At 34.8% G+C, this 62,078-nt stretch overlaps 2 protein-coding genes and 3 long non-coding RNA genes across 5 annotated transcripts; all 5 read left to right on the top strand.

The window, feature by feature from the left end:
* Window positions 1-679: 679 nt before the first annotated feature.
* On the top strand, window positions 680-1,719 carry LOC125201265. Its single transcript, XR_007172857.1, has 2 exons — window positions 680-1,206; window positions 1,454-1,719. It is a non-coding gene; the product is annotated as an uncharacterized LOC125201265 (long non-coding RNA).
* A 3,391-nt stretch (window positions 1,720-5,110) lies between these two features.
* On the top strand, window positions 5,111-6,451 carry LOC125187008 (protein FAR1-RELATED SEQUENCE 5-like). Its single transcript, XM_048083512.1, has 2 exons — window positions 5,111-5,901; window positions 6,019-6,451. Exons 1-2 carry the CDS (start codon window positions 5,111-5,113, stop codon window positions 6,449-6,451), a joined length of 1,224 nt encoding a protein of 407 aa, XP_047939469.1.
* A 3,933-nt stretch (window positions 6,452-10,384) lies between these two features.
* Window positions 10,385-11,424, top strand: LOC125201266. Its single transcript, XR_007172858.1, has 2 exons — window positions 10,385-10,911; window positions 11,159-11,424. It is a non-coding gene; the product is annotated as an uncharacterized LOC125201266 (long non-coding RNA).
* Window positions 11,425-19,002: 7,578 nt separating this feature from the next.
* On the top strand, window positions 19,003-19,940 carry LOC125201267. The gene is made up of 2 exons (XR_007172859.1): window positions 19,003-19,462; window positions 19,675-19,940. It is a non-coding gene; the product is annotated as an uncharacterized LOC125201267 (long non-coding RNA).
* A 21,404-nt stretch (window positions 19,941-41,344) lies between these two features.
* Window positions 41,345-47,504, top strand: LOC125217920 (ABC transporter G family member 1-like). Its single transcript, XM_048119498.1, has 8 exons — window positions 41,345-41,585; window positions 41,666-41,745; window positions 43,777-44,241; window positions 44,328-44,414; window positions 44,500-44,610; window positions 45,691-45,885; window positions 45,988-46,074; window positions 46,611-47,504. The coding sequence occupies exons 1-8, from the start codon at window positions 41,408-41,410 to the stop codon at window positions 47,256-47,258; spliced, it is 1,851 nt and encodes a 616-aa protein (XP_047975455.1). The 5' UTR covers window positions 41,345-41,407; the 3' UTR covers window positions 47,259-47,504.
* Window positions 47,505-62,078: the final 14,574 nt, after the last annotated feature.

Below are 62,078 nucleotides of genomic sequence, written 5' to 3'. Positions count from 1 at the left end.
TCACTCCTAATTCACCTTCATTCTCAAAACCCCTTCTTCACAGAATATCAAAGCAGCGGCGCTTACGCCCTTCTTCCTTGCCACCTCTCCGGCGAATCGCCATCTTCGGCGTCGCCGGAGCTCTCTCTTCCTTCCCCTGCAACCTTTTCTCTTTTCATCACTTAATCCCAAAACAAAATCCCTAAATTAAAATCACATCGAAGAACCCGGCGGCTTCTCCTTCTCGTGCTCGCCGCTGTTCCGGTCGGCGCCTCCTCTGCGTCGCCGGCAGCGCATAGCACGCACCGCCGCTGCTCCATCGTCCTCTCTCTCCGTCCCTTCTCTTCCTTGGCGGAATCGCGCCTCACCTGCGTCGCCGGCGAACTCGCCTCAGCGTTCTCCGACGAGCGCTCTCCGTCCAGCGCCGGCGTCCTCGGCGAACCCAGCAATAGAGAGGATGCATCGCCTCCTTTTCTCTCTCTCAGCCACGGCCTGCAGCTGCTCCGTGGAAATTTTCGGACTTCGCCGACGCTCGCTCGTCGCCCGGCAGCCCCTCCGCCTAAGCTAAGCTTCCTCCCCTTCCCCTTCTACTCAAATTCTAACAATAAAAACGAAAGCTTTGGGGCTCTCTAGTGCTTATTGATTCGAAACTTGGCTGTACTTAATCACTGGAAGGAGCTTGCCATTGTTTTTGGTACACTTAGTCTTGTTTCTATGATTGTCATACTTGTGGTTTACTGATTTAGGAGTATCCCATACTTGACTAAGCATTGGTACCATCTGTTGATGTTCGGTTCTTTATGCTTGCTACTGTTATGACTATTCTATTGAGCTTCTATGAATCTAAGTTATTGGCTATCTATTGTGGTTGATCTACATGATGCGATGAAGATGGTTGTTGAGGTTGTTACCTTACTTTGATTATTCCTCTTGGAAGGAACTGATGTCCTGCCTCAAACTCTCCTCCTTGCTCCTCCTCCCTTCCTTGCTATTCTCTTGAATATTTGGTGAAATTATAGTGTTGAGAATGAGGGGGTGAGAAGGAGATTGGGGTTGTTTATATAGTGCTAAGCTATTGGAATCTATGTTTGAGACTTGGAGGCAAAGGCTCCTATTTTGGGATTGCTAGCTCTTTCTCTTTCGAGCTTGATGATTGTGAGATTCTTGCCGTTTTGGTGATTGTGGCTGATCTTCTTGGCTGATTTCTCGGCCTTGATCGACGGGGAGGTGAGAGTTTGACTCATCTTCTACTTTGGGCTTGTGTAGGAGCTCTTTCTCCTATGCCTTCTTTGTCTTGAATCTCTTTTGATGTTAGATGAAGTGGTGACAAAAATTGGCTTACCTCATGCTCTATCTTGTAGCTCTTCTAGCTGCACTATTCACCTACTTGCTCCATCTCTTATTTAGCTTGTGCTTCCCTCCTTCTTTACTTGTGTGTAACTTTCTAACCCCCAATTTGGTGTAAACTTTGTAGGTACACGGAGGCATTCTTGGAGCTTGTGGAGGGGAGCAAAATCGAGAATAAGAATGAGAGGGAAAGAAAGAAGATGCTCCTCTTGAGCTCATTTGGTTCTATCCCCAATTTAGTTTGCTTCCAAACTTGAGAACTAAAGAAGTAGGATAGATAGTGTAGAATAGGTGCATGTTGATTTTATCACACTTGCCGGCATGTACTATTTCCATCATCCATGTATTTTATTCCTCAAAAACTATCTAATACAAGCATAGTTTTTACTTTTATCCTTGAACTTTATCTCTTCCAATCGTCCTTTCGTCAATTTTTTTTTACTCTAAAACTAGCGCACGAAAACTCGGGATGTTACATTCTATCCACCTTAACAAAAATTTCGTCCCGAAATTTGCGTTGCTCTACTCGAAAAGCCCGGGGTAACGCTCCTTCATCTTATCTTTCAACTCCGAAGTGGCTTCTTCTTGCCCATGGGGCTTTCTCAGTACTTTCACCGAAGTGATAAACTTATTCTTTAACTGTTGCACTTTTTGTCCATGATTAATTTTGGCCTTTTCTCGTAGCTCCCTTACTTCTATTCGTTATACGCGTATCCATCGATCAACTATTCTTATCTAATCCGTGTGGCATGATCGAGGTCGTTGGGTGGATCATATTTACTCATGTCTGTCCATCATGACTTATTTCTGAAAGCTATGTGAAAAGGATCAAGGCTTCGCCTTCGTTGAGAGTTTCGCATTAGGAATTTAGTCAAACAGTCTTAACTTGGATGATACTGAATTTAGATTGATGAATTACTGAAAAGAAATCCTTGTCTTGGAAGAGTACTCAAATTACTCAAGGTGGCAAGAATAACATCTCTGGTGTGACTCTGTGAATTAAAATTGCCAACTCGCAATGATTGGTTTACAAGGAAACTGAGACTAAGTTCAACTGAACTCATCACGTCCCTTCGGAGGATTACATGGGTTAAGAGGTTTCAGCTAAACCACAGAGCTCGAAAATTTCCTGAAAGAAATCAAACATGTCTTGGAACGAATTTAACTTTAAATTCTCATAATAGGCGTCAAATGAAATGGTCAATTCGACCGTTCTGATTCGAAAAGATCTTGATAACAATGAATTATGGCTCAGCCACGTTAAGGTCTAGAAGAATCGGGCATAGAAATGTAGGCAACTGCCATGAAATCGTGCTGACTTTTCTCCAATAATGTCAAAGCTAGCAAAGATGGAATCATATTGGAGAATTCTCAAGTTTTCCAAAAGAAATTTCCCAGACGGAACAATCATATAGTGGAATTGAACAGGAGAAAATTTTATTCTTGCAAGAAAGAACTTGCCACACATGTGTTTGCAAAACAACCAGAGTTGACGGAAGTTCCAAGAAGAATGCGTCACTCGTTAAGGTTCTGAAGACAAACAACTTTAGAATACAATGCGATTGGGCTTGCGAAGTCAAAATATCGCTCGTACTGAGTAACAAAAGTTGTCGCCAACCGGCATGCCTGAAAAATATAAGAGCAAAGCTCGTGCTCGTGGAAACTGAAAGTGAATAGCGATCTGATGTACCCAAGATAAGAAATGACACATTGATTTGCGATACAAGTAGCTCAGGGTATCTGAAAGAAAATTTCTAACTATGATCTTTGAATCGAAATTGAGTCAAAATTTTCATAGAAAGAGGGGAGTTTTTTTTGGCACCTTGCTTTTAAAGAAAACGCAGGTCGATCAAGAGTGTTAAACAAACAAGAAGACACTTCTATCAAGGACGTTCAAAGAAAGAGATTTTCTGGTAATCCAAGTAAGTACTGCTGATTAAAATCGTTTATTCCATTCACGCGGTGGAGACATCTATAGTTCATCGAAGGTACTCGAAAGGAAACGAATCGATGTATGAAAATCCATATTAGGGAAGTCATCAACTATAGCCACTATACTGTGCGATCTAACGTCCTCAAGCTACGTTTACATCTCAAATCTATCGTTCTATAAGGTCTCGTGAAACGTGATGTGATCAACAGTCTCTTTTGGATTTATTCGAGTGGCTTAGCCACAATGAAGATCTATCTTGTTCTCATTTCTTAGAGCATCACTCCTCATCTTCCTTTCCAACTTTTGCTCCTCTTGAGCCCTTATACACTAGGCGTCGGCTCTTCTTGTGTGAAAAGTCGTATCGCTGCGAATCACGTTTTCGTGCTTAACCTTGTCTATCCTCGTTCCAAAATTTGTTGCTCAGGAAAGCAATTACAGGATTTATGGTTCATCCTTCATAGTCCCAACTTAAACTACATTCTTTAGGGAAGTACGTATTTCCTCTAGGTTCCTTCGTTTCATTGACTAGAAAATATTGTCACACTTTGTCTCAGCTATATTAAAATTCCATGTCTTCAACTTTCAACTTGGTTGGTTGAACGTCTTGGAGTGTTGATCGAGTCGATGACTTGGAATGATCTAGTGAACAAGTCTAGATCTTGACTGAAGGAAAGTTTGGATCTTAGTGCAGGAATGAAACTGTGGCTCTGATACCACTCTGTCACGACCGCATTTTTGCTAAGGATAGCGAAAGCGGGTAAACCGCGACTAATGGGAGGGATTAAAGAAGCGGTGGAAAGAAAAGGGCTGGAACTTGAGAATTCGCACAAAGAACAAGTCAATTGATATCATAGAAGCCGAGTATTTCATTACATGGTCTTGAAAACAGAATGAACGTCTCCTCAAATAAATCAGAGTTGATGGTGAGATTCTACAATTCTCACATTACAAAGACACAGCGGAATAAGTCCTTACTAAACGACTTCATGTATGAAGACACGAACCGTTGGGAGATCAACTTGATTGTTTAACAACATCGACTCCGATCATCACTCCATCCTCTTGACGTTCAACCTGCACATTTATAAATACATGCAGGGCTGAGTACTTGGTGTACTCAGTGGACACGTGCCGAAAACAAAACATACATTATATAGTTGTCAAGCCATCACAGTAACACACGGGGGTTTTTCTTAAAAGGCCCGAGCTTACTAAATTCTTTTGTGAGCTAAAAGTTCGACTACAGACTAGGGAGAAAAGATGTGCTGCATAACCAAGTTAAGCGCCTGTGAGCGCCTCCTGCCCACGTAAGCCATATTCCTTATTTATAAGCATATCTTTTTTCAACCAGGCCAGCACATATTTATTCTTTTCTGTTTATTATTTTCCTTAAATATATATAATCTTTTATTCAATTCTCCCTAGGTTTTACAAAATTTTGTGCCGCTCTGTACCTCTCTTTTTCATTATTCGTTATCTGCATATTGCTTTGTTGAAATTTGCATCCCTAATAGCCAGGTAATATCTTTATTCCTCTAATCCTATAATGTCATTGCTAACTGATTATGTGATAATATGACTTTTTATGCAATGGTTCTATTACCTATGTTAATTTAAAACGATTGGCATGCTCCCTATATCTTGTTGAGGAATTTAGATGATAGATGTTGCATTATTATATATTTGAGTATTAATTTTTTCTAATCACTATTTTTAGATGTTGTAGTAGTAGATGGAATAATATAATTGCAAACGTTTCAGTTAGTTCATGGTCTTAATAATAGTATTGGCTAATTATTTCTATCGTTTTATTTACACACATTATTTGTTTGAATTTATTTTCTTAGTTTAATGGGTGAAAATATGAACGATCAACTATATATTCCTCAAATTGCAAACGATCGAAAGCCAGAGATTGGAATGAAATTTACGTCAATAGATGATGCGTTTGAATTCTACAATCAATATGCACGTGAAGCTGGATTTAGTGCAAGAATAAGCAATAGCAAAAGGAATAAGATAACAAAAGAAGTTGTTTGGAAACAATTTGTTTGTTTTAAGGCTGGCCAAACTGATGAAGCCCGTTCCAAAAACCGACCATCCAGTGGTTGTCCGACTACGATAAGAGCTCGTGGTGAAGTTAGAACTGATTGTAAGGCAAAGATTTCAATTGTTAGGCAACAAAATGGACCTGGCTGGTGTGTTAGTGTCTTCACTGAGGGTCATAATCATGGACTTTCTACTCCTTCAAAGGTGCATTTACTCCGATCACATCGTAGTGTTTCTGCCGCAAAGAAAGTGTTGACTCAACATCTTTCAGAAGCTAACATACCAACTTGTCAGCAAATGCAACTATTGGAAATAGAGAGCGGTGGGCTTGAAAGTGTAGGTTGCACTGAAAGAGATATTAGAAATTTTGAGAAAAAATTAAGGGATGAACAAAAGGGGATTGATGCTGAAACTCTGATAGAATTCTTTACATCTGAGAAAGAGAAGAATTCAGCATTTTTCTTTGACTATGAGACGTATTCAGATTCAGATAATACGTTCAAAAGATGTTTTTGGGCGGATTATAAATCAAGAAGGGCTTATAGTGTATTTGGTGATGTCGTAGTATTCGATTCAACTTATAACACTAACAAGTAAGGAATGATTTTTACACCTTTCGTAGGGGTTAATCATCATCATCAAACGATAGTTTTTGGTTGTGGATTTCTAAGTGATGAGAAGACTGAATCATATGTTTGGTTGCTTAATAGGTTTATGGAAGCTATGCCAACAGGTGCACCAAAATCAATTATTACTGATCAAGATCCTGCTATGACGAAAGCACTTGCACAAGTTTTGCCTGAAACAGTGCACCGTTATTGTTTGTGGCATATATTGAACAAATTTCCTGAGAAGATTTCCCCAGTGACTTTTCGAGATCACTATCGGAGCATAAAGAATGTTATAAAAAATTCTACATCTCCAGAGGAATTTGAGCATGACTGGAAAGATGTTATTAGATGTGCTAACTTGGAGGAAAATAGTTGGATAGTGTTGATGTATGAGTTAAGGCATAAGTGGGTTCCGACATATTTCAGTAACGTATTTTTTGCTGGGATGTCGAGTAGTCAAAAATCCGAGAGTTCACATTCATTTTTTAAAAAGTATGTCTCCCATAAAAACTCATTGATGCCAAAGGCATAATGAGTTAGTTGCAGACCATATTGATATGAATGAGCATCCCAAAATAAAAACAAATTGGCCGATGGAAACTCAAATGGTTAAAGTGTACACGAAAAAAAAATGGATAGAGTTTCTAGATGAAATGAGTCGAAGTCATGGTTACTCTGTGCAACAAGCCTCCATAAGAGATGATATTGTGATTTACAATGTGACGACTTTCCAAGGTTGTTCATCCTCAAAGCCAAGACTACTCATGCATGATAGACGGAGAGACTATATATCATGTAATTGTAGAAAATTCGAGTTTGATGGTATTCCGTGTAGACACATGCTAGCTTTCTTTCGCATTAGCCAAATATTTGAACTTCCTGACAAGTATATACTCAAGCGATGGACACGAGAAGCAAAGATTGGCATTGTTTGTTCAATGGAGGATGAAAACGCCAATGATGATCCAACACGTTTTTTGATGTCACGGCGCTCCAAGTTATCATATAAGGCATCAACATTGATTGATTATGCATCTTTGACGGATGAGAGGACGAACTTTTTGGATAAAGAACTTGATTACATATATGGCAAAATCAAAGAGATGAGTATTAGTCCAATGACTGCACAAGAAAGTCAAACTAGGAAGAGCTTGGTTGGAACCAGAAATATTGGTGATCCTAATGAGATAAGAACAAAGGGATGTGGTAAGCGAATGTTATCATCAAAAGAGAAGCCAACTTTGAAGCCTAGGGCATGTCGTGGGTGTGGTGGAGTATCTCATGACAAACGTAATTGTCCAAAATTGCATGATGAGTATGTGAATAATTGATGATTTTATCATTTAGATTTATAATTATTTTAGCAACCAATGCATTTAAATTCACTATATTTTCTCTATTTTTATTTTCAGATCAGTTGCAAGATGATCATCATGACAACAGTCAATAATACAAATGGCAAGGACTGATATTCATAGCTAGTGGAAGTATCTTTGACATTGTTTTTGAATTGTTCGTAGTATTTTATCCTAATCTTTTGATGGTTCTACTTTATTGAAATTGATTTTATTAGAGTACATTGAATTTCATATTTTTAAAGCTGCATCTAAAATTTCTACAGTTAAGTTCCTTGGGATTTTTTTCCTTCAATTTTTTTGTATAATATTATCATTTTATATTTCATTCCAATGTGGCTGGAGGGGAATTCAACCGAGGCTGTTGCATAAAGGATGATTGTATTTGGGCAGGTAGAGACACTGTCATCTATTAATCCTTTCGTAGTATTGACAACATGCTATTTGATGTTCTTGCAATTCAGCCTTCAGTTTATGATACGTGCGTGGTAATACCTTTGGCTTTTCTTTTCCGGTTGAAATAGTGCAAATGATGTACGAAAGCATTGGTCAAGATGAGGCTTGAGGGTGCTTACGCAACTCTTGATGCTTATTTTAACTTCGTATTCAACCTCTTTGATTCATTTCATTGTGTATTTTAACTAGTGAAACAATGCCTCATCAGTCTTCTTTCATTTTGCAAGATATGCTCCTGAGAAATTACACAAACACAAATACACTGCCTCCTTCCTTTCCATCAATTTCTGGAACTCCCCTCATTATTTCGTGCAAAATATTTAATTTTATATTGCCGAAATCCTACAAGTACAAATGATTGTCGAAGCCAAAAGATCATCTTAATCGAAAAAACTAGAATTTATGCATAACATCAAAAAGAAAATCACACTAAAATAAATTATATAAAATAAGAAATCAAACCTCACAATTCCACAATTACATTCTAAGTTGCACAGTCGATGCAATTCTGATCCAATCATCTCTATCGGGATCATGCCTACCAGATCTGCAACACCACCATCACATCGAAAGAGAAAAGATAAAAAACATGAAGAACGACCGTCGATCGCCGTACGCAGTGTCCTTTCTCCAGTCACTTAGACGAAGACGGTGAAGAGGGAGAGAGGTAGAGAGAGGAGATTGGAGAAACTCATCTCATCTGCTAGATGTGCAAATTATGAAACCATAATTAAATCGTATTGGTGAGGATTTGAGGGGAGAGAGAGAGTGTGTGTGTGGGGAAGAGCCATTTGTGAGGACCGCAGAGAGAGAGAGTTTGAGAGAGGGATGTGAATATAGCGATAAGAATAAGAGACGATAAAGTCAGCATTAATTAAAGGAAATTAGTCATATTAAAAAATAAATAAAGAGAGAGCTGCTGACGTGTTATAGGCGCTCATAATTGTCGCTCTATAACGACGCCCAGCATAACAATTCTGACAAACTAGGTTCTTTCATCATTCATCATTCATTCATAAATCCATTCCATTCATTCATCATTCATCATTCATCGTTCATCGTTCATCGTTCATCGTTCATCATTCATCATTCATTGAAAATCCATGACAACCCATTCCATGACAATCCGTGAGAATCCATAACAATCCATTCCGTGACAATCCATGAGAATCCATGACAATCATCAAAACAAAACATTTTATGGCATGACGACAATTTAAAAAGAATCATAGCTCCATTTTGAGAAAAGATGATTTTTCATAACTTCAAATGTATTTGCTTTATATCCACACTATAGTGCTGGATATTAAAAGAAAGCCCACCTGGTATGCTTATTCGTCAATTCAATTATTTGCTTTGACCTCACTTTCCCTTGAGCAATTTATCCTTTGAAAATAAATAGCGTAACACGCTAATTAGTACTTGAACTATTTCACCTTAGAAGAATGCATGCATCCTATTAGGTAGCACTTATATCTTTGTCTCGACTTATAGGATTTTCTAAATCCCACCTCGGCTTCATTACTTTGTAGAATTTATTTATTCACTAAGTTCGGAGAAATTCCATTATCTTTAAAATAATTACTTGAGCATTTAATATGGATTCTTGGAAAATCCTTTCATAAATCTTTTCTTTGAATTTCTCTTAAGGCCGCCCATGGTGTCGCGGGGCGACGCCGGTCGGCCCATTCGCTTCTCCAACTTTAATATTTTCCGTCTTCGAAATTTTAATAAACTATTCGGGAATTAATTCATCATGCTCCAAATCAAATCTTAAATTAATCCCAGCTTCTCATAATTAAGTCTTGGCCCAACAATAATCTCCACTTATTTCTTTCATTCATAAAAATCAGCCCACCTTCTATTTTAATTCAAATATACTCAAGTAGCCCACTTAGCCAATTAAATGGCCCATACAAAAATTAAAAGAGGCAGCCCAAATCCTTTATCCTTCACCTCAATCCATCGGCACTTCTCACTCCTAATTCACCTTCATTCTCAAAACCCCTTCTTCACAGAATATCAAAGCAGCGGCGCTTACGCCCTTCTTCCTTGCCACCTCTCCGGCGAATCGCCATCTTCGGCGTCGCCGGAGCTCTCTCTTCCTTCCTCTGCAACCTTTTCTCTTTTCATCACTTAATCCCAAAACAAAATCCCTAAATTAAAATCACATCGAAGAACCCGGCGGCTTCTCCTTCTCGTGCTCGCCGCTGTTCCGGTCGGCGCCTCCTCTGCGTCGCCGGCAGCGCATAGCACGCACCGCCGCTGCTCCATCGTCCTCTCTCTCCGTCCCTTCTCTTCCTCGGCGGAATCGCGCCTCACCTGCGTCGCCGGCGAACTCGCCTCAGCGTTCTCCGACGAGCGCTCTCCGTCCAGCGCCGGCGTCCTCGGCGAACCCAGCAATAGAGAGGATGCATCGCCTCCTTTTCTCTCTCTCAGCCACGGCCTGCAGCTGCTCCGTGGAAATTTTCGGACTTCGCCGACGCTCGCTCGTCGCCTGGCAGCCCCTCCGCCTAAGCTAAGCTTCCTCCCCTTCCCCTTCTACTCAAATTCTAACAATAAAAACGAAAGCTTTGGGGCTCTCTAGTGCTTATTGATTCGAAACTTGGCTGTACTTAATCACTGGAAGGAGCTTGCCATTGTTTTTGGTACACTTAGTCTTGTTTCTATGATTGTCATACTTGTGGTTTACTGATTTAGGAGTATCCCATACTTGACTAAGCATTGGTACCATCTGTTGATGTTCGGTTCTTTATGCTTGCTACTGTTATGACTATTCTATTGAGCTTCTATGAATCTAAGTTATTGGCTATCTATTGTGGTTGATCTACATGATGCGATGAAGATGGTTGTTGAGGTTGTTACCTCACTTTGATTATTCCTCTTGGAAGGAACTGATGTCCTGCCTCAAACTCTCCTCCTTGCTCCTCCTCCCTTCCTTGCTATTCTCTTGAATATTTGGTGAAATTATAGTGTTGAGAATGAGGGGGTGAGAAGGAGATTGGGGCTGTTTATATAGTGCTAAGCTATTGGAATCTATGTTTGAGACTTGGAGGCAAAGGCTCCTATTTTAGGGTTGCTAGCTCTTTCTCTTTCGAGCTTGATGATTGTGAGATTCTTGCCGTTTTGGTGATTGTGGCTGATCTTCTTGGCTGATTTCTCGGCCTTGATCGACGGGGAGGTGAGAGTTTGACTCATCTTCTACTTTGGGCTTGTGTAGGAGCTCTTTCTCCTATGCCTTCTTTGTCTTGAATCTCTTTTGATGTTAGATGAAGTGGTGACAAAAATTGGCTTACCTCATGCTCTATCTTGTAGCTCTTCTAGCTGCACTATTCACCTACTTGCTCCATCTCTTATTTAGCTTGTGCTTCCCTCCTTCTTTACTTGTGTGTAACTTTCTAACCCCCAATTTGGTGTAAACTTTGTAGGTACACGGAGGCATTCTTGGAGCTTGTGGAGGGGAGCAAAATCGAGAATAAGAATGAGAGGGAAAGAAAGAAGATGCTCCTCTTGAGCTCATTTGGTTCTATCCCCAATTTAGTTTGCTTCCAAACTTGAGAATTAAAGAAGTAGGATAGATAGTGTAGAATAGGTGCATGTTGATTTTATCACACTTGCAGGCATGTACTATTTCCATCATCCATGTATTTTATTCCTCAAAAACTATCTAATACAAGCATAGTTTTTACTTTTATCCTTGAACTTTATGGGTAACGCTCCTTCATCTTATCTTTCAACTCCGAAGTGGCTTCTTCTTGCCCATGGGGCTTTCTCAGTACTTTCACCGAAGTGATAAACTTATTCTTTAACTGTTGCACTTTTTGTCCATGATTAATTTTGGCCTTTTCTCGTAGCTCCCTTACTTCTATTCGTTATACGCGTATCCATCGATCAACTATTCTTATCTAATCCGTGTGGCATGATCGAGGTCGTTGGGTGGATCATATTTACTCATGTCTGTCCATCATGACTTATTTCTGATAGCTATGTGAAAAGGATCAAGGCTTCGCCTTCGTTGAGAGTTTCGCATTAGGAATTTAGTCAAACAGTCTTAACTTGGATGATACTGAATTTAGATTGATGAATTACTGAAAAGAAATCCTTGTCTTGGAAGAGTACTCAAATTACTCAAGGTGGCAAGAATAACATCTCGGTGTGACTACGGAATTAAAATTGCCAACCCCGCAATGATTGGTTTAAAGGGCTGAGACTAAGTTCAAGCGAACTCATCACGCCCCTTCGGAGGATTACATGGGTTAAGGGGTTTTTCGGCAAAACCCCAGGAAGCTCAAAAATTTTCCCGAAAGAAATAAAACCCAATGTCTTGGAACAAATTTAATTTTAAAATTTCCCATTAGGCGTCAAATGAAAGGGTTCAATTGGGCCGTTCGGATTCGAAAAGATCTTGATAACAATGAATTAGGGCCACCCCGTTAAGGTCTAGAAGAATCGGGCATGAAAATTAAAAGCGTTTGCCATGTCGTGCTGACTTTTTTTCCATTGTAAATAGCAAGATGGAATCATATTGGAGAATTCTCAATTTTTCCCAAAAGAAATTTCCCGGGCCCAGACAATCATATAGTGGTTGGAACGGGGAAAAAAATTTTATTCTTGCAAGAAAGAACTTGCCCCTGTGTTTCAAAACCCCGGGGAAAGGGGACGGAAGTTCCAAAAAGAATCGTCACTCGTTAAAGGTTACGAAGGAAAAACGCTTTAGAATCTTTTCGATTGGGCTTCGAAGTCAAAATATCGCCTGCGAGTAACAAAAATTGTCGCCAACCCGGCATGCAAAAAAAAATAAAGCAAAACTGGGGGCCGTAAGGGGAAAATGAATAGCGATCCGATGTACCCCAAAATAAGAAATGACACATTGATTTGCGTCAAATAACTCGGGGGGATCTGAAAAAAAAATTTCTAACTATGATCTTTGAATCGAAATTGAGTCAAAAATTTTTATAGAAAAGGGGTTTTTTTTGGCCCCGCTTTTTAAAAAAAACCCCGAATTTGATAAAGTTTAAAAAAACAAGAAGACATTCATCAAAGGGCGTTCAAAAAAAGAGATTTTACGGTAATCCAAAAAAAAATCTTTTGATTAAAAACGTTTATTCCATTCACGCGGTGGAGACATCTATAGTTCATCGAAGGTACCGAAGGAAACGAATCGATGTATGAAAATCCATATTAGGGAAGTCATCAACTATAGCACTATACTGTGCGATCTAACGTCCTCAAGCTACGTTTACATCTCAAATCTATCGTTCTATAAGGTCTCGTGAAACGTGATGTGATCAACGATCTCTTTTGGATTTATTCGAGTGGCTTAGCCACAATGAAGATCTATCTTGTTCTCATTTCTTAGAGCATCACTCCTCATCTTCCTTTCCAACTTTTGCTCCTCTTGAGCCCTTATACACTAGGCGTCAGCTCTTCTTGTGTGAAAAGTCGTATCGTGCGAATCGTTGTGCTTAACCTTGTCTATCCTCGTTCCAAAATTTGTTGCTCGGGAAAGCAATTACGGGATTTATGGTTCATCCTTCATAGTCCCAACTTAAACTACATTCTTTAGGAATCGTATTTCCAGTTCCTTCGTTTCATTGACTAGAAAATATTGTCACACTTTGTCTGCTATATTAAAATTCCATGTCTTCAACTTTCAACTTGGTTGGTTGAACGTCTTGGAGTGTTGATCGAGTCGATGACTTGGAATGATCTAGTGAACAAGTCTAGATCTTGTCGAAGGAAAGTTTGGATCTTAGTGCAGAATGAACTGTAGCTCCGATACCACTCTGTCACGACCGCATTTTTGCTAAGGATAGAAGCGGGTAAACCGCGACTAATGGGAGGATTAAAGAAGCGGTGGAAAGAAAAGGGCTGGAACTTGAGAATTCGCACAAAGAACAAGTCAATTGATATCATAGAAGCAGTGATTTCATTACATGGTCTTGAAAACAGAATGAACGTCTCCTCAAATAAATCGAGTTGATGGTGAGATTCTACAATTCTCACATTACAAAGACACGGCGGAATAAGTCCTACTACGACTTCATGTATGAAGACACGAACCGTTGGGAGATCAACTTGATTGTTTAACAACATCGACTCCGATCATCACTCCATCCTCCGACGTTCAACGCACATTTATAAATACATGCGGCTGAGTACTTGGTGTACTCGTGGACACGTGCGAAAACAAAACATACATTATATAGTTGTCAAGCCATCACGGTAACACACAGGGGTTTTCTTAAAAGGCAAGACTTACTAAATTCTTTTGTGAGCCTAAAGTTATTACAGAACTAGGGAGAAAAGATGTCATAACCAAATTCTAAAAAAAGCGCACAATATTTGCCTCTATGCAATAATATATTCACTTGTTATAAACATATCTTTTTTTCAATAGAATATGCTAGCATTTATTCTTTTGTTTATTATTTTCCTTAAATATATATATAATCTTTTATTCAATTCTCCTAGGTTTTACAAAATTTTGTGCCGCTCTTGTGCCTCTTTTCATTATTCGTTATCTGCATATTGCTTTGTTGAAATTTGCATCCACTAATAGCCGGAGTAATATCTTTATTCCTCTAAATCCTATAATGTCATTGCTAACTGATTATGTGATAATATGACTTTTTATGCGATAGTTACATTACATGTTAATTTAAAACGATTGGCATGCTCCATATATCTTGTTGAGGAATTTAGATGATAGATGTTGCATTATTATATATTTAATTATTAATTTTTTCTAATCACTATTTTAGATGTTGTAGTAGTAGATGGAATAATATAATTGTAAGCGTTCCGGTTAGTTCCTTAGTGCTTATGTAGTATTGGCTGTTATTTCTATCGTTTTATTTACACACACATTATTTGTTTGAATTTATTTTCTTAGTTTAATGGGTGAAAATATGAACGATCAACTATATTCCTCAAATTGCAAACGATCGAGCGAGAGATTGGAATGAAATTTAAATCATTAGATGATGCGTTTGAATTCTACAATCAATATGCACGTGAAGAGCTGGATTTAGTGCAAGAATAAGCAATAGCAAAAGATAATAAGATAACAAAAGAAGTTGTTTGGAAACAATTTGTTTGTTTTTAAAAGGCTATTGCCAGTGAAAACCCGTTCAAAAACCGACCATCCGGTGGTTGTCAGGCTACGATAAGAGCTCGTGGTGAAGTTAGAAGCGGTTGTAGAGCCAAAGATTTCAATTGTTAGGCAACAAAATGGACACGGCTGGTGTGTTAGTGTCTTGGCTGAAGTGCGTAATCATGGACTTTACTGCTCGCTTGGTGCATTCTAGATCGCGTCGTAGTGTTTACTTGCCGCAAAGAAAGTGTTGATGACATACTAGGAAGAAAATTGTATACCAACTTGTCGGCAAATGCAACTATTGGAAATAGAGAGCGGTGGGCTTGAAAGTGTAGGTTGCTTGAAAGAGATATTAGAAATTTTGAGAAAAAATTAAGGGATGAACAAGGGGATTGATCTTGAAACCGATAGAATTCTTCACATCGAGAAGAGAAAGAATTGACATTTTTTCTTTGACTATGAGACGTATTCGATTCGAGATAATGCGTTCAAAAAGATGTTTTTGGGCGGATTATAAATCAAGAAAGGCTTATAGTGTATTTGGTGATGTCGTGATGATGGTTGACTTATAACAGCAACAAGTAAGGAATGATTTTTACACCTTTCGTAGGGGTTAATCATCATCATCAAACGATAGTTTTTGGTTGTGGATTTCTAAGTGATGAGAAGGCTGAATCATATGTTTGGTTGCTTAATAGGTTTATGGAAGCTATGCCTTGGTGCGCCAAATCAATTATTGCGATCAAGATCTGCTATGGCTGAAAGCACTTGCCACAAGTTTTGCACAAAACGATTACTTACTTAGTTATTGTTGTGGCATATATTGAACAAATTTCTGAGAAGATTTCCCGGTGACTTTTCGAGATCACTATCGAGCATAAAGAATGTTATAAAAAATTCTACATCTCAGGAAGGAATTTGAGCATATTTGGAAAGATGTTATTAGATGTAGCAAGGAGGAAAATAGTTGGATAGTGTTGATGTATGAGTTAAGACATAAGTGGGTTAGAGCGTATTTTCGATGCGTATTTTTTGTTGGGATGTCGAGTAGTCAAAAATCCGAGAGTTCACATTCATTTTTAAAAGTATGTCTCAGCCAAAAACTTCATTGATGCGAAAGGCATGTGAGGTTAAGTTGCAGACCATATTGATATGAATGAGCATCCCAAAATAAAAACAAGGTGGCCGATGGAAACTCGAATGGTTAAAGTGTACACGAAAAAAAAAATGGATAGAGTTTCTAGATGAAATGGTGAAGTCATGGTTACTACGTGCAGCAAGCCTCCGTAAGAGATGATATTGTGATTTACAATGTGACGACTTTCCAAGGTTGTTCATCCTGAAGCCCAAAGACTACTCATGCATGATAGACGGGTATATATCCATGTAATTGTAGAAAATTCGAGTTTGATGGTATTCCGTGTAGACACATGCTAGCTTTCTTTCGCATTAGCCAAATATTTGAACTTCGACCAAGTATATACTCAGCCGATGGACACGAGAAGCAAGGTGGCATTGTTTGTTCTCAATGGAGGATGAAAACGCCAATGATGATCCAACACGTTTTTGATGTCTGGCGCTCAAGTTATCATATAAGGCATCAACATTGATTGATTATGCATCTTTGACGGATGAGAAGGACGAACTTTTTGGATAAAGAACTTGATTACATATATGGCGAAATCAAAGAGATGAGTATTAGTCCAATGAGCGCACAAGAAAATCGAAACTAGGAAGAGCTTGGTTGGAACCGAGAAATATTGGTGATCCTAATGAGATAAGAACAAAGGGATGTGGTAGCAGATGTTATCATCAAAGAGAAGCCAACTTTGAAGCTAGGGCATGTCGTGGGTGTGGTGGAGTATCTCATGACAAGCGTGGTATCCCGAAAATTGCATGATGAGTATGTGAATAATTGATGATTTTATCATTTAGATTTATAATTATTTTAGCAACCAATGCATTTTAAATTCACTATATTTTCTCTATTTTTATTTTTCAGATCAGTTGCAAGATGATCATCATGACAACAGTCAATAATACCAAATGGCAAGGACTGATATTCATAGCTAGTGGAAGTATCTTAGACATTGTTTTTGAATTGTTAAGTAGTATTTTATCCTAATCTTTTGATGGTTACACTTTGTGAAATTGATTTTATTAGAGTACATTGAATTTCATATTTTTAAAGCTGCATCTAAAATTTCTACAGTTAAGTTCCTTGATTTTTTTCCTTCAATTTTTTTGTATAATATTATCATTTTATATTTCATTCCAATGTGAGTTTGGAGGGAATTCAACCGAGGCTGTTGCATAAAGAGATGATTGTATTTGGGCAGAGTAGAGACACTGTCATCAATGAAAATCCTTTCGTAGTATTGACAACATGCTATTTGATGTTCTTGCAATTCAGCCTTCAGTTTATGATACTGCGTGGTAATACCTTTGGCTTTTCTTTCGGTTGAAATAGTGCGAATGATGTACGAAAGCATTGGTCAAGATGAGGCTTGGTCTTTGCATAACTCTTGATGCTTCATTTTAACTTCGTATTCAACCTCTTTGATTCATTTCATTGTGTATTTTAACTAGTGAAACAATGCCTCATCAGTCTTCTTTCATTTTTGCAAGATATGCTCTGAGAAATTACACAAACACAAATACACTGCCTCCTTCCTTTCCATCCAATTTCTGGAACTCCCTCATTATTTCGTGCAAAATATTTAATTTTATATTGCCCGAAATCCTACAAATACAAATGATTGTGAAGCCAAAAGATCATCTTAATCGAAAAAACTAGAATTTATGCATAACATCAAAAAGAAAATCACACTAAAATAAATTATATAAAATAAGAAATCAAACCTCACAATTCCACAATTACATTCTAAGTTGCAAAACGATGAAATTTTCTGATCCAATCATTTTCTATCGGGATCATGCCTACCAGATCTGCAACACCACCATCACATCGAAAGAAAAAGAAAAAAAACATGAAGAACGCCCGTCATCGTCGTAGGGTTGGGCCTTTCCCCAAAATACTTAGACAAGACGGGGGAAGAGGGAGAGAGGTAGAAAAGGGGAGTTTGAGAAACTCATCTCACCGCTGGGATGGGCAAATTATGAAACCAAAATTTAAAACGAAGGGGAGGATTTGAGGGGGGAGAGAGTGTGTGTGTTGGGGGGGGGGGGGGAAGAGCCATTTGTGAGGGCTAAAGAAAGAGAGAGAGAGTTTGAGAGAGGGATGATAAGAATAAGAGACGATAAAGTCAGCATTAATTAAAGGAAATTAGTCATATTAAAAAATAAATAAAGAGAGGGGGGGCCACGTGTTATAGGCGCTCATAATTGTCCCTTTTTATAACGCCCCGATAAAAATTTTCCCACAAACTAGGTTCTTTCATCATTCATCATTCATCATTCATTCATAAATCCATTCCATTCATTCATCATTCATCATTCATCGTTCATCGTTCATCGTTCATCGTTCATCATTCATCATTCATTGAAAATCCATGACAACCCATTCCATGACAACCCGGGGTGAGAATCCAAAACCAACCCATTCCGTGACAATCCATGAGAATCCATGACAATCATCAAAACAAAACTTTTTAGGCATGACGAAAATTTTAAAAAAGAATCATACCCTTTTTTGGGAGAAAAAGATGATTTTTCATAACTTCAAATGTATTTGCTTTATATCCACACTATAGGGGGCCGGATTTTAAAAAAAGAAAGCCCTTTTATGCTTTTTCTCAATTCAATTATTTGTTTTGGGCCCTCATTTTCCCCTTGAGCAATTTACCCCTTTGAAAAAAAAACGTAACACGCTAATTAGTACTTGAACTATTTCACCTTAGAAGAATGCAAAACCCATTGGGTAGCACTTATATTTTTTGTTCTAATTTGGGGATTTTTTTTAAATCCCACCTCGGCTTCAATTATTTTGTAGAATTTATTTATTCACTAATTTCTCGGAGAAATTCCATTATCTTTAAAATAATTATTTGAGCATTTAATATGGATTTTTGGAAAACCCTTTTCATAAATCTTTTTTTGAATTTCTTTAAGGCCGCCCATGGTGCCCGGGGGCGACGCCGGTGGGCCCCTCTACTCAAATTCTAACAATAAAAACGAAAGCTTTGGGGCTCTCTAGTGCTTATTGATCTTTATGCTTGCTACTGTTATGACTATTCTATTGAGCTTCTATGAATCTAAGTTATTGGCTATCTATTGTGGTTGATCTACATGATGCGATGAAGATGGTTGTTGAGGTTGTTACCTCACTTTGATTATTCCTCTTGGAAGGAACTGATGTCCTGCCTCAAACTCTCCTCCTTGCTCCTCCTCCCTTCCTTGCTATTCTCTTGAATATTTGGTGAAATTATAGTGTTGAGAATGAGGGGGTGAGAAGGAGATTGGGGCTGTTTATATAGTGCTAAGCTATTGGAATCTATGTTTGAGACTTGGAGGCAAAGGCTCCTATTTTGGGGTTGCTAGCTCTTTCTCTTTCGAGCTTGATGATTGTGAGATTCTTGCCGTTTTGGTGATTGTGGCTGATCTTCTTGGCTGATTTCTCGGCCTTGATCGACGGGGAGATGAGAGTTTGACTCATCTTCTACTTTGGGCTTGTGTAGGAGCTCTTTCTCCTATGCCTTCTTTGTCTTGAATCTCTTTTGATGTTAGATGAAGTGGTGACAAAAATTGGCTTACCTCATGCTCTATCTTGTAGCTCTTCTAGCTGCACTATTCACCTACTTGCTCCATCTCTTATTTAGCTTGTGCTTCCCTCCTTCTTTACTTGTGTGTAACTTTCTAACCCCCAATTTGGTGTAAACTTTGTAGGTACACGGAGGCATTCTTGGAGCTTGTGGAGGGGAGCAAAATCGAGAATAAGAATGAGAGGGAAAGAAAGAAGATGCTCCTCTTGAGCTCATTTGGTTCTATCCCCAATTTAGTTTGCTTCCAAACTTGAGAATTAAAGAAGTAGGATAGATAGTGTAGAATAGGTGCATGTTGATTTTATCACACTTGCAGGCATGTACTATTTCCATCATCCATGTATTTTATTCCTCAAAAACTATCTAATACAAGCATAGTTTTTACTTTTATCCTTGAACTTTATCTCTTCCAATCGTCCTTTCGTCAATTTATTTTTACTCTAAAACTAGCGCACGAAAACTCGGGATGTTACACCTACTCAGACCCGAATTCGTTTATATAGCTATATAGCCTAATGGAGCGTACTCGCAAACTAGACATCAGGCACACACAATAACCAAAATGATCACAGGCATGGCATAACAGTTTAATCCACCCTTATCGCTCCACTTTCATATATTTGCAACATAAGAGAGAGTTTAAGAATAAAGCCCACCTCGATTCCTAGATTTCAAGCACGTTCTTCTTCTTGTTATCACACCGAGAACGCGAGCTATCACCTTTAATTTATGCTTATCGCAAGTAAGTCTCAATCATTGATCAAAATCATGCATGTTCTCACGTTTCCCTTCTTCCCATCGATTATTTTCAATATCGTCATTCAAAATCAAATTTCAATTATCATCTCGTTTTTATTCGCACAACAACTCCAGATTTATCATCAAATCGTGTCACGCATGAGTGTTTCCCACACACAACACACGCACAACACATGTGCACGCATATCGAGGCATGCACACACACACATGCACGGTCACACACACACATATGCATCCCAAATTCATCGATTGTTTTCCCCTTCACTCAATCTAAATGCATGTGGACTCAAGAACACCGATTGATCGGTAGAAGAAGAGAAGATCAAAATAAAAATACATTTTCAATAGAACAATCGGTAGGAAACAAGTAGGATCTTGATTCTTCAACAAATTCTTGAATTTCAGCTTCAATTCTTCACACAAGATGAAGAAATAATGGAGAATGTAGAAGAACAATTTGAGAGAGTGGGGGAAGTGGGAGGCGTGATTTTCAAGAGAGGGAGTAGGCGTGTATTTTGATTTTTAGGGTTAGGGTTTCTCATGTATTTATAGAGTGCAAGGCATAATATCTTTAATTAAATAAATTAAAGATTTGAGAAGATTTGGTGGGGAGAAGTGGCGTTAGTTTTGGGAGAAAAATAAGGGAAATTCGAATTCTAGGCTATTTATTTAGCCTATGATTTTATTTGGATATTTTACGGAGTAGAATAAAATATCACGGAACAGAAAAATAATTATTCTCCCAATAAATAGTAGAAAGTGGCGTGAATTTCACTTCCCTCCACAAGGAATTAATTAAAATCCTAATTTAATTAGGATATGGCAAGATCTTCTTAGATATGGCAAGATATGCTAGGATATTTGAATTTATTTATGGAAGAGAATAAACAAGGGATCAAGTAATAGAATAAAATAATCCCTTCTCCCATAATATAGGAGATTTCGAAAATCTCCTTTAGAAACAACATAAGAGCCGAAAATTTCATGGAACAATTAAGGAATAATCGGACTTTGGATTTAATTTGGATAATTATCCCAAGCAATAATTAAATCCAAGAAAAATAGGATTTCTTTCCAATAAATAGGAGGGGTCGAAAATTCCACTTAATTAAATAATGCTCCTATTAAATTCTCACTCATCCCTTAGGAAAATAATTCACCACAATATTATTTTCCCGCATCAAAATATTCACATATTCGAATTCCACCTCCACTACACATTTTCCAACGACTTTGACCATTCCACGGCCACATCATATTTTCCACAATATTGACTATTCAATAGCCACGTCACATATTCAACAAGTTTGACTATTCAACTCAAACTCAACTCCATATCGCAATGAGGTCACAAAGAATATTGCAATAAATCACTCATCATTTAATCCGCAAATATCATAGCATTAAAAGCATTTAATGCCAAAAATTTTCACGTCTCAAAAATTAGGGTTCGAAAAAGTGGGATGTTACAATTTTTGCAGATAATATCCAATTAAGCACGTTATCCTGGCCACTTACCAAGGCCTAAAATGAGAATTATCAACATCTCAATAACATTTATGGCAGATGCGTGCTTCAGATTAAAAAAATCTCCTGGAGTTGTTGGTTGACGTCCATTCCCCCATTCACTAAGATAATACCGCTGACCTCTAAAGGAGCAAGAAAGCCTTTACTGTTCGTGTAGGCCGCATCAACTAAATAGTACTCCCTCTGTTCCATAGTAATGGAGTCATTTTGCCATTTTGGTATGTTTCATAGTAGTAGAATCATTTTCCTTTTCAGTAAAAGTCAACACATTTTTTCTCACTTACCTTACTCTCGCTTACTTTATCTTCTCTTTCTCTCTCTATCTTTTTCATTTCCTACTTTATTCTTTCTTTACTTAACACACTTAATATATTTTTTCTTAATCTCCGCGCCGTAAAGAAATGTCACCACTACTATGGAACGGAGGGAGTAGTAACCTAATTTTTGAAAATTTATTATGTTATTCATGTCAATTAAACGGAATTATTAAAATCATATAGTTTATGTACCATCTTGTATTAGTAATTCATTTCTTCTATTTAAAGCATCTCGCACTCTACCATCTGCCGTAGAGCTTCCCAACCTGCAAGCAGGGGCGGAGGCACGATGGGACCAGGGGGGGCCCTGGGCCCCTCACCCATTTCAATAACTACTATATATAATATATGTAATTATCATTTACCACAAGAAGTGTTAGTGCAGATTGATTGATATTTGGTCACTTGACTGGGAGCTACCAAGTTCGAATCCTACCTGATGCTTCTGTTTCATTTTTGTCTTTTTTTCTTCTATTTGTTTATGTCTAATGGGTTTTTTCACAATAGTAACTTTTATTGATTCTTTCACTAGTAATTTTGTAAATATATCATTTTATTTTATAATCATAAAAGAATGGTTTCTGATTCATTTTTGTCTTTTTTTTCTTCTATTTGTTTATGTCTTTTTTTCTTCTATTTGTTTATGTCTTATGGATTTTTTCACATTAGTAACTTTTATTGATTTTTTCACTAGTAATTTTGTAAATATATCATTTTATTTTATAATCATAAAAGAATGGTTTTTATAATTCAAGAAGATAAAATAATTCTTTGATTTCATAAATATTGTTAAATAATACTCTATCCGTCCCACAAAATATGCACTTTCCAATTTTAGAAACTCTTTTCTCTATAATGTGGTATGACATATTTCCCACTAACAATACTTTAATTACTTTTTCTCTTTACCTCTCTCTTACTTTACCAATTTTGCATTAAAACTCGTGTCGTGTCCAAAGTCCATATTCTTTGGGGACGGAAGGAATATGATATTAATAAAATCAATTTTAATTTGATGCTCTTTAATAAAAAATATTATAGTTAATAACTCTTTAATCTAATTATAAATACTATTAAAATATGTCATAAAATATTAGTAGTAAAATATGTGCTATGTTCTAAAAAATCTATTCACTAATTAGTTTTCTCATCATTCATTTCTCACCCGCGGTTTTTTATATTTTTTATGTTCGAGTTGTTTCCATTTCGTTAGCACTGAACACACTCAATAAATTTTAATGGTAATTTGGACCCCCCACCGTTAAAATTCTGGCTCTGCCACTGCCTGCAAGTATATATATATATAAGTTGCATATCTTGTAAACATACTCCTAAAACATTTGTAAGAGTATAACCTTTTCTATTTTTATATCTAGGTTTATTAACCTCAGATACTTTCACTTAATGTGGGTACCATCCGGAGCTTCTATGCGATTCTACAATTTTAATTCGATCAATATTCAAGATTTATGTATATAAAACAACACAAAATATATAAAAAATAAAAAACTAATACAAGGTGTTTTTATGCTACAATAAAATATTTTCATTTTACATCAGAGAAATTCTCGGTTACAAGGGAATGAGCTTTTAGTAAATGATCATGAAGGCTAAGAACTGCATTTAGTACGAGCTTGAAATAACTACTAATTGTTTCTCCTAACTGCATGAAATTAGTTTTTATTGTACTATTCTTTTGATAATGTGCTAGAATGTACAAGAAAATAACAATTTGTTCATCAACAGTTAGATTACTAGTAGCCCTTAGTATACAAATATAATGGTGCAATTTTTTGGACTGCCACGTGGCACTGTTTTGGCAGGAAAATAAAGCTGTTTTTTTTTTTTTTAAATTTTTGTTGTGACATCCCTAATCCAAAACATGCATCATTTTGCATATTGATATATTTTTTTTCTTTATCATTGCATATTTATATTATTAGTTGTATAATAAATATTATATATGTGATATTTATACATTTATATATGTTACATAAATATTAAAAAGGTATAAAAGTGTGCATGGGAATATATGTAGTTGAGCTTTAAGAAAAATAAAATATAGTATGATAATATGTTAATGTGTACGTATGGAATAGGAATATAAATATTGTTCCTATTATTAATTACTACACCACTACAGTGATTATGTAAATACATATGCATACATTAAAAGAAAATAAAATTAGAGGAAAGGTGTCAACTATATAGGCTTCTTTTACATAAAAGGAAAGGTGTCAAATATATAGGCATATAACGTGTAACTTTTAGATAAAAGAAATGACAAGTGTTCTTAATATCATTTTGGAAACCACATTATATTAAGGGTTTTTGGCTTTTTAAATCAAAACCTTTTCCCGAATTCTGGTTTTTCCCATGAACTATGAGATTTATTTTTAAAACCACGAACTTTCATTTCGTTAGGATTTTTCCTCGGCGGATCAACGACGAAACCCGGGTTGTCTATATGTCAGTTTTAATCCTATTTGTCACTAAATTGATTACTTGGATCCTATTTGGCACAGTAATACATACAGTCACAATTATTACATAACAAATGACAACTTTTGAATAAACAATACACAACTTTAACATTTTGAATTATGCTATTCGGGTCGGAAATGTGCTATTCGGATCGGGTTGAGAAAATCCTAACGAAATGAAAGTTCGTGATTTTTAAAATAAATTTCATAGTTAATGGAAAAAACCGGAATTCGGAGAAGGTTTTGGTTTAAAAAGCCAAAAACCCTTATATTAATTGGCTGGCCGACTATAAAAAGAGGGAAAAGAAAACAGAGAGTTAGATATTAATTAGAAAGTTCACCGAGAGCATGTAGGTTGAAAAGAGCAAAGATCGAGAGTTATAGAGAAGGAGACGAAATTAAGAACATGATTAAATAGTAGCATGTCGTAATCAGGTGTGTATAAATCACACTTTTAATTTTACATATTTTATGTGATTAATTGCTATGTGTTAAATTAGAGTGAATATTTGAATTATATGATGTGAGATTAAAATGGTAATGTGTTATTTGATATTGATGGTGGAATATAATATGGATATGTGATTGTTGCAAGAGATATGTGAGTGGTGCTTTTGATATGTTTTTATATGGAATTAGAATTACTTGAATCATGGGATTAAAGAAAATATGTGACAGCCTTGCCTTGGGTTCTACGGGTCAAAGAAAATATGCAAAGAGGGGCCTTCGTGGAAAGGTCAAAATGCAAAGAGGGGCCTTCGTGGAAAGGTCAAATAATGAAAAGGGACCTTCGGGTCGTATACAATGGAAATCCCGGGCAGATATCAGGCTTGATTTGTCACAGAATAATGAAAAGAACGGAGAGGCATATGCATATGAATGTGAAATTGTTTATGATATTTATTACTTCTAGTGATATATGTTGGTGAAAGAATGTGTTTGATATTTGTGTGTGAAATTAAAGGTAAGGTTTATATATACTGAGTTGTGGCTCATATAAACCACTAATATTTTTCAGGAATAAGATATCAATGATGCGTGGGTTGATGTGAGTTACAGTTATTATAAGGGTCGGCGGCTGGCGCATTTTGACAACTTCTCTTCCTCATCATTTTTGTATGTAGATAAATGTATAGTATATAGAGTAGTGAGAGGGTCCCACTACGGTTTATAATGTTTTGAAATATGTACTTGATAAATGTTGATTTTTTAAATTGTATAATGTGTGTTTTTGAATATTTGAATTTATTTATAGTAAGTACATATGTCATAAGGGTTGAGGTGTGACATTTATAGCCTTTTATGTTACACATTGTAGATGCTTTACATTTTAGCTGCTTTTGGCCATGTTCGAAAATTGTGGCGTGCATGATGCAGCCTATTTGTCTTAGGCTGGATAGGTTTTATAAAACAATATTACTCCTATTCTATTCCAATAGATAAATCTATTCTATTAAATAATATTACTCCTATTCTATTCCAATACATAAATCTATTATATTATTCCAAATATCAGATTCTATCTTTTAGGTGTTTCTATTTCAGTTAATACCTTAACATTAAAAATAATATAAAGGTGAGTAGAAATCACAATTTTACAAGATTAAAAACAAGAGATATAGGAGAATGAGAGAGAGAGAACGAGAGAGACTACTGAGAGAGGGGGACAGAGAAATTCATATTTTATGCAGTTTCCAACAGATAGAGAGAGATTCATATTTGATGTTGTTTCCAATGCAATTAATACCTGAACAAAGATCAATAATATATTAGTATTCATATGTAAAACCTATAATGTATAATATATATTTGAAATTATTAATTTTGTAAGTACCGAGAGAGAGAGGGACAACTAATTAAATACAAAAATCACTCCTGCAAATCAATAGAAATTAATCTCTCAATAATGCAAGGTCTAATTGAACAAAGTTAAATAATGAGTTAGTATTTATAATTAAAATCTACTATGTAGTATATGTTTGAAGTTATTTACGAAGCAGCATTATGAAATCAGTAGTATAAAAAAAAATATGGTCACAAATATAGAATATCTAAGCTACGAGAGAGAGAAAATAATGTGGAACCATAAGCCATCCATAAGAGTTTAGATATAATAATGAGTAACCATGAGTAGAGGTGGCCACGGTTCGAAAACTGCCGGTTCCGGTTTGGAACCGGCGGTTCCGGTTCGTCGAAAGCTTGAACCGTAACCGGCCCGGATACCGGTTATCCGGTTCCGGTTTAACCGCCGGTTCCGGTTCCGGTTAATAACCGCCGGTTTTTCACCGGTTCCGGCGGTTCCGGTTCGGTTCCGGTTCTTTTTTTTTTTTTTTTTTAAATCTTAGAGTTATAACTTTTATTGCAATTCTATAGTAAAATCCAAAGAGAATTGATAACGATAACGATAAAGAATTGCAATTTTATTGATTTGAAACTTTGAATGTAAATTTCTACAATACAATTAAAAGTTACAAAATACAACAATACAAGTACAACTTAAGTAAACAAGTAGAGAGTAAATTGAGAGAATGAGGTAGAAAATAGAGAATTGGAGATTGAGAGAGAAATACTTGTTAACACAAGAATGGGAAGAGTAGAAGTGATGAAGAAAGGAGTATTTATAGATAAAATATGGGAGAAAAATATGATATTAAAAAAAAAAAAAAAAGAATTGAATTTCAAATTTGAAAATGGTCGAAAACCGCCGGTTTGTGTCAGAAAACCGGCGGTTTCCGACACCTTTTCAGACCCTACGCTGCAACCCTAGACGCCTACGCCTGAACCTAGCCCTGAATCGTCGGGAACCGGCGGTTTTGTGTCAGAAACCGCCGGTTTTCCGACACAAACCGACGGTTTTCCGGCCTTTTTCAGCCCTACGCCTGCAACCCTAGGAACCTACCGGCGACAGCTACATATTCCCGGTTAACCGCTTAACCGCTTAACCGCCGGTTTCGAACCGACGGTTAACCTCCGGTTCCAGTTTCGTATTTTTGGAACCGTAACCGAACCGTTATAACCGTGAAACCGGATTTCGAACCGGAACCGTCGTTCGGTTCCGGTTCCGATTCCGACCCGCCGGTTGGGAACCGGCAGTTAACCGACGGTCCGGTTTGGTTTGGCTACCTCTAACCATGAGGCATACATAAGAGTTTCATACGTTTTGTTTTTATCTTGGCATATTGTTTATTTGATGTATTGCGTCTGTTTGTGTTATCTATGGTGTACTTCTTTTTCTTTTTCTGTAGAGAGAAGGTTGAGAGAGGCGGCTCCTTTGTTTTAGGGTTTCATTTTTCATCATACAATTCCCCTATAAGTAACACATAAATAAGTTAATAAATGCAATAATGTAATGAGCCTTAAATAAATGCAGAATCTTATGCAATATGTCATTAGTATTAATATTAGTATAATATAAGTGGTAGTATTAATATTTCACATGCTATCTTTTAGATTATTTTCGGCTAAATATTCTGTTCTACTAATTATAAAAGATTTTTTAGTGTATTTATTGTTATTTAATACTTTCTAATATTTTTGGAGTATGTTTTTATGGGGAAGTTGCAACTTTTTAACATGCATGCTAAAGATGGGAGTCCAATAAATACCTCCTCTCTTAACACTCCTACAGTCACTTATTTTCTCTCTCAACCGAGATCAGTAAAGGAATCCTCAGACTAATATTTCAGTTTCTTATTTCTACCCTAATTCATGCTCTGCATACTCTCTCTCTCTCTCTCTCTCTTAGTATCTGTTCTTTATCTGTTTTGTTATGCTTCTTCACTCTCCATTCTTAATATATTTGTTTCTCTTTTCATTATGCTTCTTCAATCTCCATTCTTAATATATTTGTTTCTCTTTTCATTTCTGTTTTTGGCTGCTTTTAGTACTTGGAATACAGTTAATGTAGTCTTCTAACCTTGAATCTTTCATTCCAACATTGAATGGTCTCACCTCACTATTTGAGATTCTGTATTTACGTCCCTACATAGAGCAGAAATGAGCAAAACTTTTTTGGTGCCTGTATTGCTTGCATTTCTTTTAGTTCTATTTTAGTTTGTATGCATTCTTACTTTTATCTATTTGTTTCTTCTTATACATACTCATTGCACAATTAATATATTGTTCTAACCTTGAATCTGTCATTGCATCCTTTTTTCATAACCTTGAAACCGTGAATGCCTCCTCTATTTGAGATTTTTTTGCACAGTTTGTCCCTGCAGATAAAATGTGGAATTATTTGTTACTGTTTCTGTATTTATCTTCATGACTATTCAATATGATTTTGAATTTTCAGTTCCTGTAAATATTCACTGGCCTCATTTTTTAGTTTGTATGCAATCTTTTGTTCTTTTTATGTCTCTTCTACTTGCAATCCATTAAGATGATTCCCTGCAATAAAAATTCTAGGTTAGCATTGAAAGCAATAACTTAGTCAATAGTTCTATGAAAGTTGTTTTTTCCTTTTTTGGCAGCAATGTTACTTGCTGATTCATACCATCAACTGCACACAAATGAAAACATTACTTGCTTCAAATACTGTATATACATTAAATAAATGAGTGATTTTGAATATATCTTTTTTTGGCAGATTGCACCAACTGAAGTAATGGCACCTTTCGTTACCAGGATCGTATGGTACATTTACTAATTTCAGTACATTCTAAAACTGAATTTATAAACAAATAATAAACAATCTAAATGAAACAGGAGGCATTAAAAGATCAGTTTTATATATAACAGATGTATTCATTCTCAAAAGTTTTTTTGTTTTTTGTTTATAGGGCACCAAGTTCTAAGTATCAACTCCAAAGAATTCATGCTAGAAAGTTGGTTCTCTACTTAGGGAAGGAAGGATTCTCTTCATTAGGATTTTTGTGAGGGCAAACAATCTCATAAATAAGACTACCAGTTACCAATATAGGCTTACCATATTGCTAAAACAGAGTTTTTAAGTGATTGACTGTAATTTCCAAGTCGTGAAGGATTGAGCAACTTTATGTTGCTAAAACAGAGTTTTTAGTGATTGACTATAAATTCAAATGTACTAAATATTTGAAAAAACCAGTCTTCAGTCATGAGCAACTTCATGTTGCTATATCTGGAATTACAAGTCGTGAAGGATTGAAGATTTTAGTTTGTGGCGATGAGATTGATAGTAGAAGTGATTCTACTCGTACGTTGTATACAAAGAAGTCTTTCAAAATGTATGAATTACTTGTGTTAGAGAGATGTTTGTAACGTTTTTGTTAAGAAGATATTTGAATTCTGTATTTTGTTGTTCGAATTTATAATGAACTTTTAAAATTTTCAAACTGTTTTAATTATTTACTTTAGTATTTAGTATTTCTCAATCTTTTGTTTGTATATCTTATTTTGTTTGTATTTCTTTCCCTCATGTCTTTCCGTTATCGTGGATTGATAGACTGATAGATGTATAAGTAAAAGTATGTTTTTAAAATGTTAATAATCAATTTTTACAAAATATTCAATAGTTCTGTTTATTGAATTCAATAATTGTTTACTTTTTTTCTCTATTTTAGTTATTCTTGAATGTTTGTATTTCTTTTCCTCATGTCTTTCCATTATAGTGGATCGATAGATTGGTATATGTAAAAGTAAAAGTATATTTTTTGAAATGTTAATAATCATATTTATGCAATATTTCAATAGTTTTTATTCTTGAATTGCAAAAAATTCAACAATATTATACTCCGTATTTAAAAAAAAATATTTTTATTTTTTTCTAAAGATAATTTGGCCCGTGCATAGCACGGGTGGTAAAACTAGTTCTTCATAACATATGACATCACTCTCATTGATCAATCTATGAATGTAGCGTGATCGGTCAATCTCATTCACAGAACGTGGGGCCATTAAATACTCCCTCCGTCCCATGATAAGAGAGACGCTTCTTTTTAGCACTCGTTTTGGAAAAATGATTCTCCCTCCGTTACATAAAAATATGTGCATATTCTTTTTTTTTTTTACTATTTAGCAAAAGAAGTTTTTTCAAATTTTATTTTGTTTTTGTCATCTTCTAAGATATCCCGAGAAAGTAAAAGTAAATATAATAGACTTCTCAAGCATAATCTAACTTAAGAGAAATCAAGATATAAGAGCATTCACTATGGAATGGAATGGGTCCTTTTTATCAAAAGGGTCCTTTTTATCAAGCATAATAGACTCCCAAAGGGTCCTTTTTTTATTATTTCAATATCAACATTTTATTCCATTTATTCTTAAGGGTCTATCTCCTTGGAATGGAATGGCCTATCAAGGGCATCCCACTTTCCATTTCGTTTCCACATCATCAAAATTTTATTATAATTTTTTAAAACTTCTATATTTAATTGATCCCAAATATGTGACAATATTAAATGAAAACCTAAATTAGGCCGTCTCCAATCTATAGTCCATTTATTTAATAACATTATTGGCCCTCTTATAAGCCCAATAAAATTAATTAAAATTAGTTCAAATACAAATTAGGGCTCCATTTTCTCTTCTTTCTCAACCAGCTGCCTCTTCTTCCTCCTCCTCCTCAAGCGTTTTTCTTCCTCATATCTCTCTTTCTCTTTCAGCAAAAAAAAAAAATTGATCATAGGGTCAATCGTCAGCCCTATCACCATAATGGAGGACCGATCGAAGGCCCTATGGGATCGGTCAAGACCGATACAACGGCTCAAATGGGGGAGGTGGAATGGGGCTATGGTCGGCCTCTTCCACAATGAGAGGCCGATCATAGGCTCGATTGATCGGCCAGCCCCTATTGCGAATGCTCTAAAAGCTTAGAATAAAAAAATAAGAAGCTTGATCAATATACGCACGCTAATAAATCTGTAAATAATGTCATTTAAATCTGGAAGACTGTAAGTACTTGGCAATTAATATTGATCAATGTGGAACACCAAAATATGGAACTTCTTATCCCAAAAGAAGACCAAATGGAATGAACTGCATTCAATTTATAACGATATCACGATGAAATACTCCTAACAACTAAATGCAGAATGAACCAGCCAATTACAGGCAATTATACGTAATCACACAAACATTTTCTTGGTGATAATATACGCACACAAACATGTGGGTGTGTGTGCTTTTCTTTTGAGTTTGAGATAGTATCAATTATAGGAAATTAAACAAACAGATCATATACAATGGACAAATTATATGCAGGCAATTACAAGAACATATCACATACACGAAATTCATGACTAAAAAAAATAGAAAAAAAATATAGGAGAACTTACCTGATAATGATAATTGAAATATCTAAAGGGAGATGATAACTAGGTAGAAGTGAGAAATCAACAGAGACAGAGTAGAAATCGCATAGATGAGATACGTAGAAGAAAAATCGGCATAATTAAATACTCCATCCATTCCCTCATAATTGGGGCAAAATTTTTCAGCACAAAGTTTAAGAAATACTCCCTCCGTCCCGGATAATTCGGATCACTTTGACCGGGCACGAGTTTTAAGAATTGTAATGAAAAGTGAGTTGAAAAAGTTAGTGGAATGTGGGTCCTACCTTTATATATTAGTTTTATAATAAAATGTGAGTAAAAATGAGTCAGTGGAATATGAGGTCCACTATCAAAAATGGTAAAAGTGAAGTGGGACAAATTATGTGGGACAGACCGAAATGGAAAATTGAAACGAATTATCTGGGACGGAGGGAGTAGATGTTTAGTGTGCTAAGTAAATAGATAAAAATAAATAAAGAAACATAGTATAAAATGAATAAAATTAAAAGAATAAAGTAAGAGTGAATAAAAGTGTTACGGTACCATACATAGAAATGACTCAACAATGAGGAAACTTCTCAAAATAGAAAATTAACACAAGTATGATGGAACAGAGAGAGTAGAAGATAGAGAGAACAATATATTTTGTTCCGTATCTTTGAAAAATCCTCAAATCCAGGAAAAAGAATATTCTCTCCATTCCGCCATTAGAGGTCTCGGTCACTTTTGCGCACTCGTTTTATAAAAATGATACTCTCTTCGTCCCATAATAGATGTCACACACTTTTCCTTTTAGTTTGTCCCACAAAAGATATCACATTTCCTTTTGTGGGAAAAACTCTCTCACATTAATATAAATATATTATTTTCTTTCTCCACCTAACACAAAAAATAACATCTCCTAAATTCTCATGTCATTCTCCAATTATGCCATTGATACACTTTTTATTAGCACTAAAAATATCTACAAGTATACAGAGTATAAATAGTATAGCTAAAGGTCAGTACTGGAATATCGAAAACAAGGAATATATGTAACAGCCCGGCATTTCTAGGGTATAATAAATACGGCGACTGTTAACTAGGCGAACTTAAGGCGACAAGAATGTAGACTAGGGTTTCATTTAAAGAGATTTGACCAAGTGTTTAATGAAGATCAAGGCAATAAGTCAACGGCTTTAAATACGAAAAACAAGATTTAATAGCTAACATAGGCTAAACTCAAAAGTCAAGGGTTTATTGTAACTCCCACAAAACGCAATATCTCACAATATTCTAATTCAAAGAAATAAGTTTGAATCAACCAAAGATAAATAAGTTTCAAAATATTCAACGGAAGCATTCCAAGAGAAAGCGAAACCATGTATGAGGACACGACTGCACTCAAAATCCCAACCATCCATATTATTCGATTCAACTGTCTCAACACCACCGACCGCCCATCGCCGCTCAACCTGCACATAGGGAAAACACATGCAGGGCTGAGTATTTTAAGCATACTCAGTGGACTCATGCCAAAACATCTTATAGTTAGGCCACCCTTACCATAGTGAACTCGAGGTTTAGCATTTAATTTAAAAGATAGCATTGAGTATCACAAAAATATTTCATGGACTGGCCAGTCAAACAATACCTCCCATTTTCTCATCAATCAACAATTCATATGGTGCGACGAAGTGTGGCCACACTTTCGCCCACAAGATCGGCCGACTAGCAAGGACGGCTCCCGATCTCCCGTGTACACTAGCCTGATAGGGTTTGCGGCCCTACTCAGACCCGAATTCGTTTATATAGCCCCATAGCCTAATGGTGCGCACTCGCAATCTAGGCATCATGCACACACAATATTCAAAGCAATCACAGGCATGGCATAACAGTTTAATCCACCCTTATTTCTCCAATATCATAAATTTGCAACATAGAAAAGTTTAAGAATAAAGCTCACCTCGATTTCCTTCGATTTCAAGTACATACTTCTTCTTATTATCACACCGAGAACGCAAGCTATCACCTTTAGTTCATGTATTTCAAATAAGTCTCAATCATGGATCAAAATCATGCATGTTCTCACGTTTCCCTTTTTCCCATCGATTATTTTCAATATTCCATTCAAAATCAAAGTACGATTATCATATCGTTTTTATTCACACAACAACTCTAGATTTATCATCAAATCGTGTCACGCATGAGTGTTTCCCACACACAACACATGCACACACACACAACACACGTGTACACGCTTACCGAGGCGTGCACACACACATACACGGTCACACACACACATGCATCCAAAATCATCGATTAATTTCCCCCTTCACTCGATCTAAATGCATGTGGACTCAAGAACACCGATTGATCGGTAGAAGAAGAGAAGATCAAAATAAAAATACCTTTTCAATAGAACAATCGGTAGGAAACAAGTAGGATCTTGATTCTTCAACAAATTCTCGAATTGCAGCTTCAATTCTTCTCCAAAAGATGAAGAATTAATGGAGAAAGTAGAAGAAAAATTTGAGAGAGATGGAGAGAGGAGAGAACGACGAGAGAGTGTGGGGGCGATTTATGTTGTGCTAGGGTTTAGGTCTTCTCTCTTATTTATAGAGTGCAAGATATAATATCTTTAATTAAATAAATTAAAGATTTGGAAAGATTTAGGGAGTGATTGGCGTTATTTCTAGTGAGAAATAAGGGGGAATTCGAAATTTAGGCTATATTAATTAGCCTATGATTTAATTTGAATATTTCACGGAGTAGAATAAAATATCATGGAGCAAGAATAAAAATAATAATTCTCCCCAATTAAAAAAAAGGAACTAGGCGTGTATTTTCATTCCTCCACCAAGAATTTAATTAAAATCCTAATTTAAATAGGATATGAAAAGATCTTCTTAGATTTGGCAAGATATGCTAGGATATTTGAATTTATTTATGGAATAGAATAAATAAGGGATCAAATAATATAACAATAATATCCCTTCTCCCATAAAACAAGGGGATTTTCTAAAATCCCCCTAGAAACAACATAGGGGTCGAAAACTTAATCAAATAAATAAGGAATAATCGGACTTTGGATTTAATTTGGATAATTATCCCAAGCAATAATTAAATCCAAGAAAAATAGAATTTCTTCTCCATTAAATAGGAGGGGTCGAAAATTCCACTTAAATAAAAAAAAATGCTCCTATTAAATTCTCACTCGTCCCTTAGGAAAATAATTCACCACAATATTATTTTCCCCCGCATCAAAATATTCACAAATTCGAATTTCACCTCCACTTCACATTTTACAACGACTTTGACCATTCCACGGCCACGTCATATTTTCCACAATATTGACTATTCAATAGCCACGTCACATATTCAACAAGTTTGACTATTCAACTCAAACTCAATCCCATATCGCAATTAGGTCACAAAGAATATTGCAATAAATCATTCATCATTTAATTCCACATAATCATAGCATTAAAAATATTTAATGCAAAAATTTTCACGTCTCAAAAATTAGGGTTCGAATAAGTGGGATGTTACAATATAATTGCAAGAGGCTATCACGTACTAAGCGTCATATACTTTCTAGAGTAAAAAAACTTTTGGTTTAACTAAGCAAAAACAAATTAAAAATAAAGCAAATAAGATAGAATTAGGCAAATATAAGAATTTCAAGGATAATGATTTCACTAATTCTTTAGTTATTCTAATTAGTTCTACATTCATCCGACTCAAGTTTTACCATGATTTCTCCTAATCATGCATCAATAGTCATGTCACAATTATTGTATGAACATATAAGATAAACCAATCAAAGCTATCACCGATAAAAGATTGGCAATAATCAAGATAACGACCAATTAGTCGAACAAAAGCTGAAGAAAAATCAAGTGGAACGAGTTTTGAACATTAAATATAGAAAAAATTACATAAAAAAATCAATTACTATCAAACCTAAAAATTATATTGTTTAGCAATCCATACACAAATGAACTAAAACAATAATTAAAGTACAAGACATGAAATAAACATACAAAATCCAAAGTTGAATCTTAAAGTCTACATGCTCCTCTTGCCTTGCTTCAATATCCAAGAATGATTGAAGAATTAGGTTAAGGAGTGGAGAGGGAGGAGCCTGGAGGCTCCCCTTTTTGGGGGCTATGAAAAGGTGAATATTATGAAAGGTTATGGGGTATTTATAGGCTTGAAAAAATTTAAACTTGGTAAACGTCTCCTCCGAGTAATAGTACATATGGTATTTTCGTGCCCCATAGGCCAAGGAAAAGATTTGGCTTGACAAGGTAATGTCTTCTTTCCTTACTTGAATTTCTGCCTAAATTCTACACTTGACAGTTTTGCGCGACTTTGATAAAAATTCTCTCTCACATTAATATAAATATATTATTTTCTCTCTCCACCTAACACAAAAAATAACATCTCCTAAATTCCCGTGTCATTCTCCAACTATGCCATTGATGCACTTTTTATTCGCACTAAAAATATCTGCAAGTATACAGAGTATAAATAGTACTCCCTCCGTCCCACAAAAGATGTTGCACTTGTGGGCGGCACGGGATTTTAGGAGGTTTTGTTTTGTATGTTAAATGGAGAGAGAAAATATAATTTTTATATTCATGTGAGAGAGAACTTTTTCCAAAAAGGGAAATGTGACATCTTTTGTAGGACAAACTAAAAAGGAAAGTATGACATCTTTTGTGGGACGGAGGGAGTATAGCTAAAGGTCAGTACCGGAATATCGAACACAAGGAATATAATTGCAAGAGGCTATCATGTACTAAGCGTCATGTACTAGAGAAACAAAAGTTTTGGTTTAACTAAGCAAAAACAAATTAAAAAAAAAAAAGCAAATAAGATAGAATTAGGCAAATATAAGAATTTCAAGGATAATGATTTCACTAATTCTTTAGTTATTCTAATTAGATTTACGTTTATCCGACTCAAGTTTTACCATGATTTCTCCCTACCATGCATCAATACCCATGTCACAATTATTGTATGAACATATAAGATAAACCAATCAAAGCTATCACCGATCAAAGATTGACAATAATCAAGATAACGACCAATTAGTCGAACAAAAGTTGAAGAAAAATCAAGTGGAACGAGTTTTGAACATTAAACATAGAAAAAACTACATAGAAAATCAATTACTATCAAACCAAATATTATATTGTTTTAGCAATCTATGGACAAATGAACTAAAACATTAATTAAAGTACAAGACATGTAATAAACAAACAAAATCCAAAGTTGAATCTTAAAGTCTTCATGCTCCTCTTGTCTTGCTTCAATCTCCAAGAATGATTGAAGAATTAGATTAAGGAGTGGAGAGGGAGGAGCCTGGAGGCTCCTCTTTTGGGGGGCTATGGAAGGGTGAATATTATGAATTAGGTTATGGGGTATTTACACGTCAAAATACCAAAATGGATAAAATATGAAAATAAAGGGCATGTAATGAAACTTTGACACTCAAACGGACCAAAAAATAGCCTTAAAATAATGCAAAATCTGTGCGTATCAGCCATCTACTATGGGACGGATGGAGTAATAAATAGTTAAAGTGGAGAAATGGTAAAGTTAGAGAGAGAATAGTGTTAAGAAAACTCTTCACAAAATTATTCTCTCTCTTACTTACCATTTCTCCACTTTAACTATTTATTGTCAATTTTGTAAAACGAGTGTGCAAAAGTGAGCGAGACTCCTAAGGACGACGAAAGTAACAACTTTAGGGTGAGGAATTATAATCCGCGTTTTTCACTAACTTTTCCTGATATTAGGAATCAGACTATTTTCCACGTTTTCTTATTATGGAAATAAACGCTGGATTTTAAAATTTCTGGAATCATATTACTTTCCTGGTTAAATTCCTAACAAACAACTTCTCACTTGGGCTTACAATAAATTCCTAACAAACAACTTCTAACTTGGGCTTACAATAAACACAGCCCAATCTAAATGGTCCACAAATATTCAATACCACTAATTTGGACAGTCTTTGGGACCATTGCCACGTTATAAGTTGCAATGTACACTAATTTGGACAGTCTTTGGGACCATTGCCACGTTATAAGTTGCAATGCACTGTAGAAAACAACGACTTATATATAGGTCAATTTCATATTTTTAAAACATAGGACCATTTTTTATTTTTTCCAGTAAAGGTCAGTTTCAATTTTAAAAACGTGTTTTCCATGACACGGCTAACTTACACAATTGCCGTGTAATTAGATTCAATGGATGAATAACTAGAAAATAAAGAAAAAAAAATTACTCCCTCCATCACATAATAGATGGCACACTCAGAAAATGACATGAGATATAAGGAGATGTTGTTTTGTGTGTTAGATGGAGAGAGAAAATAGTATATTTATATTAATGTGAGAGACAGCTTTTTCCAATAAATGAAATGTAACATCTTTTGTGGAAAAAATTAAAAAGGAAAGTGTGACATCTATTATGAGACAGAGGGAGTATTAAAACTTTTGAGTGTTTATAAGCAAATAACTCAATTATTAATATCAAAATACATAGTTTCTTGTTAAATGCGTATATGAATAATCGAAAATTACAAGTTTCACCAAAATATAACTATCCGTTTACCAAAAAATGTACGAGATGATATGTACGTGGGTTGGTCAAGCAGTTGAGTGATTAATGATTGAAGTCAAAGGGTCTCAGGTTCGAGTTATTCTGGTGCGACCTTTAAATTTAAAGGTATTTACCCATAAAAAAAACACAGTATGAGATAATGTGAGTAAAGTAGGAGAGAACAAAGAAAAGTGGATAAAGTAGTAGCAGATATTTTTTATATTTTAAAATTGTAAAATTAAACTCGATAAAATTTCAGTTCGATTAGGCCATAATCCGAATAGGGTAGCCCGAAACTCACTGGGCTGACCCGATTGACATCCCTACCCGCGCGGGTAGCAGGTATATTCGTTGACAGGAAAACTCTAAAACACACTACTCAATCCTGCCCCATTTCCAGTTATCGACGGGTAGAGGGTACCCGATATTCTACGGGTATCGAATCAAGATGAGAATTACCCGTTACCCGCTACCCATTTTTCCACCCCTAGCCCTAGCCACACCCAACTCTACAATAGGAGAAAACATTCTATAGTCAGTGACATGTGGTATGCCCCATCAATATTATTTTTTCAAATAGAAATATATGACAAGGCCAAATAATTATAATGACATAATATATATTTTAATATTATTTTTTCAAATAGAAATATATGACAAGGCCAAATAATTATAATGACATAATATATATTTTAATAAAATTTTTACAATTCCCATACACAGAGTATATACAACCATACAAACATCTGGTATGCCCCACCAATATTATTTTTCCAAATAGAAATATATGATAAGGCCAAATAATTATAATGGCATATTATAATATTTTAATAAAATTTTTACAATTCCCATGAGTATATACAACCATACAATGTCTATATGCAAGCTCTATCTTTTTTTATGTTTAGTCGTGTAAATATGTTTTTGATTATATTTATAGATATTGGTTATAGCTTTATACTATTTGTTTAAGTTTTATATTCGTTATTTTATAATTGCTTTTTTATAATAAGTAATTATGATAGACTACATAATTGTGTCTAATAAAGTTTTATCTTCTTAATTTTATAGTTGATTTTATAGTTGACGTTAAACTATATAATCTCAATTTAATTGCATAAAATAAGATTGTAATCTTTAGATTGAATACCGCAATAAGTAGTACTAGTAGTATTTTAATTTCTTGAAATTCATATTGAATTTTATACTCCCTCCGTCCCATAAAAGTTGAGACAAGTCCCATAAAAGTTGAGACAAAACTTTTGGGCACGAAGATTAAGAATTTATATTAAATAAATAGGAGAGATGAAAAAAGTAAGAAAGATAAGAGAGAGTAAAGTAAATGATGGAATAAAATAAGAGTGATTAGATATTTTGTTTTTTGTTAAAAAAGGAAATGATTCAACTTTGTTAGGACGAACTAAAATGAATACGACTCAACTTTTATGAGACGGAGGGAGTACTACATATATATTTTTTATATTGTATAAATTTCACCAGACCATCTTACTATTATTAGCTATTTTAATTAATATTTTAACATTACACATAATCATTATATAGTTATTATAGTTAATGCGTGATGATAAAAAAAAAACATTAAAAATAGTAAATCTATTGTGTGCCTGACAAATTTTAAATCATGTACACATCAATAAAAAAAGAAAAATAATTCCATTAAATAAATAAATTGAATTTATGGATATAGGGTCTTGTTAGGTTGAGATTATTTAGCTAAATTGAGAAATGAGATGCAATATGGGCCACTTATTCAGAATATTTGTGAAATGTCAACAGCATGTAGTTTATGTCAACAGAGGGGCCTAATTGTAATTTTTTTAATTTTTTTTAATTTTTTTAATTTTTTTTTACTTTTTTTTTATTTTTTTTTTCAACTAAATATACAATTCATGTCAACTACACATCAAATGTCAAAAACTTTATTCAATAAATACTATTTGACATGAATTGTACATGTAGTTGACATTATATTGTGTAGTTAACATGAATTGTATATATAGTTGACATGGATTGTACACATAGTTGACATTATATGTGTGTAGTTGACATGAATTGTATATGTAGTTGAAAAATAAAAATTAAAAAATTAAAAAAATTTAAAAAAATTTAAAAAAATTAAAAATAATTTAAAGAATTAATAAAAAATTAAAATTAAAAATTAAAAAAAATATTTATTGAATAAAATTTACCATGATATTACCATTCTGCCCTTTCATAATTAATTAATCTAAAGATATTTTCCATGTGGAAAAATCTGGACCACTCATTTAATAAAAATGAATGGCGATATTGCATCTCATTTCTCAATTAGCATAAAAAATCTCAATCGATCACAATCCTATGTATATATCTCAATATTCAAGAAAAGTATAAACTAATAAATCGGTGGTGTAATTTGATAGTAGTAATATCATAATTATTATTCATTTTAGACTTAGTATACACGTAAAAAGAAAATGCATTTTATTAGGGATAGTTTCCATGATAAAACGAGAATGCATTTTTCATTCCATAACTTTTTTGCTTCCAGCTAGAAATAGAGGCCTTGTATATTTCCATTTGGCCAAATAATAGTTGATGGGGCATACTGCATCACATTAACTCAACTTAATTAAGGAGGAGGGAGTATCCAATGATCGACCATTTTTATTTATTTAACCATCGATCATAGTTATTGGTATATACCCCCACTACATTTTGCTAGAATATGCTAGAATCATGAAATATAATAGGAGGATATCAAGGGATTTCTATCCTTTTAGAACGTGTATATTACTAGGTGTATATTTTGTATTTCTTGCTCACTTCTCCATCCTATCTATAAAGGGTAATATCTCTAGAACATAATACTACTACAATATCATTCTCTCATATACCAGTCCAAACACAAAAAATAAGAAATGGGAAGTGCCGGCATTCACTTAACTTGGCAGGACCTATGGGTGACGGTGCCGGATAAGGCGGGCAAGCGGAGACCCATCCTCCGCGGCCTCACCGGCTATGTTCAGCCGGCCGAGGTCCTAGCCATCATGGGCCCCTCCGGGTGCGGCAAGTCCACCCTCCTCGACGCATTAGCAGGTTCACCTATCTATATTATAAATATTGCATTATTATATATGTTAAAATGCTTCCATTTAATGTTTGGATTATTAATACAGAGAGACTCCATTTCAACACCAGACAGAAGGGAGACATCCTCATCAACGGCCGCAAGCAGCGGCTGCCATTTGGCACTTCAGTAAGAATTAGTACTACATAATAGGAGTACTAAGTTTAAATTACTTCTTTCGGACAAAAAACAAAATAAATACTACTCCCTCCGTCCTACCTTAGAAGTCCCGATTTATTATAAAACTAATATATATAAGTAGGACTCACATTCCACTATTTTTTTCATCAACTTTTCTTTATATTTCTTAAAACTCGTGGCGAACTCAACCGGGCCTCCTAAAGTGGGACGGAGGGAGTATATCTTTGATAGTTACTCCCTTCGTCCATCATTAGGAGTCTCATTTCTTGGCGGTATGAATTTTAAAAAGTATTAAGAAAAGTGGGTGGAAAAAAATTAGTGGAATAAGAATCCCACTTGTATATACTGCATTAGTTTTAAATGAAATGTGAGTGGAATGAGTTAGTGGAAGGTGAAACTCTATTACCATTTATGGTAAAAGTGAACCGGGATTCCTATTCGTAGATGAACTAAAATGGAAAAACGGGACTCCTATTCGTGGACGGAGGGAATACTATTTCCAATTTTATATGTTATGTTCGTATTTTATTTTAGCTAATCATGTGAAATATGTCTTTGAAGGAAATAGCATCCGCCGACTTTGGAAACTTATATGTTATGTTGTTGTATTTAAATTTAGCTAATCATGTGAAATTTGTCTTTGAAGGAAATAGTATCCGCCGATTTTGCCATATACAGAAATCACATTTGACATAGTCACTTGCATTAAACTATTTACTTAGCTAACTGTGCCAAATTTAACGCTGGCATCGTCGTTGAGTTCATAGAAATATATGGGTTCCATTCTAAAATTAATTGGTGATAGGAGGAGGGCCTATAAAACTTATATACTAGTTTCAGTTTTTTCTTGACATTGATGTGGGACAGTCATATGTTATATTTTTAGTTTCAATTGTCAACACCCTCCCTCAAACCCTTTAAGATGAACCTTGGAGAGGTTGGACTTTTTCTAATCGATTGGACAATCGGTCCAATTATTTTTTCGATCGGTTGGACCACTTGGCCCAAATTTTTAAGTCCAGATATACTGCTGGATCAGTCATTTTTTTGGTTTCGGCCCAGATATATTCCTGGGTCAGTTAAATTTGACCCACAGTCGGCGACCCGCTCTGATACCATGATAGAAATCCATGGGTTCCATCCTAAAACCAATTGGTGATAGGAGGATGGCCCATGAGACTTATATACTAGTTTCAGTTTTTTCTTGACATCGATGTGAGACAGTCATATGTTATATTTTTAGTTTCAATTGCCAACACTATATATATATGGCCAAATTAACCTTTAAATTAATTTATAAAATACTCTAAAAGCTCTCCTTGGTTCACAAGGCGTACATGGCACAGGACGATGCCCTAGTTACGATACATAGAGGGGTTGTTCAGTTTGCAAGATTGTATCTCGAGATTAAATATGTAGATGATGTTCGGTTTCGTAGATATAATAATACTAAGATAATCTAGGATTGAGTTGTGAGATTATTTTAGTCATAGGGGTTAGCCATGACTAATTATCCCATGATTATTCATCTAGGATTGAGTTGTGGAATTGAATCTCATGAATTAAACACACTAGATATTTTATCCCAGGATACAATCTTGCAAACCGAACACCCCGTAGTGTCTTTGGTTCATGAGATTGAATTTCTTAACTCAATCCTAGATGGATAATCATGAGATAATTAGTCATATCTAACCCCCTCCAACTAAAATAGTCTTACAACTCAATAATAAATTATATCTTGGTACTATTTTATCTGGGAAACCGAACACCACCAGAGTGTATAAAATATTAAGTAATGAGTGACATCCGTCGATTTGGCAATATTAACTCTTGGGTGACTATGCCAGCATTAAATTTAATGCTCGACTATTGCCAAATATATTGTTGGCTTAGTCGCCATAGTAATTACTTAATGCTGACATAGTCGTCGCCTGTGAGAGTTGTATATCGCCAAATCGACCTTTAAATTAATATAGACTCAATAAAATTCATTAAACAGTTTCCTGGGTTTGCAAGGCGTACGTGGCCCAGGACGATGCCCTAGTGACGACACTCACCGTGAGGGAAGCCGTGTGCTACTCGGCTCTCCTCCAGCTTCCGGATTCCATGCCAGAATCTGAGAAAAGGGAGAGAGCCGAGGCCACCATCAAAGAGATGGGGCTGAGCGACGCGATCGACACGAGGATCGGTGGGTGGAACGTGAAGGGGCTGAGCGGGGGCCAGAAGAGAAGGGTCAGCATCTGCATAGTGCTGCTGCGGAGGCCGAGGCTGCTGTTCCTTGACGAGCCCACGAGCGGCCTCGACAGTGCTGCCTCGTACCACGTAATGAAACGCATCGTTGGACTCGCCCAACACGAGAGGATAAGCGTGGTTGCATCAATTCACCAACCAAGTTCGGAGGTTTTCGAGCTTTTCCATAATCTTTGCCTTCTCTCTTGTGGCCAGACTGTTTATTTTGGCTCCATTTCAGCAGCAAATGAGGTAATTTTTTAATAGTAACAAATTTTCATATACTTATGTTTTTTTTTACGTTGTCATAATTTGATTTTATTTTGTTGTGGAAACAGTTTTTTGAAACAAATGGATTCATATGTCCACCAAAGAGGAATCCTTCTGATCATTATTTGAGAACAATTAATCAAGACTTTGATTTGGTGAGCACATACATGATTAGTCCTTTTTATTACATATTGTTCACATTTATTGTTAATATGGAGAATTATTTAATGTGATGTTTAGGATATCGAACAAGGGTTTGCAAGGGAAGCTATTAACGTTTTGGTTGAAGCCTACGAGTCATCTCATATTTTCACACAAGTGAAACAATTTGTGGATGAAATAAAACAACAGGTAACGATAGAATTAAGTGAGATGCCAAGTACAATAAATACCTCTTACAACTAAGCGAGATGCCAAGTATAATAAATACGTCTGACAGTACTAGTTAATATGTGTGGATAAAAAAAAAAAGAGCAGGAAGAACATCCCCCAACCCCGAGACAGGCGACAACTCTCACAATCCTACAGGTCCCATTGGGGCCACAAACATTAATTTGCACTATTCACAACTTCAAACTATTTTACTCTATACATTGAAATTGTTGAACAATTATATTTCAGAAATTAAATATTACAAACCCTAGTAATTAAAAATAAATACACAACCTATAAATAAAAAATTACAAGTTTTAAAAATTTAAAAATTACAATTCCTAAAAATTGAAAAGTATGAACAATTATATTTCAAAAAATTCATAGAAATAATGTCAGGAATGAAAATGTTGCTGGGTCCGGCCCGAATGCCCTACAACGCCGGGTCGAACCGCACACAAGCACGGCCTCAGGCGGCTCTTGCCCCGTCCCAGTCGCCCCACAATGCACCAGGCCCGAACTGGACCTCAGTTGCGGCTCAGCCTGGCAGTGTTGGGGATGCTCTATGATATAGTATGTTGATAATGCACCTAAGAATGAAATTATAATGCGTGTCGATTATATATGGCAAGTACTAAGATATTTGTCGGTAGCAATTAGATTTGAAATAACTCACCTAAGAATTAAAGTAATATCGACAATGACTTTGTCAAATATCTTTTGAAATCATTGTGTTTTACGTACGTAGATAGGTGTATGGATACAATTAACGTGTATCAGTTAAATGGTGATTCTGACTTTTCTAAACTGTCATTTAAAAGGGGACCAGTGACCTATTTTAATATTGTGATCTGACTTATTCAAGTGAGCGAGCTAAAATTAAACAAAGTAGTCAGCTATCATCCCATGATTATTAAAAATGAAAGAATATACGTACATGATACTTTACTTATGCACTTCATCGCGTGACATGCATATAGAGCGTAACACTGATTACAAATAAATTATTTCGATTATATAAAACATGTAAATTAAATATTCATTTTTTTGTTGTTGCAGAAGAATGGATGGTTGGAGAAGAAAGGAAAACAAGCAGGGTTGATAAGTCAATGTGCAGTTTTAACAAGAAGATCATATTTGAACATGTTTCGTGACGTGGGATATTACTGGTTTCGCTTTGGAATATATGTTGTTTTATGCTTATGCATGGGAACCGTTTTTCATAATATTGGCTCTACTTATCGTTCCATTCAGGTACTTAAATTTACGTTTGTTCAATCTTTTTATTAATCATAATTTTGTGATCAGATTGATTTATTCTAGTTACTTGGTTCACTTGTTTAATTATTATGACAGGGGAGGGCTTCATTGTTGGTTTTTGTTTCATCATTCATGACATTTATGTCAATTGGAGGCTTCCCTTCTTTTGTGGAGGATATGAAAGTAAGTATAGCTTCATTTCAAATAATTCGATTTTAAAATGACATGTTAATTTTTTACGAGTAATTCCTCCTTCTAAGGAAGATGACCACTTCCTGAGACAGGACAAGATTTTATGCATTCTTATTCGAAGGAGTTTGAGTAGAGAGAAAGAACGTTATTGATAGTTTTAAAATAGGAAAAATGAACAAAGTAAGACAAAGAAAACTCGTCGTCTAGTTTTAAATTGTTAGACCATCTCCAAGGGTAGACTAAAACTTAAAATAGGATAGGTATTTAGCTTCAATAGTACTCAAAAACCAATCCCATTTTTGGTTTTTGAGAAAAAAATATCTATCTTTAGGTTTACACTAAACTTAAACATAAAAGTTTTTCAAATTTTGTGAGTAAAAAGTGCATAATATAGAGAATATTCTTTTAAGTTTAAGTTTAGTGTAAATGATTGAAGTAAAATCATATTTGATGTGACATTTACACTAAAAATGAGTTTGATTATAGTGTAAATGGTTGGAGATGCTCTTAGTCGGTTCTCTCTGCAGATATTCACGTGCGAGCGTCTCAACGGGCACTACAGTGTGGCTGCATTCGTGGTCGGAAACACCATCTCCTCCTTCCCATACCTTCTCCTCGTAACGGTCATTCCCGGGGCGATGGTGTACTACCTCGTCGGCCTCCAGCAAGGCGCCAGCCACTTCGCTTATTTCGTGATCCTTCTCCTGAGCTGCTTAATGTTGGTGGAGAGCCTAATGATGACGGTGGCGACCCTAGTGCCTAACTTCCTTGTCGGGATCATTGCCGGGGCCGGAATCCAGGGCATCATGATCCTTAACGACGGCTTCTTCCGGCTGCCCGACGACATACCGAAGGTTATTTGGAAGTTTCCGGTTTACTACATCTCCTTCCAAAGGTACGCCAATGAAGGCTTCTACAAGAATGAGTTCGAGGGGCTGATGCTGCCCGACGGGCAGTTTGGGCAGATAAGGGGGGAGGAGATTTTAGAGCGTGTTTGGCAGATAGAAATGGGGCGGTCAAAGTGGGTGGATATGGGCATTGTTATTGGGATGGTGGTGGTTTATAGGTTGTTGTTTTGGGGTATTGTGATGGCGGCAGATGTTTTAAAGCCTATGGGTAGAGCCATTTTGGCGCGATTAGCCTCACTAAGGTCTAATGTGGAAGATGAGTTTTAGAGGAGTTTATTACTCCCTCCGTCCCACATGAGTCACATTTGGTGTGGGTACGGGTTTTAAGAAACGTAAAGAATAGTGAGTTGGAGAAATACCACTTTTTTATATTGATTTTTTTATAGTAATAAAATGTGAGTCAGGTGAGTTAGTTGAATGTGAGACCTATATACTATTTGTGGTAAAAGTAAAATGTAACTTTATTGTGGGTCAGAGAGTTCGTATTTTTAATAATACTGGGTGATTTTACTAATATTTGCTAATGTATCCATGCTGAATGACTAACAGAATTCAAATAGAAAAATAAAAGAAACTAGCATGTGCCGCAGTGCAAGAATGCCCAAATCAGTTAGTGCTATTGAGTTTCTTGTTATATTTGCTTATAGCTAAGGTATGTTTAGGCTTGATGGTGTTTTAGGTCATTTTGTTGTGCATATCATAGTATTAATGAAATTACTATTTTCGTCCGGTTTTCATTTTCGTTCATTCCTTATTATTTGTTTCATTATACTCACATTTTAATTTTAATATAGTGACCATTTCTTATTCTTTTTCGAACCCTAATTTTCGAGACATAAAATTTTTGCATTAAATGCTTTTAATGCTATGAAGTATGTGGATTAAATGATGAGTGATTTATTGCATGATTCTTTGTGACCTAATTGCGATTTGGAGTTGAGTTTGAGTTGAATAGTCAAACTTGTTGATTATATGACGTGGCTATTGAATAGTCAATATTGTGGAAAATATGACGTGGCCGTTGAAAGGTCAATGTGTTGTGAATATGAGGTGGAATAAAAAAATGGTGGATTTTGTGATGCGATTGTGTAAATATTTTGATGCGGGGTAGAATATATCGTGGCGAATTATTTCCTAAGGGATGAGTGAGATTAAATAGGATTTTCATAAATATCCTACCCATATTATTGGAATTTTCGACCCTTCATGATTTATTGGAAAGGAATTCTATTTTATTGGATTTAATTATTTGCTTGGGATAATTATCCAAATTAAATCCAAAGTCCGATTATTCCTTATTTCCTCCATGAAATTTTCGACCCCTATGCCTACACATGGAGATTTTCGAAAATCTCCTATTTATGGGAGAAGGGATTATTTTATTATATTATTTGATCCCTTATTTATTCTCTTCCATGAATAAATTCAAATATCCTAGCATATCTTACCATATCTAAGGAGATCTTGCCATATCCTATTTTAATTAATATTTGAAATTGATTCCTTATGGAGGAATCAATAATTAACGCCACTTTCCTAATTATTTGGGGAGGATTATTATTTTTATTCTGCTCCGTGATATTTTATTCTACTCCGTGAAATACCAAATTAAATCATAGGCTAATTAAATAGCCTAAGATTTCGAAATCTCCTTATTTCTCACCAAAATTAACGCCACTTCTACCACCATATCTTTCCAAATCTTTATTTATTTAATTATGGGATTATATCTTGCACTCTATAAATAAGAGACAAAACCCTAACCCTAGATCACAAATACACGCCTCCCTCTCCCCCAAATCACGCCTCCCCTCTCTCCCACTCTCTCTCAATTTTTCTTCTACTTTTCTCCAAGATTTCTTCATCTTGTGAGAAGAATTCAAGTTGAAACTCAAGAATTTTTGAAGAATCAAGGCTTCTACTTTGTTTCTACCGTTCGTTCTATCGAGAAAAGGTATTTTTATATTAATCTTTTCTCATCTAACCGATAAATCGGTGTTCTTGAACCCTCATGCATATAGATTGAGTGAAAAGGGGAAACAATTGATGAATATGGGGTGATGTGCGTGTGTGTGCGCGTCGGTATGTGTGTGTGCGTGTGTGTTCGTGTGTGTGCGTGTGGATGTGTTGAGGAACACTCATGCGTGACATGTTTTGATGATGGATCTGGAGTTGTGGTGCGAATAGAAAGTGATGTGATAATCATGCCTTGATTTTTGAGTGATAATATAAAACGAATCGAGGGGGAAAAAAGGGAAAACGTTGGGAACATGCATGAATTTGAGTAGATGATTGAGACTTACTTGTGATACGCATAAATTAAAGGTGATAACTCGCGCTCTCGGTGTGATAGCAAGAGGAAGAACGTACTTGTGATCTAAGGAATCGAGGTGGGCTTTATTCACTAAACTCTTTTATTACCAAAATAATGATGATGGTGTTATAAGGGTGGTTTAAAACGTTATGCCATGCCTATGATTGTTTTGATTATGTCGTGTGCCTGATGCCTAGTTTGTGAGTCCGCTCCATTAGGCTATAGGGCTATAAAAACGAATTCGGGTCTGAGTAGGGCCGCAAACTCTATCAGGCTAGTGTACACAGTTGGGATCGGGAGCCGTCCTTGCTAGTCGACCGGTCTCGTGGGCGAATAGTGTGGCCACACTTTCGTCGCACTGTGGAATTGTTGATTGTTGAGAAAATGGGAAGAATTGTTTGACTGGCCAGTCTATGAAATTATTTTGTAATACTCGATGATATTCTTTTGGCATGGGTCCACTGAGTATGTTTAAAATACTCAACCCTGCATGTGTTTTCCCTATGTGCAGGTTGAGCAGCAACGAGCGATTGGCGATGTTGAGCAAATAAATTGAATGATAATATGATCGTTTTGAAACATTGAGTGGGGTTGTGTCTTCATACATGACTTCACTTTTCTCTTGGTTGCTTCCGCTGAAAACATGAACTTCTTTCCGTTTGTTTGAATTGAACTATTTCATTATTGTTTAGAATATCGAGACATGATGCGTTTTGGAATTCATCAAACCATTGTCATTTTGAGCATTAATTGTGGTATTCTATCCTTCATTGATTTTCTTGATTAAGCCGTTGACTTATTGCTTTAATAGTTCATTAAATATCTTGGTCAAATCCCTTTATCTGAAACCCTAGCCTATGTTCTTGTCGCTTTTAAGTCCGCTTAGATAGCAATCACCGTATTTATTATACCCTAGAATGTCGGGCTGTTACAGTACTATTATTATAAGTAAATAGTAAAAACCATGCTTTTTATAAAAAAATTCAGTGATGCAACCTGAGAAGATAATAAGGAAGCGAGTTATATGCTAAAAAAGATACTACTAATTCTAATTTCTTTGAAGGTGTGGAATGGTTCCATGGCATCAAGTTTTCTTCCTATGACAAGAGCAAAAACGGTTTGCTTGAGTTCTATAAGGTAATAAGTAGGTATATGTAGATACCGAGTCACTAAATGAGCGTGTTGATGATTATGGATTCGCTGATTTGCAGCGCGAAGCCGGTGTTGAACACAATGCCTGGCCACACTGTGAACAATAAGAAATTAAACCACAATCGGTGCAAAACTTTGGAAATGCAGAGGGATATCAAGAAATGCACATGATCAAAGTTTACTTCAATTCATGAATATCCCGATCCATTTACAAATTTTTTTAAAAAAGAATGAAACTTATCTGTTACTATATCAAGTGGTAAATTTGCTAAATCAAAGTAATTGACTGGAATTTGGTGTGATTTAACTCAACCTTACCAGCTTTAAAGGAATTAGAGAGAATAAGGAATAGAATATGGAAGTAGAGCTTTCCCATTGCTACCGTGACAAGTGTGTTAAAATTGGCTAATTAAACAAAAAATGAAATGTAAAACCTCCCACTCTCCCACTCACTCCATATAGGCTTGCAAAAATTAGTGGGGCAGCGATTACTAAAATGGTCGTCTATAATTTGCACACAATTCAATAAAAAAAATAATTTTATTTAAATAATAATATTTATTTTAAAAGGGCATTTTCCAAATATCCTCAAATTTTAAAAGGTAATTTCCTTAAATACCCTCAAAAATTTCCTTTTATATATTGTATAGATGATGCACTTTTTATTAGCACTAAAAATATTATGGTTATACAAATTCCAACTACAATACCCTAGCACAGTTATTACTTTGCTAGAACGAGTCACCTAGCTTATGCTCATGCGATGCAAACGTTGATTACAAAATTAGGGTTGTCAATCCTAACACGTAACTCCATAAATCTCCTAAGACCCTTGAAAAAGTCCTCACTCTCAATTAACAGTGTCGTTTTAAGGGTAGTCTAACTGCTAATGTCTACTAAGTGCATCTAACCTCGCTAGAACTTCTGTCACTTATGAAGCAAGTTATATTTAATCATACACGATTGTGTCACTCAATCATGAAGCATCAAGATTAACTTAGGGAAGAAATAAAGTAAAAACAAAACGGATATTAAATAGAAAACGGAATTGTATAAACCAATAAAAGTTACTAACACATCCAAAGAATCCTATGAATTTAGTTAGACATAATTGAATAAGCTAAAAACATAGATTGGAGTGAAAACAATTGGAACATAAAACTAAAGCAAATAAAACCCGTAGGTTGAATCCTTTGTCGTTCTTGATGTTCTTGCTTCTTTCTCCAACCCCTTGCACAATGAAGAACTCTCAAATTTATGCTATGGAAGAATTACACGTGAAGCAATTATTGGTCAGACAACAACCATAGTTACCATTATGACCTTCATGAGATTATAAGTTCATAAGAATAAATCTTCCAATTTGTAGAATTATAACATTCAGTAATAGGAAAGTGATCAATTGCTAACTAATTAGCAATCTCAAACTAAGACTAAATCTTAGCCATTAGATTAGAAGATCTAGTGGTTGAAATAATGTCACATGGATTACATTTTTAATTAAGAAAATTAATAAATAAAATTAGAGGGTATTAATGTCAATTCCCTCTCATTAAAATCATCTTAAAACTTTAAATTTACGTAACTCTCTCGATTTTTTAAATTATTTTTTCGCAAAAAATATATCAAATTAAAGATAATTTTATAAGGATTCCAACGAGATTTCAATTGCATATGTTCCGACGACGTTCGGATGATGAAATTTGATATTTTTTTATTTTAGTTTTCATAAATATTGATAACCAGATTTTTATCAACAAATACATCAAAAAATCTCAATAAAACCATGTAAAAATCTCAATAAATATGTGTTGATATTTTCTTGTACTAGTGTTGATATTCTTATGTCATATTGTTGATATTTGTAATACACTATGTTGATATAAAAAAACATTCACGAAAATTATCATATAATAACATAATGACGATATTACCCTTTTGTTGATATTTTGTCTACTATTTATTGAGATTCGTAAGATTAATTTCATCCACTTATTTTAAAATCTAAGAATGGGAATTTAATCTTGATTTTGGATTAGAGTGCTATAAGCATTAGAATATGACCCTTCACTGATATATGTTTATTAATGTGAAGTACTAATATTCTTAGCATTAATTTTATGGTACCATCTTCAGCGTAATTAGATACACATGGCACCCAAGTGATCCAAATGTGTGTTGTATTTCCAACCTTGGTGCAGATTAAATTTTCATTTTAAACTTTTTACAACTATTTGGGCTCATTATATCGCCCATCTAATTGGACACTTCTCATAAGGCCCATTTCAATTCATTACTAATAATACCAAATCGCCCATTTCTTTTGAGCTGGTACTGAATCATGTTTTAGTCATTTATATATTTTTATCCTAACTCACATATGTAATTTTATGCAATCTTTAACTATTTTATATGTAAACTATATAAAGTTATAAAAAAGTATTCATAAAACATAAAGAATGATGCATTTCATATTTTGATATGATATGATCACCTTTCGTCTTAGTGACAAAATTGATTATACTCTATGATTTAATTTAGTTCAACCAATTAATATTTTATTATTATCTTGATTGATTTGGTATACTGATTTTAAATTATTTTATCTTAATACAACTTTCGTCTTAGTGACAAAATTGATTATACTCTATGATTTAATTTAGTTCAACCAATTAATATTTTATTATTATCTTGATTGATTTGGTATACTGATTTTAAATTATTTTATCTTAATAGTATTAGTTATTGTTTAAATTATTTTTTTCCAAAACCTTTAAGTGAAGGAGAAACATCTTACAAATTAATATGGATTTAATGCTTTATTAATTTTTTTTATATTCCTTTTGTTCAATAAAAATAGTCTTCAAATTTCATTTTAGTTCATCTCACAAAATTATTCCACTTTCATTTTTGGCAAGTTTTATTAGTATATTCTTAGGAGGCAGGCTCCATTCTCCACCAATAACATTTCAATCACTTTTTTATTTCTCTTATTTTCTCAAAATTCTTATTTTTATAGGACAAAGAAAGTAATATTAATACTACTGGCCATTTAGAGTCGTGTCCTATTTATTGTTTACTTACGTACATATTTCATTGATTCAGTCAAGTTGGACTCTTGAATTGGTACGGATGAATTATAATTTTTTCCAAGCTTTATTCCTATATAAAATTGTACTATTAAACATTTAAATGATGGATTGACGATCTCGCTACATACGTTTATTTTTCGCATAAATTATTACATTATCCCTATCGATATTACAAAATTAAATAGTACTACTTCCTTTAGTCTCATTCCAAAAGATCTCAAACTCGGGAAACATATCTCAAGCTCTATCTCTTATTATTTGACTTGTTTCTGTTAAATAGGTATGAGATTAATATATATAATAATTAAGCAAAAAAGTTGAGAGATGATATAGTAAGCGAAAGAAGAAAGATTAAAATAGAATAGATTAATAATTTCTTTATATAACACGTGATAGTCTGAAATGGATACTCTACTTAATATGATAGTAGTAACTAAAGACAGAATAATTTTGTTGATGGTATACTTGTCAAAAAAAATACTCTGAGAAAGAACGATTAGTTCTAATTAATTAATAGACGAAGTAATTGAGCTACATGCGATAGTTGACATGTATTGAATTTTCATTTTGAACAAAATATAATTAATCAAATAGGACCGACAATGACCTAAAAAATCAGTATTTACATAATGTAACTAATTCGACATGCAAAAACCGTTGAATTAAAGCACAAAAGTGGTGTGTAAAAAGTGAGTGGAATTGAATACAAATGATGGAAGTTTGCATGAAAAAATTGACATATTAAAACAGAGGCACCCATGTGAGTTCTCCTCTGGCAACTGCAAACCTTGACCCATTTCATTTTACTCACACTCACTCACTTTGTGTATGTATTTCTCTGTATATATCTTATTTATATGAGATGTGTAATAAAGTCTAGAACTAGAGAGATATGTGCATGAGAATGAACATGAAGTACTCCCTACAAATATAATGTTGATGCAGTCTATCTATATATAGAGCTCAGCAGCTGAGATAATCCTAGGCGGTCTTATTGTATAGCTACCCGGTGTAGAAATTGTCTCGGTAAATTATACGTACTCCGGCTTAAATGAGACATTTCTGTTTTAACACAAACTTTAGATAGTGTTTTTTAATGAATTAAATTAATAAAGTACAAGAAAAAAATAAAATAGGAGAGTTCATAGATTGGATCATAAAATTGGATAGCGAAATTTTTGCAAAAATAAAAATAAAGAAATGATACGAAAATGTAAAACATAGACACACAGTCAGTGAAGCATATAGTGAGATCTTCCATGTGAAGTGGTGTTGACGTTTTCCGAAGAAAGAAGAGAATCTGACTCAACTGCCCATACCTTAAACCATTTTTGGATTATCTATAGCATCTACAACTTGATGTAATATAAGTGCTTCTGTTTGCATTGGTGTGATTGTGTAGTAGAGTCTAATGTCGTGGTGTTGGAAATAATTAAAAGTATTCTTGACGTCATTGAATATGACTTGAAAGTGCTTACTTTTAATTGTTGTGAGATTTCCAAAGAGAATGGGATTTACTAATAAATACTTCCTCCATTTCGATCAGTGACGGATCCATAAATTTTCATTCGGAGATGCAATAAATGAAAGAGGGAACATCTTTTTTGGTCCACGAACTTTGCCAAAGTATCATTTTAAGTCCGTGAACTTTGAAAATATTTGAGGTCCACCAACTATGGATTAATATCATTTGAAGTACTTTTTTTACTATTTCCAAGTTTTTCTGGACGAAAATACCTTCAATAGTCAATACCTTAAAGGGTATATATTTTTAATAAACTTATCATATACTCATATTTTTTATAAATATCTTTACAATATATTTTTTAGGAATTTTCTAAATATAATTTGACCTTCAATATTGTTACTTAATTTTGTGACATGCAAGTAAAATTGCTTCTTCAATTTTTTTATATTAAAGAATTTTAAAATTGAATAAAGAACTTTTCTTTAATAATAAAAAATTGAATAAGAATCTTTTCTTGCATGTCACAAAATTAAGTGATAATATTGAATGTTAAATTATATCTAGAAAATTCATCAAAAATATATAGTAAAGATATTTATAAAAAATATGAGTATATGATAAGTTTATTAAAAATATATACCCTTAAAGATATTGAGGGTATTTTCGTCCAGAAAAACTTGAAAATAGTAAAAAAGTACTTCAAATGATATTAACCCATAGTTGATGGACCTCAAATGATATTTTCAAAGTTCACGGACCTAAAATGAATAAAAATATACTACTAATAATAATATGTATCATGTGATTAATAAATTATTAAAAAATTAATTAATACGAATAATTTATTATGAAAAAGTATTGTAAAATGAAATTTTAGAAACTAAAAGCTAAATTTGGCCATCCTAATCTAGATATTTCAAACATGCCTACTTATCAGCCCACTAATTATCAGCCCAATAGCAGATTTACAACCATAAACAAATATACTTATTCGCTCCATAGTAAATGAGACGCTTCTTTTGGACACGGAATTTTGGGTAGTAGTATTATTTAGTGGTTAAATGGGCTAGTGGTGTTTGAGGAGACACCGAATGAGACGATGAATTTTTTACTGAATGACCGATTGGGAATAACCCATGGTTGTATGTGCCCAATGTAGGAGTGGTGTTTGAACTTTAATTAGGGCGATGCCCTCTTCTTGTTAAAAAAAAGAGAATAATGTAAGAATAAAAAAATGTAGATATAAAAAGTATAGTTATACATCTTGCGTTATTGAAAAATATGAACTATTTTCTTATTAGTGCGTCCATAAAAAGTATGAATTTTCTAATTTTGGAATAGTTAAACAATGCATTATACACATCATTTTATTTACAAATTTTATCATTACACTACACTACTAATGATGTGGATCTCGTTCTCCACTAATACTACTTACATTATCATTTATCTCTCTCTATACTTTACCAATTATGCATTAAAAACCTTTGATAAACCAAATGTTATATTTTGTCAGAGACGGTGGGAGGTTTTTTTTTGGTCAATGAAGGAAATGCATCAATTTAGTTGGAACGACTCAAAGAGAAATATATCTCACTTACCGTGAGACGAAAGGAGGATTAAATAAAAACCTAAATAGCGTCACTTGTTCATTATTTCATCTTCTTCATTATACGAAAATACAACAAACAAAAAGGATATAATTGAAATTTTAAGAAACTGAGAAGGTGAATTTGCGATTGCTAATATGCTACCACATTTTTTGGGTAGTTACTATTCAAAAATGCAAAATAAGGTCAATTTAGGGTGCATTTTGGTTTGTGGTTGAAGGTGTTTTCAACTACAAAAATGAGATTTTCAGTATGGTTGGAGAATGGAGATGGCCTTAAGAAGCACATCTCACGAGCTTGTATAATGAGTTGATATCAAGTTTACAATTTATCTTGATTATTTTACGTCTCAATTAATCTATAATTTTGATTTTGTAATAATCGAATTGAACATTAATCACGTACTACTTTATTCTTTCACTTAACACACAAAATAAAGTTGCATGAAATATCGAAAGGGTTCATCTTTCTTGGGACGAAGGGAGTAATTAATATTCCCCCCATCCCATAGAAATAGACCATATTTCCTTTTTTGTCCATCTCATACAAATAGTCCATATCCATTTATGGTAACCTTTTTCTCATTCTCTTTTACTTTATCATTTACGGACCCCACCATTCACTACACAGTTTCAACTATTTTTTCTCATTCTCTCTTATTTTACCATTTATACCGAGGGATTAATAAGATTCCAATAAATTCTGCACTTGAATTTAACAATCAACAACAACACATTTATGATCAATTTAGAGCCCATTCGGATTGGCAAGCTTTTCCTGTATGGTGATAAATTCTAATTGGAATGTTAGGTGATCTGAATTTGTAACTGTCACTCTAAGATTAATCATGAGTAATATGCCTAAACTTGTTAAACCTACCTACATAAAATCAATGATTTTCCATAGGCCATGATTCACAGGGTGGTCACTTCTTGCCTATTTCAAGTCAACATGTACCCTGAATTATGCACATTTAATTTGCCTCTATACTACTTATTGCCTTATTCACTCAATCAATCACCAGTCAAAACTCCCCTCGACACTAGTACAATTGCACAAAAGTCATCTGCATCATTAAATGAAGCATTTAGCTATTTCCCCTACCACTCCAATTAATTTCTCACATTTTCATATCCTCAGAGTGTACAACTAGTTAATGCAAGTGTCATGTACTCATTCAGTCCCATTAAAATTCAAATATTTTCCCTTTTATCAGTTCCATTAAAAAATGGAACGTTTTTAAAAGTAGAAATAATATTCTCTATTTTTTTTTCTCTCTTATTTTACTTTCCCTTCTCACAAAACAACATTATATAAAATCTCTTGCCAAAAAATAAATGTTGCATATTTAATAAGACGGAGGGAGTATATTGTTGCCCACTGAAGCAGCGCATTTAATTCTGAAGGGGCAGAGTTGCGAGACTTAATGCAAGTTCTTCTTCGTTAATAGGACTAAAAGAGACTTTTTTCTTTCATTAATACTCCCTCCGCCCCACAGTAGATTGCATACTTGGGGAATGACACGGTATTTTAGAAGATATTATTTTGTATGCTAGATGAAGAAAGAAAATAGTATAGTATATTTATATTAATGTGAGATGGAGCTTTTTTTATAAAAGGAAATGTGACATTTTTTGTAAGACAAACTAAAAAAAGAAAGTGTGATATATACTATGGGACAGGAGGAGTACTGTGTTGATAATAGGTCTAAAAAAACTTTTTTTTCTTTCATTAATATATTCAGGCAGAAAATGCATATATTACGAATGTGGATAATATTATTCATTTGACAAATAGTGGAGTATAAGAAATTTTTTATTTTTAAAATTTGTATTTAGTGCGGAGTGAATTATATGGATAGACCCTGAATATTGCATGTTGGATTTTGATATATTTATTTTTGAAATACTCTAACATATTTAAGCTTTTTTTAGACTTAAATGTCCTTCACCCTATGAGGGTATTTTTCAGTTCGAAATAAATGACATATCATGTATCCAAAGATCTTATAAATTTTATCACTTTGATAAGGTACGAGTTTTAATAGGTATAACAGAAAGTGAGTTGAAAAAATTAGTGGAATATGGATCCTATTTTTATATATTAGTTTTATAATAAAATGTAACTTCTCTACATTATTTTCTCTCTTATTTTATTATTTTTCCACTTTAACTATTTATTATGACTTTTATAAATCGAGTGCAGAAAAGTCAATGAGACTGTTAAAGTGAGACGGATGAAGTAATAAATAGTTAAAGTTGAGATAGAGTAAAGTTGGAGAGAGAATAATGTAGATAATAGTTTTATACTCCCTCCATTCCATAGTAATGGAGACGTTTCTTTTCGGCACGGAGATTAAGAAAAATTGTGTTATGTGAATCAAGTAGATGGAGAATAAAATGGAGAATGAAAAAGATAAAGAGATGAAGAGAGAAAAAAGTAAGAGAGAGTAAAGTAGGTGTGGAAAAATGTGTTGACATTTACTAAAAAGAGAAATGACTCTATTACTATGGAACGTACCAAAATGGCAAAATGACTCTATTAATATGGAACGAAGGGAGTATATATTATTCTTTCTCTTACTTTACTATTTCTACAGTTTACCTATTTATTACTCTTACCGTCCCAAGATAAAACATTTCTTTTGGGCACGAGATTTAAAGAATTGATATTTAAAGAGTTAAAGTAGAGAGATGAGAGCATGATAGAAAGAAAAGTAGAGAAGTAAAGAGAGAAATAAAACAGGTGGAGAATAAAGTAAGATAGATGATTTTTTGCTAAAAAGATAAATGGCTTACTTATAGTGGGATATCTCAAAAATGAATATTACTCGTTTATCTTGGGACGGATGGAGTATCATTTTTTCAAAACGAGTGCAGAAAATAAAATGACTCGACTATCGTAGAACGAATTGGCGTATCAAAATAGGTACTCCCTTCGACCCACCATGACTGATTGGTTTTCCTTTTTTGGATGTCCACTATAAGTAATTGATTTCTATTTTTGGCTAAAAACAAAACATCTCATCTCACTTACTTTACGCTCTCTAATACCTTCCTCCGTCCCCAAAGAATTTGTACTTTGGGTTCTGCATAAGTTTTAATGTAAAATTAGTAAAGTAAGAGAGAAGTAGAGAGAAAAAGTAATTAAAATATTGTTAGTGGAGAATGAGTCTCACCTCATTAGAGAGAATATATTCTTGTGGGACGGATTAAAAATGAAAGAATACATATTCTAACGGGGTGGAGGGAGTACTATATTGTCTCTTTATCAATCTTACTTTATCATCTCTTTAAATTTTTCTTTACTTAATTCAATAAATATATTTTTTTTAAAATTCCAGTTAAAAAAGAAATTAATCACATATAATGGGATGGAAGGAGTATATTCAGAATAAATTGAAATAAATCTCGTATTGTATTTTTTTTTTGTATGTATATATTTTGAGGTTGTTTATTTTTCTGTGACATTCGATCTTATGATTTTACAATGAAATATTGAATTCATCAATCTTCAAATATTCTTACAAAATACTCCATTTGTCATATTAAAAATTAAACGTTTTTTTTAACTATCCCGTAGAAAATGAAATATTTCCTAAAATGGAAATATCATCTAAAAACTCTTTTTATCTCTCTTACTTTATCCTCTCTTGATTACTACAAAACAATACTCCCTCCATTTCATAGTAATAGAAGCGTTTCTTTTTCTCATGGATATTAAGAAAAATTGTGTTAGGTGAGTTAAGTATAAAGAGAATAAAGTGGAAAATAAAAAAAGGTAGAGAAATGAAGAGAGAAAAAAGTAAGAGAGAGTAAAATAGGTGTGGAAAAATGTATTGACTTTTATTAAAAAAGGAAATGATAATATTACTATGAAACGTACCAAAATGGCATAATGACTCTATTATTATGGAACGAAGTGAGTACTAGATAAAATCCTTTGCCGAAAAGCAAACGTTCCATATTTAATGGACCGAGTGTGGTATAATGTATGACTCCTATAACACTTATCCCATATTGGAAGAATGTATAAATAAAATCTTTAATTCAAATAGTTGTACTATAAAAAACATCTTTTCAACATTTGACCCAAGGCTAAGAGCATCCACACTGGCAATAGGTCAGCCATAGGCCAGCCACTCTCTCTCCATGCCACGTCAGCAGCACTAAAAATCCACCTGCCACATCAGATTTAGGCCAGCCGCAATAAAAATAATTCAAAAAATACTACATTTAAGGAATTAAAATTACGATTAAATTACGGAATTAAATTTACGAGACATATACGGGAAAATTCATTAATTGCATTAAAAAAGGTACATAGATGGAAAAAAAAATTACATAATAAAAAAAAAACTATCGCCGTGCAGTCCTCCTATGCCCACAACTCTTCAATTATATCCTTTTGGAGTTGAATATGAGCATCCACTTGGTGCATGTCGGCATATTCCTTGAGGCGGCCGACTTCATCGAGAGGTACCCCACGTCGTACGCTAGGTGTGGCCGTTCCGTGGCTTGGACCGGCTTCATCGTCATTGGCCCAACTAGTCAGTTATACGCCTTCGTCTTCGACGATCATGTTGTGCATGATAATGCGGGCTTACATTATTTGGGAAACGCATTGGACATCCCACAAACGCGTTGGACCCTTAATTGCCGCCCATCGAGACCGGAGCACACCAAATGCGCGTTCCACGTCCTTGCGCGCCGACTCCTGTCGTTCCGCAAAGTAGGCCTTCTTGTCATCCGCCGCGTGCCTGATCGTCTTCACAAAGACGAGCCACCTAGGGGTATATCTCATCCGCCAAGTAGTAGCCCATATCATGCCGGTTGCCGTTGGCCACAAATGAGACGGCTGGACCGATGCCCTGACACTTCTCGTTGAAGAGGGGCGACGAGTTCAGGACGTTGAGGTCGTTGTTCGACCCGGCTACCCCAAAATACGCATGCCAGATCCACAGCCGGTAATCAGCTACGGCCTCGAGGATTATCGTGGGATTCTTTCCCTTGTAGCCGATCGTGTAGGCCCCCTTCTCGGACAGTTCTTCCACTCCCAATGCATACAATCTATGCTTTGCCTAACATCCCGGGGAACCCATGCTGCTCCCCGTGCATCCGCATCAGATTCCGACAATCTTGGGGAGTAGGGCTTCGAAGGTACGCTCACCGAAAATGTTTATCACGCCCGACGAAAAACTTCAGACATTCCAGAGCGATCGTCTCACCGATGTGGAGGTACTCATCCCACATGTCTGCCGCGCCTCCGTAGGCCAACTGTCCGATTGCCGCGTGCACTTTTGGATAGGGGTGTGGCCGGGTCTGCCAGCCGCATCGTGCCTAAAGCAGAAATAAAGATATCGACGCTCCCGTGCATTCTAAAACGCCGCAGAACATGTTTGCGGGAAACCGCGGGTTCTCTGGAAAGTAGTCGTCATATAGCCGTGATGTG

Source organism: Salvia hispanica, chromosome 1 (assembly GCF_023119035.1).
Source record: "Salvia hispanica cultivar TCC Black 2014 chromosome 1, UniMelb_Shisp_WGS_1.0, whole genome shotgun sequence".
NCBI classification, from domain to species: Eukaryota; Viridiplantae; Streptophyta; class Magnoliopsida; order Lamiales; family Lamiaceae; genus Salvia; species Salvia hispanica.
Note: the sequence above shows the minus strand (reverse complement) of the source record. Positions and strands in the feature narration are given on the sequence as shown.

Excerpts from the sequence above, each read along its gene's own strand:
- LOC125187008 (XM_048083512.1), top strand. The coding sequence starts at position 5,111 with ATGGGTGAAAATATGAACGATCAACTATATATTCCTCAAATTGCAAAC. Across the intron at positions 5,902-6,018 it reads TCAACTTATAACACTAACAA|GTTTATGGAAGCTATGCCAA; the intron begins GTAAGGAATGAT and ends GTTGCTTAATAG.
- LOC125217920 (XM_048119498.1), top strand. The coding sequence starts at position 41,408 with ATGGGAAGTGCCGGCATTCACTTAACTTGGCAGGACCTATGGGTGACG. Across the intron at positions 44,242-44,327 it reads CCATTTCAGCAGCAAATGAG|TTTTTTGAAACAAATGGATT; the intron begins GTAATTTTTTAA and ends TTGTGGAAACAG. Across the intron at positions 44,415-44,499 it reads TTAATCAAGACTTTGATTTG|GATATCGAACAAGGGTTTGC; the intron begins GTGAGCACATAC and ends TGTGATGTTTAG.